Source organism: Watersipora subatra, chromosome 10 (assembly GCF_963576615.1).
Source record: "Watersipora subatra chromosome 10, tzWatSuba1.1, whole genome shotgun sequence".
NCBI classification, from domain to species: Eukaryota; Metazoa; Bryozoa; class Gymnolaemata; order Cheilostomatida; family Watersiporidae; genus Watersipora; species Watersipora subatra.
Window position 1 is genome coordinate 47294770 of NC_088717.1, and position 60948 is coordinate 47355717.

The following is a 60948-nucleotide window of genomic DNA, read 5'->3' on the forward strand; positions in this document are numbered from 1 at the left end:
GGTGGTGTGTGGGCTTGCACCTCGACCTGTTGTTCGCAAGAGTGCAAGAATCCACTTTGAAGACCAAAATGTTTCGTCACAACAATTTGCCTAGGTAACTCCAAACTTTCATCTATTCCGTGCATAAAAAATAAATATCTTAATGCCATCACTCTTGAAAATTGTCTGTACATTTACTAATCAGCAAGAAAACCATTCTTAATCTAATTATAAAAGGGAAGATACAAGAAAAAGATCATAATTTCAGCTGCTTTTTTAGGTTGCTGCTGCTTCAAAGCGTCAGACTACTCCTAGAATGATCTACCAATATTATATTGTATTCCTACATTTCAAAAGTTTGTTTTTTGTTATCTTTTGAAACTTTTTTGTTTTATCCAATAAAAGGGAAGCAAGATTGCCGTCATTGGTCGTTGGGGATTTGACCGACAATAAAAAAGAATAGGGAAGTTTGGTGGTAGAGCAAAATACAAACTCAATCAAATATATCCAGGAGTATGTCAATATATCTCAATCAGTGTGTATGTCAACACAACTGTCTGTGTCTGAAGTAGTTATACTTCTATACTATAGAGATAGTAAACTATAATAAGACCTTATATAGTTATACACCAAGTCTTTTCAATTCACTCTATGCTTTTTTCATTCCGATAGAAGCCTGCCAAACAAATATTCAAGTAAAAACATGATCATCAAAGAATGTCGGTATGGAAATGCTTCTAATAATGTCTTTAATCAGCCTCATCTGACTGACTTCTTAGAATGTTTAATTCTGTGAAACAATAAATGCTTTCCCAGAGTAAATATTATTACTGCAATGTTGATAACATAAAACTTATAGAGTAGTTGACATTGGAATAGCATTTAATTTGGTTTCATCATTAAATGTTATTATTTATATATATTATGTGATTATTGTACATTATGTTGTATTATATTTAATAATGCTTAATGTTATAATAACGTAATAATTATTATATTATGTTTTTGAGAAATGCTTCTACTCGTCTTTTACCAACCATGTTTGAACAGGCTTCCATTGAATTCTCAAAGATTCATGAGCACAAGTTTTAGTGAATTTCATTAGAATGAATCAATATTTACTACCCTACAGGATGAAAATATTCGTAGGTCATAAAAACTCGCGGTTTCGCGAACAGTCAATCCCGCGAATTATTAAATTCAGTGAATAATTAGTTCTATTTCTAATCACAAGAGAGAATAACTACTGCATCAAATTAAAAACAAATATTCAAGTAAAAACATGATCATTTTAGATAGACAAGTGTATGAATGTTTAGAATAAAGTCTTTAATCAGCCTAATTCAAACAAAAATATCTCAGAAAATATCCCAACCTTTACTAATTAAGTTTGGAATACCCCAAAGATCCATCCTTGAACCGACACTTTTTTGTTATATACAAATTATTTGGTGAAGAGTACTGATAAATTTAAAACTATTTTGTTTGTTGATGAAACTAACTTATTTTAACCGGCTAAAAACTTGAGTAATTATGTAACTATAATTAACAAAAGATTAAATGCAATGAAAATTGGTGTGATCAAAACAAACTAACATCAAATGTTGACAAGACAAGTTTCATTGCTATTCAAAATTTACAAAATACATTTTGATTAACAGAAAACATTTTTATGAATAGAGAAAAACATAGGCTACTAATGACGATTTTTAGGCGTGACAATAAATAGTACACTAAACTGGTCAAGACAGATATAACTACTAAAAAACAACTGCGACAAAGCTGGGGAGTTATTTACCAAGCCATGTTGATCTTACTAGAAATGCCTCTTTTGCTTCTATATAATACTCTAATTAACAGTAAAATAGTTTATTGCTTGGAAGCATGGAGAAATGCTCCAATGAGCAACTTAAACAAAAATTTAGTCATCCAGAAGTGATCGCTGAGAATAATAAATCATAAAAACTCTTATTTTGTGTCAACTCCTTTGTTTAAAAGGTCTCGTCTTTTGCTTAATCAACAACTATACCAACTAAAAATATGTATTTTAGCCTTCACACAGTTTAAATCTCAAACTAACTTGTCAACTTATTATAACACTTGTCATTCCTTATTTTCATTACCTCTTCTACCCTCCTCCTCTACTAGTGGTCATAGACGGGTTGCCTATGGTGTCTCGTCTGCATGGAACCCTTTCCTATTTTGGCTAAGGAAAATTGATAGTCATGATGGTTTTAGAGCTGCTTTAAAACAGTGATTGCTGGACTCTCTGAGATAGATTTTTCCGATTTTTTTTGTTTAAAAATCCTTGTTTTTTAATCAATCTTATCCGTTAACTCGGGCTCTGCACCGCGAATAGCCATGCTACTGCGCATATAGGCCCACTTTGCACCTTATTCTTTTATAATCTTGTAATGCCATGATTTAATGTAAAATAAAACAAACCAAAACAAAAATGTCTTGGAATTTGTAGTCTGTGAAACAATAAATATTTTCCATTGTAAATATTACTAGGTAAATCACCAGCATTGCATGGGTTATAAAAAAAATTTTGTACAAAAGATTTACTTTTAACCATCATATTCAACATCAGCATTTAGCTATTAAATCAATGCATTTTTTGTGTTCCATGCTATTTATGTTTACTGTGTTTATTTCTGTGTATCTTATTTGTTACCGGCTGCAGTGCCTACTACAGATCTATACTGATTGCAATAGTCTTGTTGGCTATATGAGTTTAAGCATTTTATTCACATGCAAACATGCATTTTTTCTGATAAGGCTGCACGGATTTGTCTTTTTTTATAATTAAACGCTGCAGCTAGTTCTACACATAAAGCAAGCATCAATGTTTATTGTGAAGCAATGAAATACTGACATGTATTCCAAGTATGTGCTAAATTTATTCCATGGCATAGAAAGTTAGACCGTGTAGTGTATTGGATAACCAGATGTATGCCAGACTGGAGGTTGTGAGCTCAAATCCAGTTCGCAGCGGATTTTTTATATTAAAAACTTTACTGCTATAGCTAGACAAACGGAGAAACATTCACATAAATAAAAATCTTACTGCAATGATGGTAACATAATACTTATGGAGTAATTGACACTGGAATAGCCCATTAATTTTGTTCCATCATAAAATGTTATTATTTGTATATTATATGATTATTCTATTTAATAATATTTAATGCTACAATGATAACATAATAGTTTTTATATTATATTCCTGGGAAATGCTCTCGGAAATGCTTCTAATAAAGTCTTTTATTAACCATATTTGAACAGGCTTCCGTTGAATGCTCTGGAGTATTGGTGCGCATTAATCTTTGAAAAGATTAGTGAGCACAAATTTTATTTAATTTTATCAAAAAGTATCAAACAATTATTTATCAGTTGAGATCGTTTTTTGCTTTTGAGGTGATGTGACTGCCAGAATGTTTCAAAATAAAAATCTGTAAAACTTGATCGCAATCAAAACGCTCAGATCAATAGAAACTGTGATTATTACATCTATTGTTGCAAAAGAGATGGGTAACTCTGCGATTTGAATGCAATAGTCGATACAAACTACTACAATTATAACTACTAGTCGTGTCATTTTGCACAAATTTTTCTTTTTAGCAGTTTAATATTGATCAAGTTATATCAATGTTAACTTTGAAACCTCCTAGCAATCAGGTCACTTCAAACATCAACAACAATTGCAAATGATAGTGAAATACCGATACTTATCACTAAAACCTACAAATATTTTGTTTAAGTTCAGCTTTAAATTAGATAAAACAAAGATAGTCTTAAAATATATAAAATCTTTCCTTTTTGATTTAAAAATCTTTAAAAAGTCTAAAACCATTAAAAATTAGAAACGGACCAAATATTTTTTGTGCATACTGTATATTATTTTAATTATGACATCCTGTTCAAATCAAATCATGTTCCAAATCTTGTTCAACGCAGTTATACTATTACTATACCAAGACAAAACAACCATAAATAATACTAGAGTACTTTCAGCAGTTCTAACAAAGGTATAGAGCGAGTCAGAGAGCAACTCATAGCACATAGAGGTATATTATAGTGACTCATAGAGTTATTCATAGAACAACTCATTAAGCAACTCATAGAGTAACTCATAAAGCGACTCATAGCACATAGAGGTCTATCATAGTGACTCATAGAGCGACTTATAAAGCAACTCCTAGAGCAACTCATAGAGTAACTCATAGAGCAACTCATGGAGCAACTTATAGAGTAACTCATAGAGCAACTCATAGAGCAACTCATAAAGTGACTCATAGAGCAATTCATAGAGCAACTCATAGAGCAACTTATAGAGTAATTCGTAGAGCAACTCATAAAGCGACTCATAGAACAGAGGTCTATCATACATGTAGTTACCCGTTGAGTGACTCATAGAGCAGCTCATGTACCAACTTACCTTAAACAGTGAATGTTCATAGTCTTCTTTGCTGACAAGAGTATTTTCTACAATATGTCATATATTGGAATAACATGTTGTTAACAATATATTCCATATACATGTACTTAAACAGCATACTATCTTAAAAACAAATTAAAAACATTGTGATAGCCATGTTATTTTTAATACAATCAAGACCTAGCAGCTTTTTATATACCCAGATATTTCTAATATGAGACTAAGGATGATTCGACTGAACTCAGTTCAACATAGCACATCCTTTGACAGCCAAATCATGAAATAACAATGAAGAGCCAAGAATTGAAAAGATTCAATAGAAAACAAGGTGGTAAAATTGCTTACTGTCGTCATCAAAGGTGGCAAAAAGAGTTGTCTTCTCCAAATCACTGCCAAGTTCTCCTCCATCTAAATTTAATTTACCAAACATATGCTTAGTTCTGTCTTTTGTGGCCAAAGTTTTACTTCGCCAATAGGTGATGAACTCTGTCTCATTGATCAAGCCGGAATCTAAGAACAAGATTTCTAGGTCTAGTCTCACATCGGAACCGATGTACAAAAACTACAAATACTTTGTCTTGCAAATCAAGCAACCAGTTTTACAAATTGAAACTGACTTTGATAAAAGAAATGTAATCTTGCAAGACTGATAAAGTGCTTTTTAAGTTTTGCATAATAGTTTTTGCAATAATAGGTTTTAGAATCGTGCATAAACTATGTCCAGAGTAGTTATAGTTATCCTTCTACACATGACCAACATAGTTTTCTATTTCCAAACACGCTACACCCACCATCATATGTTTCAGTTTATAAACTTTCTGTTACTACAACCTTCAATTCACTAACCCGACTCCTTTGACTGATGTTACAGTATCAATTATTATTGTTTTTTTTGTTACCTAAAAACTTTGCCATGATGTCATGAAAAACATCACCTTTTACGATTACCATTGCCAACAAAGATTTTGGTATACATTACATAAAATAAGCAAGTGAACTATTAAATAGGTAAAAAAACGCTTCAAGTCTTATAAGGCAGCACTTTATTGATTGTGTTAACACATTTAATTAGAAAAACTGTCTGGGAGGTTGACAGGTTTAACCCTTCACAGGCTAAATATATTTGCAAGAAGTTACCATCAGTGTCAGCGGCCACAAAAAGAAACCAGAACTCTGCAAAAGCCAGGTTGCCATCTTTTTCCATATCTGCATTGTCAAACAACTTGTTGCACTTAAACTTTTCCTCAACAGCTATCTGCGCCTGTAAGAGAAGGCTGTACATCTGAGACGCGTATTCGTTGTAGCTCAAATTCTCATCTCCTGAAAAAATTGAACACACTTTTTGGTAGTTTCCACTCATAGAGCTAACAAAACATTTCATCACAGCCTACATAATTCAGTTAACTAACCATTGACTGATAACTGGTTGTAATACTCTCCATCATGTAACAATATCTTTCAGAAACTTGGTTGAGTGATCACGCATGCTTTACTTTGCACTGCACTTTGCTTCGCATGCATACTTTGTACTAAAGAGTATTCAAGATAGACTTTGCGTTGTAACTTGGAGCAAGGACAGACATTAAAACTGAGCCAATATACTGAACAATTAACAGAAATTCTTATATTTATGAAAAGGCAGAGGCAGCGTAACAATATACTATCACATATGATTACTAAGTGGCAAAGTTAACTGTCAACACAACTGGCCTATCGGTATCTACCAGCATACAGGTGGGCTGTTCAGTCTTAAAAGTCTAGCCTAACCTTCCAGTAGATTTCCAAAACCTTAAATTGTTGACCCAAAAAATCCATAATGTATTCTTCTAATAAATATTTTGTAAGAAATAAAAGCGTTAAATCTAACTACATGTATATAAACCGAAGAAACAACCGAAAGTGAAAAATACTGTACATATGGTAGTACACTATCCTACATATTGTCAAATGATGACAAAATGGATAGGCGTATTCACTTACTTTCAATATTTCAATAAGCTACCAAAACAGTGCATTAAGCCTATATGTTCAAAGGATGAAAAGGGAAGCGATACCTTATTGTCGAACGGTGAAAAGGGAAGCGATACCTTATTGTCGAACGATAAAAAGGGAAGCGATACCTTAATGTTGAACGATGAAAAGAGAAGCGATACCTTATTGTCGAATGATGAAAAAATGGCCTAATTTAGGTTTTTATAAACTTGATATTTATTCAACAATAATTTCCTTTACCAGTCGGCTTCTAAAACGAGTCCTTGTGTAGAAGATAATCTTTTTCTAAATTGCATATTAACATATTATTACATTATATTATATAATATATACATTATACATTATATTATATATTACATATTAATACAAGTCGCAATTAAGAGAAGAATGGTGACAAAGAGCTTCAGAAGTGTAAAACACTTACCATCGAAATCAATGCTCATGAAGAAGTTGCTGATTTCAGTAGTGTCTAGATAGAAATCTGAAGTCTGGTCTATGAAGTAGATTACATAATAAACCGCTTCAACATTCATTCCTCTCAGGGTGAAGTGGTCGAAAAGATCATTTTTCTTGTTCTCATCCCCTAAATTATTGTTACAAATGTTCTTTATGTTATATATTGGGAAAATAGAATACTAAAAGCCTAACATGCTTAAAGGTAAGGCTGAAAATGACCTTGTCTTTAATTTAGCAATGATAGAATGGTACCTTATTATAAGCTCTATTTAGTTAATATTATAACATTTTATGGGCAATAATTTCATTTTCAACAGAAATGTTTCCCAAATTAGGCCATATAAGAATCATTCATGAAATGGCAACTTAATAAAACCAAAAATAGCAGTCAACTTGTTAGTGCACAAATAAGTTATTAGTTGTCGACTTATCACTGTAGGGGTAAAATAGTTATCAACTTATCACTGTATGAGTAAAGTAGCTGTCGGCTTATCACTGTATGAGCAACATATTCATTGACTTATAACTTTATGAGTAAAAAAGCTGTCAAGTTATCACTGTATGAGTAAAATAGTTGTCGAATTATCATTGTATGAGTAAAAAAGTGGTCGACTTATCACTGGAGGAGTAAAATAGTGGTCGACTTATTACTGTATGAGTAAAATAGTCGTCAACTTATAACTTTATGAGTAAATTACCGGTCAACTTATCACTGTATGAGTAAAATAGTTGTCGACTTATCACAGTATGAGTAAAATAGTTGTCGACTTATCACTGTATGAGTAAAGTAGCTGTCGACTTATCACTGTATGAGCAACATAGTCATTGACTTATCACTTTATGAGTAAAATGACTTTACTGTATTTACTTAATTGTATTTACTTTTAATAAGGTTTACTTAATTTACTGCATTGATTTTTTATTGTAAGAGTTTACAACTCACTTTAATATAATATAATATGTAATCGAATCGACTTGAGTTGTTTGTTGTGTCTATACCAAATTACAGCATATAACCAGTCGCACACCTTGGAACCTTTTTGAGTGGATGAGGAATACTTTGTAAACTAGGAATTAAGAATTAAAGCTCTCCTCACACTCCACATTTTAATAGCCTGAGATAACAGCTCAGCTTTAATAGTATATTATTGTATACAGGCTATGAGTTTAGCTAGCTTGCATTACCCAATGCGTGTAATAATTCAAAGTCGATAAACAAATTCCGGCCATTAAAACAAGTCAATTTAAGTTTCTAATACAAAAATACAATGAATACCATGGAAAATTTTATTATAAACTTATTATTCTGTAAAGAAAGTTTTAAATCATAGCTAAATTCCTTAGTTTAAATTTTCTTATCTGACAGTGTGAAGAAATACTCAATGTTTTAAAGTTTTAGCCTAAATTCTAATAAAACAGAGTAATTTTTAATTTTTCAAGTGTTTTAAGTTTCAAGTGATTGTGCCCAGTTTGCACCTTTAAGATGACTAACACAATACATTTGTACAGATATCTGAACATGTCGGTATTTTTCTATCATCGGCAAGTTTTTTTTATATTTGAGGTAAAAATCAATCAAATTTGTTCTCGATTAACACGCTCAGGTTAATCAAAATGGCCATTTTTACGATTACATTACAAAGAGACCAACAGAATGAAGAAGTGGAACATTTCAACATGAACGCAATAGCAGATATTAACTATCCACAAAGATAACGACTAGTGACATCATGTCATACATATTTACTTCTGAGAATTTTAATCACGACCAAGTTTTATTATATTTAATCTTGAAACATTCTGGTAATCAGATCACCACAAACAACAAAAACAATTAAACATAATAAAAAACCAATGCTTTTAAATAAGATCTATAAAAAATTTGTATAAGTTATCCTTGCATTGCGCCGAGATAAATTTTTAAAACATTTTATTTCATATAGTACATATGATAGCATAGCCAAGGCGGCAATTCGCTTACAGGCTCTAGTCTGTAAACTTTGCTAGATCAAATTTTGGAGTTTGAAGATATACTTTTGTTTAAATTTATGCCAAAAGTGCATTGATATCTAAAAAGAAAAAATAGTCAAACTGTCATTTTAGTTCATTTTAATAAAAATAAAGATGTAATTTCAAATATGAATACATTGGTTGATTTTGTAATTAAAGTTTTAATAGATAAAAGACAAGGTTATATAATACCTCTATTTTATACAATAGATCTATGAGGTAATATCATATGAGTTGATATAGGTCATACCATTCTCATCGAAGGTTACAAAGCGGTTTTCAAACTCAGCCTTTGATACCCAGCCATTCATATCAGTGTCAATCAAATCAAAAGATTCTTTCACATCCATGGCAGCCATCGAAGCAGTTATGCTGAATTTAAATAGAAATATTAGTATTATCAATACACTTTTTGCAAATGATACGATTACTTGTATAAAGCAACCCTTTCAGCATTAGTTGACCCCAAGTTACACAGGTAAAAAGATAAACATAGCAAAAGATAGTCCTTAACTGAAGGCTTACCAAGCAAGAGAGACAAATGCTGTGAAGAACTTCATGATTGGCTAGCTATGCTCTGTCCAAACAGCTCTGCTAATCAAAACAAAGTGAAGATGATGTTCTAATGCCCATGATATATAGGGGAAATTTATATGCAATCTATTTCAGCAGCCAATCAGAGGACGTTGCCTGAAAGCCAATCATATCATTGAATAATGTAAACATAAACATTATGGCATGCTTTGTTTGATGCAATGGTGCTGAATCACATGAGTGGAAACGACTGAGTGGTTTGTTTGTTTTTTAGCCAATTATATCTTTGGCCTCACCCCCACTAGCAATAATACCAACAAACCGGATTTTCAATAATCATACGCATACTGCCCCATATTGAGCATCAGCTTGTAATTCCACTAAATTTTATAGTTTCTGAGAACTTCTTCTCCGCTTTTTACGTCAACCATTGAACGTTTGTACATAGCTCCTTTTTTCTTATAAAACTGTTGGCCTTTTCCAATGAAGAGAAAAACACTCTGGGCATTTTTTCACAATATCTCTCATCAGAATTCCCAGGAATCTTGTATCAAAACATGACAGTTTCCGGTTTAACAATAGGTGATCTAAATGTCATCTATGCCAAAATATATTGTTTATAAAATTCACCTGACATATACAATAGACATCCTTACAGTGTAAATAATTTGTTCCTGGAACATTCATAGTCTCCTTGCCACACACCATCATTGTGTCAACGGGCGGCAGAAAATGTGGGTTATGATAGCTTATCACTTCTAGCAATTTTTAGTTCAATAGTTAATAACTTGGTGCCTTATCGCATTTTTAATTAATAAGTTGAGAATGTTTAGCTATTAAAAGGTGCGTAGGAAAACAAAAAAAAATTTCTTACTTTTTGAGCAGCTAGGCAAATCATATCTGTAGACCAAAATCTAGGTCATTTTTAATACGGTGGGTAGCTGTTTTTATCGATAGCAGTTAGATAGTTACTCTGTTTCCGGTATTATTCCATTAAAGGTCATCGTAGACGCTAATAGTAGAAGTGAATATTTTCTCTACCTAACTTGATTCCCACAGCCAACTATCATGAATTGTATAATTCATTTCAATCGACATTTTATTAAGCTAATATGCCTTACTAATTGAAGAAAGCCGAGAATCGGACATTTTTGTGAGCCATGCAGCACTATTTACAAAGAAGAGCCTGGGAGGTTTGTTGCCAATTGAAATCGTCGAAACAACTGGCATTTTTCACTCATCCAAGTACAGAACACTAGATTAAATTTGTTGGTGAGCCAGTATATTAATTAAAGTGCTTCTCAAGCTGCAAGGAATCTCACACCACCTCAAGAACCAAGAAAACTCAATTAATCCATCCTCCAATGGATAATCGACTGATTAGTCAATCAAGAAGTAAATGCATTATATCATTGAAATTTCTGCGCTCTCTTTCCAGATCTTTCATTTGCCATGACTGTGTATTTCGGTGTTAGAGGGTGTGTACTGTAGTTAACTGTATGGTTAGAATATAATCGCTACAGATAGGCCTCTTGACGCAGCTCACTTGAGGAATAATTCAATCGTGATAACATAATATTCCTGCAAATAAGCTTTATAGCGAAGGAAGCCTACTATCACCACTCCTGCAGAAAGGACTACTGTCACATAGTGCATCTGCAAACTGTTTCCACCACAATTGAAATCAGTAAGTTGAGCTAACAATATTGCATAGGCTGTATAGAACAAATTTGAATCTTTCAAGAGCCCTTTTCACTATGAAAATGCTGTCTAACGTTTCGTTCTTGATTAAAGAAATATATACATAAATTATATATATTTTGATATTTGTTATTCATATATGATAGTAAGTTTTTATAACTAATCTCTGTTAACTTTTTTGTTGATTGTTCGCAGTTGCAAATGTGAATGTGATCACACAATGTTTGTACACATTTCCAGGTAAAGTGGAATGCATCTAACAAATGATATATTTCAATAAGGAGCACATGTAAATTTCTCAGCAATATAACATGAAGGCCTTTTGCTTAGAAAAACTCTGTCTTACTATTTTATACAGCCAATGGAGCCCCAAAGTTGTCATGCAACAATAATAAGTTATCTACTCAAAACATCTATTTTTTTTGATAGGTTGCAAGATACAAGGGCCCACCAAATGGATATGAATGATGCTACTTGTGAAATAGTCAATGTAGCGGGTTACGCTAGGTTCGTAGCTTGCAAGCGTATTAATTTGAAACCGATTCCCTGATTTGAAAATGACTCGTTGCTGTTTTATTCAGTCAACACCAAAGCGTGAAATCTACAATTGAACAACATGTTTACGACAAGTTCTTCAACTGCAACACAAATAATAACGATTTTGTACAAGCTGAAAAATTATTGACACAAACATTTGCCGTCTTTAAAAAACACTCACTGAGCTAATTCAAGTAGTCCAACGAAACCAGTTAATAAATGTCAAAATGTTTTGCTCAGAAAAATTGTCTAATAATTATCAGCTGCGTGTTGCTCGTTGGAAATCCAAAACCATAATGCCAAACTTGGATGGAGGATGATTACCAGAAGTAATACATGTCAAGACACAGGGCCAGCCACCGAAGACAGTCCGATTCTACTGCCAAACCACCAGCACAGTTGGCCGAACACACAACACGATGAAACAACTCTCATGGCGCCTTAGATGATGTTTTAAGTTACAGAGGACAATAAAATTGGTAACTTAGTAATGGACAGAAAATATTACTTGGGTTCTCTTAGACTTACAGTCAATGTGGCAGGATAGCTGTGGTGATGGTGAAGATGAGAAGTCCAATCATAATGCTGATATCGGCCTGAAAACCCACTATTATAAGCAAAATAAAAACCATGCTCTGTTTAACATTGCAGAAGCCAAAAGTTTGTTGTAGTTACAAGTTAGTGTCAAATAGCGGGGTGTCGTTATGGTTTGTTTGTTATGAATAAATGGTATCAGCATGAAGATAGAAAAATATAGGGTTACTAAAAGTGTTCACTCTCTATTTAGTCCAGATAGCTGCGATCATTGGTCATGGGTTATTCGTAAATGTAGTGAGTAGCCATGGCTGCGTCTAGACAGGGTGGTTCATACAACTATTTTGATCATTCAACCATAAATTTCACATGTTCCTTTGAACTCCCATTCACTTACTAACATCTGCTGGTTTGCTCTTAAGTCTTTCAATTACAGAGGTTTACTGAGTCAAAAATAGTTTTTTCTGTGTAGTTTTCTTTGTTACACTCTTAAGGTATGACCCCACGTATCGAGTTTTTTGTTCGTTCTGTCCGAAATCACGAAATGAACAAAAAACACAGAATAACACGGCCGGTCCCCCCCTCCACACCCCCCCCCCCTCTTGTCTCTGGAGATACTGGTGATAAGCTCACAAAAACATTCAATTACTGTCATGATTCCATTAGCAAGGCTTAACAGGTTGCTTCTATTGTCCAATCCATGATAGCTATCAGTAGGAATCAATTTAAAGATTCACCATGTTTTACTCTGCTGTGTTGTAGGTGCTAAATATGTGAAAATGTGATTACAAGCTCTTAAAAGCTCAAAAACAAAAACTTGATCGCAGCCATCACAAAAAGTAGGTTGGAATCCCTCTCAAAACGGCTCAAGTTTGGCGTAGTTGAACACGATGTGTTTCTGTTTGCAGTTTCATGCAACCTCATTCGTCGGAATATTTTCCCAACTAAACTCCACGCTTTCAGAAAAACCATGTCTTACGCATTTATTTCATTATTATTGTAATGCTGTCTGTATTGGAAGTAATTAATGGGTACAGTTTTGAGTTGGCCAAACATAATAAAACATAGTTAGTATACATGTAGCGTAGTGTGTATCATATCATATATGTGTCATCGTTACTAATGCATTTTCTGTGTGACCACAAACAGCCAGTTTTTATTATGCCAAGTGGTTGTTTGTTTCTTCCTCAGTTTTTCAGCTGTAACTGAACCAATAAGTCAGCCATTTTTCTAATACCTATCTTAACTTGGATTGCAAAGAATCATATACAATTATGTAGCATCAAAAGCTGTAAGTACTTAAATAATGTCAAATTCTATCAGTAACTTGTCTCTTTCTTGATAAATGCTTTAGTATACTGTGTAATTGCTTTTTGTATACAATTCTGATAAGATTGCTGTGAAATGTTAGCTCAACTTTCATTACTTTTAATACTTTTATTTTAGAACCTCTTTATTCCAACTGTGTCAGTGGGCACTTGTTTTGTGTAAACACTCCGAAAGACCAGTAATTTTTTTACGTAAGATTAATGTTTTAATTTGTGAAATTTTAACTTGGGTCATAAAGTAAAACCATAATTCATTTATTTGCTGCAATCCATAATGTAAAAAGTTTGTTTCCGTTTGTATAACAATTCAATACTGCTTTCTTACAGCACGGTTCTCTTAATAATAAAAAAGGTAGCACACTTTATGAGAGGACCAGTTGATCTATTACTATATGGTTTTCTGGATGTACCAGTACACTGTCACTTTGAGCACTGATAGCTCGAAACCTAGCCTAAAAACAGCTTAATTTTTCAACTTTAGTTTGAGGGGTGCATATCATCATCTGATAAACATGAATAGTGTATTGGCTACCTGTGATGGTCAAAAAGTGCTGCAGAAGTTGTTTGCGCCATTTGGTGAAAAATATGGGTCACATGATCAGATAATGACTAGATAATTAGACCAAGCTGAAACGAGACTGTAAGGTAGCGAGCATTTATATTTGATATGGGCTTTGCGGTAGAACCCGAAGTGTTTGTCATTATACACTAGTGCTACGAGAAGTGTTATATTGAGCATTGACCTTTCATTTCTCGTGATAACATCACGTGTCCAAGCTATAACCACGTCAAGTTAATTATGTCATCAAAATAAAGGAATTCCAACCTACGGCTGTTTTTTTAACTCTTTGTTTTTGAGCTTTTAAGAGCTTGTAATCACATTTCCACATATTTTGAACTTACAACACAGCAGAGTAGGACATAGTGACCTTTTGACCTTTTTATACCAGTGGCTGTAGTTTAAATTTTGTTGCAAGTCAACCTTTAAACTTTATATTTGAACTGCTACTAGCAACATTAACGACTGTTTTTAAATGTGTTACCCAAAACAGCCTAAGTAACTAATTGCTATCGTTAGGCCAAAATATCCATTGTCTTAAAAAAACTAGATTTTTGTCTGTAAGGCTAATTGGCAGATTTGGCTAATTACGCATGGCGCAAAAAAATTTTTTTATGTATTTTTACTCATCCTTCAAATGATTCATTATCGATGCTTAACAGTAGTATCACTGGTTAGTGTGATTAAAAAAGTGACGCGTAAATACCCTGCAGTGACCAGACTACTATGTTAATGGGAATTAATGTTATAAAAGCATTAAAATACATGTAACTTGCTTAATCCGTTTCAAAATCTTTCCAAACTCACCCCTCTGGCCATACAAAAAAAAACTAGATTTAACTTTTTAATTGATTGGTTGTATCGTAACAAATATTAGCGGTTTGCATCGAAAGCTTTGTTTTTTGGACAAATTTTACTAGTTTTATAAACCATGATTGCATTAATTTTACAATAATTTGATGGGGAATGCACATATTCGATGCCCATTTACAACGATGTGTCTATTTTGTTCTAGGCAACAAAGTATATTCTAGAAAGTAAAACTAATAATAAATACTTCATGTCTACAACAAAGCAAAACAAAAGTATATTTTATATCAAAAAAGCGTTGTCTTCCTCATGGAAAATATAGTTGCTATCAGAAAAGTCCTGAGCTCGCGGTATATACATACATGTACGTTAGAAATAAACCCTTTGCCATCAGAAAGTTTTCGTAAAAACCTGCATTGTTCTAAAGAAGTTCTAATTGTTCCCGCAAGAAAACAATGAATAACCTTGATTTATTTAGAATAGTGCTTCATCTTCATTTTGCTACCAGATTGAGCTGAGGGCAGTATTTGCTGAGTGGATTCATAATATAAATTGATGAAAAAACAACCAGTGCATGACGAGCCTATATCTAAAACCCTGTTGAGCTTGCATACAGGCTTGTACATCACAGAAAAAGAACACAACTTTCAGCAACCATTGTTATTGAACTTTGTGTTCTTTTGTGATTGGTTGGTTTCTCCTGGGTGTTCTTCGTATTTATTCGGCCTATTTATCACAAGAATTATTTTATTACAAAATTGCTGTTTTAATATCCTAAACCCTCACCTCTCTATTTCCTTGTTAATATTTTCATTTATTATGTGAGAGGTTGATTGGATGGCAATCTGTTGATTGTGACTGCCTAGATTTATGAAGTCGGAAGGTTAGCTTAAATCTCAGTCAATCGATAATCATGACAGCCCTAGCCAAGAGCAAGGAATAATATTATTCCTAGCCAAAAGTAAGTACAGTGTATCGTATTCATATTTTGCACGAAGTTACCAACTTACTTTAAACAATTGCAGTTGTGTCTTTTTCTTGTCAGCATTTAGAACATCGTGGCATGTGCCAATAAATATGCAGTGGACTTAGATACTGCTTCGTAGTAGTCAAGACCAATTTCTGGTATTAGTTCCTAAACTATTGTTACAGTACCGATGCTGCTTGTTTGCAGCTTGACGACGGTGATAAGCTACTCAATTATTATGTATACTGTATGCGCATTTGACAATTTAGGTTATTTTTAAGAATACAGAAAAGAATATGAGCTGAGACACTCATTGAAATATGCGGTCAAGCAGCGAGACGAGATGTTTACTGTTCCACTCAATGCTGGTACGCTCTGGTTACAAGTTTACTCTGGTTACAAGTTTAAGCATGTATACACACATATATATAACGATCAATCAGGCCTACCTGAGCTAGCATTGGGTCTTGAGTTACAGATTTTACGGCATGTATAGCAAGCGTGATTGATCAGCCTTTTGTGTTTTGTAATCTTGTATAAGTCATTGAACCTCAATTATTATGTATCCTGTATGGACATTTGACAATTTAGGTTATTTCCAAGAATACATAAAATAAAATGAGCTGAGACACTTGGTGAAAAATGCGTCAAGCAGCAAAACAAGACCTTTGCTGTTCCACTCAATGCTGGTACGCTCTGGTTACAAGTTTGTACGCATATATACCGATTAAGCAGACCTACCTGAGCTAGCATTGGGTCTTGAGTTCCAGATTTTATGGCATGTATAGCAAGCATAATTGATCAGCCTGTTCTCCTTAGTGATATAACACTAGGTTTTTCAGTTTAGTTTCTAATAGTGTATGAATCATTGAACCCTTGAAAGATTACGCAAAATATAGATATATATAAAATTTGATTTTTTGGGAGTGCTCTAACTTTGGTTGTTTACTTAATCTTTTCATTGCAGAAAGTCTTGCAAAGAAGTTGAGGCGTTTCATCAGAAAGATCCATAGTACGATTGTTGGTTTGAAGAGAATGTTATGCAAGCATGGTCAAGATACCAATAGAAGGAAAAAAGAAGGAAGCCATACAAAGACAAAGTGAATGAGAGTTTCATAGCATTATCTTTATATATAAGGGGGTGATGTACTGCACTCATGCTAGATGACTAGATGTCAATAGCATTGCTACTTTTCTGCAAGAATCATATTAATCTTTTTTTTGCCAAAATTATAATATGTATTTTCTTAATATAGGTAATGAATTGCTATTTTTTGTTGTATCAGCGTATCTTTGTATCTGCTTCACTCAGTAAATTCACGCTTTGTAGCGTAGTATGTAATATCTGTTCACCTGTGTTGTAAAAAAAGATTAATTCTGATCATCCTATAAGTGAGAAAGCGACGAAATCTGGTGAAAGATATGATAAAGATGGATTGCTTTGCCAAACTGACAATAAAGACAATAGTCAAAATTGTGCTGCTCAAAAGTTACGGATGAGAAACTGTGGCCCATGAGCCAAACCACAAGTTGAGAGGGTCTGCAGGACCTTTGGTATATACATGTATCATTATCAACAACCAAATCTTCTTACTGCACAGATTCTACAACTTAACTTTGTTTCATTTTATTGTTTGCACCTATGCAAAATCTGTTGTTTGGAAATAGAACACGCATGTTAGGCCAGTGTAACTGACACAATGTCTGAGTTATATTCGCATTATCTTCGATATCAAGAAAAATGCCTTATACACTACCTCACTCATGGGAAGCCCAAAATAAATAAAAAATGTCTACATTACAAACAAGTATCCAAATATCTCTGAACATGTACACACACACACTAGAAACACATAGAAAATAATAAAAATATCACTCTGATGGCTTGAGATGCTAATTGGCTATAATGAGAACAAAAAAGCTCATCCCGCTTCATACCGATAAAACATTACAAACAGACCAATACCAGTTGATACAAACAGATTTAAAATTTCATTATAACCATATAGCTTATAGATATTTATACATATGCCATAGCGTGAGTCTTGCATCATGTATGTAAACGAAAAACCTAACCTATAGAGGGTTACACATTCTATACTGCCATTCATAATCCACAACACCAGTAAAAGAATCAAAATCTGTGGGTTTCATAATGTTGCACCAACGGTGAAACCACTCATTGCAGCTGCCACATAATACCATCTCTCTACCAGGCGAGTCTAAATTGGTGTCATCATGTTCAACATGTGCAGACTAGCTAAAATGAACATAGGTCGGCTTGATAACAGAAAATATGAAAATCTAGTTGTTTATGAATATTCCTTCTGTTGATCGTCATAAAAATATTTTCTCAGTGATTTGACCATTGACTTAGCCTGTCTTGACAAGCTGTTGTTTTGCGTAGTTGTCACCCCGTCGAGCGGCGAGCAACAACAGCTTGTCACAAGACGTACTGCACCTGATGCATCAGCTGCACTTATAGGGAGTTGTTCTCATCCGTCTACGCGGCTTGGCCGCGATGCTATGTCGGTAGCTCCATTGGTAATCATAACGGATTTCACGCAAAAATTTATGTAGAAAAAAAACAAGATTACAACGTTTAACCAAAAACCAGTTTCTGTGATAAACTTTAGTAGAACTTGAGAATAAAATAAACTCAAAATAAAATCTATAAGAACAAATAAAACTGACTGATACAAAAATAGAAATAAAACTGACTGAGCGTACAAATAACGACATGTTTAGTCGCTGGTGTTGCCAAAGTTCTCAAATTTTAATAAAATTTACTGCAGAGAGGGGTCGCCAGTTAAAAGTTCTTATCTTAATTTTTTTACGTAACTTTGTGCGTGAAATCCGTTATGATTACCAATGGAGCGACCAACATAGCATCGCGGCCAAGCCGCGTAGACGGAAGAGAACAACTCCCTATAAGTGCAGCTGATGCATCAGGTGCAGTACGTCTTGTTACAAGCTGTTGTTGCTCGCCGCTCGACGGGGGGACAACTACGCAAAAACAACAGCTTGTCAAGACAGGCTACCATTGACTATGAACATTAAAATGTCCCTAGTAAGTCTCACTATTCTGTTAGACCTGAGCGGAGCAGATACAAAGATTACACTGAGAAAAACAATGTAGCAATTCATTACCTATACTAACAAAATACATCTTAGGTATACTTTTAGTAGATAAAAAAATACTAATATGATTCTTGTAGAAAAGTAGCACTACTATTGACATCTATCATGAGTGCAGTACATCCCCCCCCCCTTATACATGAAATAACGCGATGGGCTAAGAAAGTTCATAGCGGACGAAAGAATAAATGTAAGTTTGAAGGTTAGGCTTGTCAAACTACAATAGATGCTTGAGTTTTAGGTCATATATCATGCCTTGACAATCACAAGTCATAAGAAATATAGTGATCGCGCTCACAAGTTCCATCATAACAGAAGAGATATTAGGTCTAGTAAGATAGTTAGAAGATGCACGTCTGCACTGACTATCACAAAATGAGTTTGACAAATGAGAGCGAACTTTTTGGGCATAACTGGGTTGACACAGCTAAAATTACAGTATGCTTTAAATGCAGCATGAGAGTGCAAATTTGAATCAATTAATAAAATTTTACTCATCCACAAGAAAACTCATTTTAATCTACTATATAAACGGCAATCGTTGTCTGTGTATCTGATTGATTGTCCGCCTTATAGAGTACTGTACTTTTCCGACTATTAGCCGCTACTAGGTATCTAGGGCGCGTTAACGGGATTCTCCGGTTAGTATACGCCTCTCCGGTTAGTACACGCGGTCTTTTCTTTTATCGTTGTACGAATTTCGGTCGTACGAAGCAAACTGAATTAATATGTGTAGTAACGGTAAATAAATTATAGAGCGGTCTTTCTTTTTCCATTCGGTCGAACGAAGCCAACCGAATTAATATGAGTACTAATTATCGTAATATCGTAATTTGGACTATTAGCCGCTACTTTTCTCTGACGATTTGAGCCAAGCGGCTTATATAAAGGTGTGGCGATTCTGTTGTTTTTCTTTCACCGCTCGAGCGCATTAACCGAAATCCTCAGTTAGCACGCTTTTTAAACGGCAAATTTTCTGCCGTGTTAAAAAGCACCTTTCCTGAGTTCTGCGGCCTATACAAAGGTGTCTATACAGCTATACAAATGCATTATTCATTAAATAAAATAAATTAACGAGTAGTTATTTACATGCAATTAATATTTACTGCCAACGTGTACCGAGAAGGTCACGTAAACGTTTGTTTCTTGGAGCCACTGGAAAAGCGCATTTCTCACCTACTAAATTTCCACATCAAAAAGGTAAGTGTTTCTTATACGATGTTGTACTGTCTATAAATTGCCACATCTCCACTACTTAATAACGTTGGATTTGCCGCTGTTCGTGATAGTGGGTCATGTTCATTTCCTTCAGCAGCCGAGTTACTAATTTTTTCCAGCTACGAGTAGGCCTACTGTAACTTACTATTACAGAACTTTCACGAGTACTCCGAGGGTTGCGATACGCTATTGTGAAAAGAAAGAGAGCAGCTGCTATCGACTTACTGTCACCCTGCATCAGCCATGACCAGCTATACGTTGCCTGCTCAAAAGTAGGCACACGCCGAAAACTGTTTCTTCATACGCCCGACAGAAAAACCAAAAATGCTGTCTATCCGCTTGTGTTGCGTTGAACTAAGGGAGAGAGAGGGAGAGAGGGAGAGAGAGAGGGAGAGAAAGAGAGAGAGAGGAGGAGAGGGGGGGAGAGGGGGAGAGAGAGAGGGAGAGGGGGGAGAGAGAGAGAGAGAGAGGGAGAGAAGGGGAGAGAGAGGGGAGAGAGGGGAGAGAGGGGAAAGAGGGAGAGATGGAGAGAGGGAGATGTAACTGCATATTTGGAGTTGTTTTACAGTATGAAAGCCAACTCTCACTAAACCTTATGCTGCACGTGAATCTGTTACTGTAGGCGGGTAATGCAGCTAGTCAGATTATAAAAGGGATGAAACAAGAAGAAGATTGTAAAGTCAGCTGCTTTTTATATGTTGTTGCTGATAAAATCATTAGACTATTCTTAGAATGATCTGCCAATATTATATTGTATTTTTACATTGCAAAAGTCAGTTTTTCGTTATCTTTTGAAACTTTTTTGTTTTTGTTTCATTCAATAAAAGGGGAGCAAGATTGCCATCATTAGTCGTTGGGGATTCGACAATAAAAAATAATAGGGAAGTCTGGTTGTAGAGCAAAATACAAACTCAATCAAATATATCCAGGAACAACTCAACATATCTCACTCAGTGTGTATGTCAACATAACTGTCTGTGTCTGGAGTACTTCTATTTCTATACTATAGAGATAGTAGAGTATAATGAGACCTTATATAGTTATACACCGGGTCTTATCAATTCACTCTATGGATTGTTCGTTCATATAAAAGTTGGCCCGACAAAGATTCAAGTAAACACTCTATCATCAATGAATGTCGGTGTAGAAATGCTTCTAATAATGTCTTTAATCAGCCTCATCTGAATGACTTCTTAGAATATTTTAATCTGTAAACAATAAATGCTTTCCCAGTGTAAATATTATTACTGCAATGTTGATAATAATACTGACATAATATATATAATATTGACATAATACTTATAGAGTAGTTGACATTGGAATAGCATTTAATTTGGTTTCGTCATTAAATGTTTTTATTTACGTATTATATGATTATTGTACATTATGTTGTATTATATTTAATAATGCTTAATGTTATAACAATAACATAATATTTATTATACTATGTTTTTGAGAAATGCTTCTAATCGTCTTTTATCAACCATGTTTGAACAGGCTTTCTCTGAATTGTCAAAGATTAATGAGCACAAGTTTTAGTGAATTTTATTAGAATGAATCAATATTTACTATCATTTGAAAATGTTTTTGACGTTTGAGGTGATCTGATCGTCAGGATGTTTCAAGATTAAAATCGATAAAACATGATCGTGATTAAGATGCTGAGCTCAAGCGAAACTGTGATTATGACTTCTATATTTGCAATGATACGGACAGAAAAGAGGCGCGTAACTCTGCAACTTGAACGCAACAGTCGATATCAACTATATCACAATTATAGCTACTAGTGATGTCATTTTGCAGATATCTTTTTTCTTAGCATTCTAATCGTGATCAAGTTTTATCGATTTTAATCTTGAAACATCCTGGCAATCAGATCACCTCAAACATCAAAAACGATCGCCAAACGAGTACCAATACTTTCCGACTAAATCTACAAAAATTTTGCGTAAGTTTAGTTTTTAAACTAAAATAAAATAAAGATAATTATAAAATAGATGAAATCTTTTCTTTTGCATTAAAAAATCTTAAAAGCTTAAAACTATTAAAAATTAAAAATGAGTCCAACATTTGATGTGCATACATTATATTGTTTCAATTTTGACATGGTGGGTAAACATTTCTAGCCTCCCTTGCTCCAAATCTTGTTCAAAGCAGTTATAATTTCAATGTACTAATATAGACCAATCGTAAATAATACTAGTTTAAAGTCAATTTTCTAACAAAGGTATAGAGCAAGTCATAGAGCAACTCCTAGCACAACTCATATTGCAACTCATAGAGTGACTCATAGCACATAGAGGTCTATAAGTGATTCATAGAGAGATTCATAGAGCAACGCATGTACCAACTGACATTAAGCATTGAATATTCACACACTTCTTTTCAGACAAAACTATCGCCAGCAATATATTAAAATAACACGTTATTAACAATACATTCCATATACTTGAACAGCATGCCATCTACAATAAATTTACAACATCAATCATTATCATCATTATCATTATTATCATTATCAATTATCATACAATCAACACATTATAACAGTGTTTTTTCCTATATACCCCAGATATTGCTTTAAACATCCATTGGCCTATTGCTAATCTGAAAGTAAGGATGAGTCGACTAAACTGAGTTCAACTGAACGCATCCTTTGAAAGCCAACTCATGACATAACAATGAAGAGCAAAGAATCAAAGAGGATTAATAAAAACATGATAGTACAAATACTTAAAGGCCTTGAAAAGAGTTGTTTAATCCAGATCGCTGCCGAGTTTCCTCCCTCAAACCTTAATTTACCAAACATACGCTTAGTTCTGTCTTCTGTAGCCAAAGTTTTTTTTTCGGCAGTAGGTGACAAACTCTGTTTCACTAATCCTGCCAGAACCTGGGAACCAAATTATTCAGTCTGCTCTCAGACCAGCACCAATGTGCCAAGGTTTTTAGAACTAACCAGCACACATAGTTGCTATTCCACCTTAGAACAATCTTTAGCAGTATTTCACTTGTGATGCGGCACTGGTTTTGCTGTGACAGCGGCATTGACTTCTAATTCAATTTGTGTTTTAGTAACTATCTAATAGCGTTGCGCTTTGAATATTTTTATGAGCAAGCGAGGGATATGCAAGAAACACACAAAAACTAATTTGTAATGAAAATTGAGCGACCACTTTTACAGATGGAAGCTGATTTCAAAGGGATATAACCATGTCATACTGATAAAAATACAGTTTCAGACTTGTTACAGGTTTCATAATACTGCGAAACTATGTCCAGAGTAGTTATAGTTATCCTTCCACACATGACCAACATTGTTTTCTATTCGGTGAAACCAACATACTACATTTACCATCATGTTTCAGCTTATAAACATTCTGTGACTACATCCTACAATTCACTATCCTGACTCCTCCGCAGTAATATTAGGTTACCAACTTTCAAAACACGTCTGTTCAACTCACTCAAGAATTCATGATTTTTGTTTTTCAATTTTTTTTATTACGTCATGTAAGGAAAAACATGACTTTTTATGATTACCAATGCCAATAAAAATTTATACATACATAGAATAGGCAAATGAAGCATCAAATAGGTCAATAGGTCATGACAAACAAATTGCTCTAAGTCTTATAAGACCAGCAACACTTTGTTGATTTATTACTACGTGTATTTACTTACCCTGTCTTGACAAAGTGTTGATTTTGCGGAGTTGTTCTCCCATCGAGCGGGCAAGCAACACAACATGTGTTGCTTGCTCGCTCGACGAGGGTACAACTCCGCAAAAACAACAGTTTGTCAAGACAGGCTAGTATTTACTAAAACTGTCTGGAAGGTTGACAGGTTCAACCCTTCACAGGCTAAACATATTTGCAAGAAGATGCTATCAGTGTCAGCTGCAGTAAGGAGAGACCAGAACTCCGTAGCAGCCAAGTTGCCATCTTTTTCCACATTAGCATTATTAAACAACTCATCCAGCCTATCCTTTGCTGCACCAGCTATTTACCAACGTGAGAGAAAGATGTGCATATGATACACGTAATCACCGCGGCTCAAATGCTCATCTCCTGAAAAAAATTGAACACACTTCTTGGTATAGTTTCCACTCATAGAGCTAACAAAACATCTCATGCAATACAGCCTATAAAACTCAGTTAACTAGTCATTAGCTGATAACCAATTGTAACACTCCACATTATCTTGAAATGTTTTTTACAAACTTGGTTGAGTGATCATGCATGCTTTGTACAAAAGAGCATTCAAGAGACTTTGTGTTGTAAACCCTGGGAACGTAATCTCATGTGTAATAGCTTTTTAGTAACGACAGTTCTCAGACGCTGAGTAAAACAGACTGATGGCTTTTTTAGAACAGTCAGTTTGTGAGCTGAAAACTAAAAAATTACGTACAGGGGGTCATCGTTTAACAGTTTCCTTGTTTAAATGATAATTTGAAGCAATTTCGGACTTTACCACTTAAAACTCTAATATACTTTAAAGGGAAACCCTTGTAACTGTGAAGAGGCGGGGGCAGCGTAACTGTATACTGTCTCATATGTATATTAGAGTGGCTAAGGTAACTGTAAACGCAGCTGGTGCTATCAGTATTTACCAGCATGCAGGTGGGCTGTTCAGTCTTAAAAATTTAGCCTGACCTTCCGGTAAATTTCCAAAACCTTAAATGATTGACCCAAAAAATTCATACTTTAATCATTCAATAAACACTAAATGCATGAAGTAGAATTGTTATTTCTAACTATAAAAAAATAAATAATAGAAAGTGAAAAATACTGTACATATCATAGTACACTATCATACATATTGCCAAATGATGACGAAGTGGCTAGGCGTATTCACTTCTGTTATTCTAGTCTTGCGTAAGTTTTAGAAATCTTGAAATTTATTAACAAAATATTGAGTACCATTTTAATAAGCTGCCAAAACTGTAAATAAAACTTTAATGTATAAAAAATAAAATAGTAAGTGATACCATATTGCCAAACAATGACAAAATAGCCTAACCTAGATTTTTATAATGTTGATATTTAAGGAGGATTTTGTTTATTTAAGGACGGTTTTGGGTTTCTGCAATGAATCACCACCGTTAAATGAGAACTACCTGTACAAGATGCAATTAACGGAAAAATGGTGACAAAAAGGGTTTTTACAAACTTGATATTTATTTAATGACGATTTTGTTTATCGGTGGGTTTCTGCACCGTTGTTGAATGAGGACTACCTGTACAAAAAGGTAATGAATAGTGGTGCTAAAAGTGTTAAACACTTAGGCTACCATTGGCATCCATGTTTTCGAAGAAGTTGCTGACTTCAGTTGCGTCGAGCAAGAGATCTGAATTATAGTCTATGATATAAAATACATAAAGAGAGTCCTCAGCACTCATTCCTATCATGGTGAAGCGGTTGATGAACTCGACTGTGTTTACCTTGCCATCACCTGCAAGAGAGGTGGTATTTTTAAAGGTGAACACATACATAAAACAATTTCTCAACTATTGTGATACATTTTCTTTATGTTATACAATTGGGGAAATGGGAATACTAACAGGCTAACATGCCTAGTGGTAAAATTGAAAATGACCTTGTCTTTGATTTAGCCATAATAGAAAATACAATGGCTCTTTTCTTTATAGGCTCAATGTTGTTAAAGTTTTAACATTTTGTTGGCAATAACCTCATTTCAAACAGAAATAGTTTTCAAATTGTGCCAAACAAAAATCCGAAATATTTCTCAACTTATCACTGTATAAGTCAATTACCTGTCGACTTATGACTTTATGACTTTAATGATAAATATAATCAAATCAATTTAAGTTGTCTTTTGTGTCTATAACAAACTATAACATATAATCAGTCAAATATCTTTGAACTTTTTGAGTAGATAAATGAATACTTTGAAAATCAGAAATTAACAACTAAAGTTTTCCTTATACTCCACACTTTTAATAGCCTGAGATAACAGCTCAGCATTAATAGTATATTATTGTACACAGGCTATGAGTTTAGCTAGCTTGCATCACCCAATGCATGTAATAATTAAAAGTTGATAAACAACTTTTAATTATTACATGCATTATTACAAGTATCTCAGCATTGATAGTATATCAATGTACACAAGGTATGAGTTTAGCTAGCCCGCATCACCCAATGGGTGTAATAATTAAAAGTTGATAAACAAATTCAAGCTGTTAAAACAAGTCACTTCTAATTTATATCACAAAAAACATTGAATACGGCTGTAAACTTATATTATAAACTTATTACCACAAAACCTCTAATTGAACGCCATGGTGTTCTATTTTTCAATCTCACCTCTATAATAATGGTGGCGGCCAATTGGAGGCAACATTCCAATAGAGGCTGGTGGTCTATTTTTCAAATGGCTTGTCAGAATTTTCGGAAGGTAAATTTAGCCCTACTACGAGCGAAGCGAATGCCGCATATATTTTGCCCTCTTTTTCTGGTGGACCCACATCAAACATTTTGAATGCACTTAATGTGCTAATTTACCTATAACTTGTCAAACATCTTGAAATAAATGTGCATCAAAAACCGAAAAATATCTGTACCAGTTGATATCTATTGCTTGCAATTGACCTGTGATGATATTATAGCCTGAAACCTCCTTCACAATTTGTTGGCATTTTCAATTTTTATTTCATTCTAAATTTGAAGACATATTTTCATTTCATATCTATATTTTAAATTATTGCATAAAAGCTCTTACATTCACTAATATTTTTGCTGCAGTTTTCAGCGAAAACTAGTTTTTTAGATGTAATAGAATAGGAGTTATGAGCATCGATCTGTTGTGAGTCGTGTTAAGACAGCCGAAAAATGCTATTAAATAGCATGTTATAAATCTGCATATTTATAAGGTATAAAACAATAATCCCACGACCAAACAGAGTGAAGCGAATGGTTGGGCGATTTATGATAAATACACATGTGCACACAACTCCCCAAAATTATTCATCAACAATGAGACGAACCCTTGTATCAAAATTTCATCAACAAATTTAACCATCGTTTTGTAGAGTCATTAAAGTATAATTACGATACAAAACACATACAAACCTATTTAAATATGTTACCAAGTCTTTGTAAACCGTCGTTATCTTAAAACTTACCCATTTGATCGGATTATACACAAATAGACAGATTTATTTGGACGAAAATCGTTATTAAAACTTGTTAAGCCTCACTTTTATAAAAGTTAAGACCGGAAATTGAAACGCCGAGCGACAAAGAATAGAATGATTAAGTCGTGCCTATTTCATGAAAATATAACGTGCACTTTTCACCAGTCTATAACATTGTCGAATTGCCGAAGGTTTTGGTGATTAACGTAGGAGTACTGAAATCGTTTCATTTTTGCCGATTTTAAATTAACTGACATTTCAGACACATTTGAGTACTTTGGTATTCTAACTGATGTCCCACGCAGTGGATGTAAAGGAAATGACGATGATATTTTTATGACGATTTTTATGAGATTACGATATTTAATTATACAGTAAGTTTGAATATTCTTCTTGATACTTCTTGATATTGTTAGCTATGACGTTTGTAAATGTAAACAAAATTGTTCATTGGTTTTCTATTATTACTGTATTACTATATTAATAATATTGGTTATTCTAATAATATCAGTGCATTTTACTTCTAATATTGCATTTCTCCTATTGCAGGGGGAGAGATATAAACATATAATCTTTTCCTTTCACTATTGCTGTTTGTCATGACCAAACACTTTTGTAAATAGATTTTTTTCAAATCTATATACCCTACAGGATGAAAATATTCGTTGGTTATAAAAATTCGCGATTTTGCGAACAGTCAATCCCGCGAATTATTAAATTCAGTGAATAATTAGTTCCATTTTTAATCACAAGAAAGAATAACTACTGCATCAAACTGAAAACTAGTCGCTAGCCTAGTTTTTAATGTAAATACTAAACGTAATTGAGTTCCAAAACATTTTTAAAATCATTGTCTGAGCTTTGAGCTAACACCATTGGCAATGCATCACATTGATTTACAAAATTATTCGAGGTTGTCACAAGATATGCAGAATGGCGTCATTGCGAAAATAGCCGCGAGGCAGAAGTACTAAACGTAGCCGAGTTCCAAAACTTCATTAAAATCATCGCCAGGCTTCGAGCTTTATTGCCATTGCGTCAAACTTTATACAAAATTATTCAAAGTTTTTACAAGTTATTCGGCATGGCTTCAGCATAGCAAAAAGCTCTCCTAGTCTTTTTACATTAGAATCAACTCCATCAATCTCTAATACCGAAGTCAAGGACGATCATGATTCTGATCTGGACATTATGGTATGTATATGATTTGCAGTGCAGATACGTTTTTCCATAATCAACTGCATTAGTTAATTCTTGTTTAAAAACTGATCGCTTTCATCAAATACTTCAGCTATTGTTTTCGTACTTCCTCAACACTCGTTAATATTTTTTATTTTTTGCGTTTACTGCAGGTTGACTACGAAAACTAGAGACAAGTAGTAATAATATTCATCAAGGCAGGAATATTGGCAGAGAGGCAACCAGTCAACCTAGACCCCCTTCATCGACAACAACTCCTTGATATCGCTGTAGCAAACATGATTAAATTATATATTTTATTTCATGTATAGATGTATTATAATTTATTACAAACTTGAGTGTACAAATAAAATGTTTCAAATACAAATAAAATTTTACAAACGATGAATGGAATAAATATAAACAGTTTAGTCCATATGGCGGTTGTCTAGCAATAAAATTAAACTGGTACTCTTGATATGTGAATACTAGCGTGTAATGATGCTTTCTGACTAGTTATTTTGGCAATAGCAGCTTTGTCGCTGTCACCGTCTTGGGTAGGTGTTGAAGGAGATTCTGTTATATACTCACATGCTAATGCTCATTGGTCCTTGACCTTTTCACGTGCTTCCTGTTTACGGCATTAGGGCCGCTTTTACGTCAGTCGTGTTTATGTAGCCAATATGGCCTAATACGTTTAATAAAGAGTCTCACTTAATCCAAGCAATCTGATCCAAGTTATAACAGATTGGCGACGAGGTTGTGTTTATCGGACTCTGTAACTACTACAGCGATGCCTGTTGGAAATTTGCAAGAATTTAAACCCGATATTGAGGACTGGTCTACCTATAAAACGAGGCTTACCTCTTGGATGGTTATAAACGATATAACGGCGGCTGATAAGAAGAAGGCGTCTTTGATTGCTGTACTGGGCGGTGAGGCGGTACAGCTGCTGATCAACCTTTGTTCACCTGATCGTCTTGATGATCAGTCGTATGCCCAGTGTGTGACTTTGCTTGATGGACATTATGGTCGTAGAAACGAGGTAGCCGAGGCCTATGTTTTCGACACTCGCACACAGTCTGCTACTGAATCAATCCCGGAGTTTGTTTTGGCGTTGAAGAGGCTCTCAACGCACTGTAACTTTGGCCCGTCTGACCAACTGAAGCAGAAGTTGCGAAATAGGCTTGTGGCAGGGGTGAAGTCTGACGCTATTCGTCAAGCCCTAATCAGAGAGGGGCCAACTTTGACATGGGATGCGGCAGTCACTTTGGCCTCACAGATGGATGACTACCAGTCAAGCGCAATGGCTCAGCAGTCCAACAACCCTACGGCAGAAATCAAGACAACTCAGTCTGGCAGGAAAGGTCCAGCTGCTCAGAGGTTCCAGGTCCCCTAAAATTCAGCCCCTGGCCTGGGACCACCAGCAACCAAAGCTAAGTATCTTACTTCAAAATGTTGGAGATGTGGAAAATCCAATCATTCAGCTGACCAATGCAGGTTTCGAGATGCTACTTGCCACAACTGTGGTCGACTCGGCCATATTAAGCCTATGCGCACCAGGAAACGAGCTCAAGCCAATACAACTCAAGCTAATGCTGCTCATGCTGCTGACCATGTCGAAGCTGAGCAAATGTGTTCTGATTTTGACAATGTTTCATTTGCACAAACCCTAAGAGCAGGAAATTCTCATAATTCTAATCCTTATTGTGTTACTGTATCTGTGAACGGTGTCTATCTTGTCATGGAAATTGACACTGGTGCAACTGTTTCTTTGATCCCTTATGATGTGTACCAAAAACATTTTGCTAATGCTAAGCTTACTCCATCTGGTATGCAATTCTGTAGTTTCACTGGAGATATGGTGATGAGTGAGGGAAAATTCTTGGTGTCTGTCAAGCATTTTGGCCGGGCTAGACAGCTGTGGCTGCATGTGCTGAGGGCGTCCCGCTTCACGCTGTTGGGAAGGGATTGGCTTAAGGAGTTACCCATTGACTGGCAATTGATCAAACTGGTAAGTTCACCGGTAAGTGGCCTGCACGAACTTCTTACGAAGTACTCTGATATCTTTAAGGGTCAAGGCGTGCTGAAAAGTGCGCCGGCTACTCTTGAGTTGGTTGAGGGTGCCGTTCCCAAACGTTCTAAGCCTTATAGAGTGCCCATTGCGCTACAGCCTGCAGTAGATAAGGAGCTTGATCGTTTGGTTAGTGAGGGCGTTTTAGAACCAGTTGAGAGTAGTGATTGGGCTACTAGCCTGTTGTTTGTTCCTAAGCCGGATGGTTCAATTAGACCGTGCGGGGATTTCAAATCGACTGTGAACCCTTTGCTCAAGGAGGTAGCACCACCTCAAATAAACATGGAGGACATACTTTGTGATTTGGCAGGTAACCAATACTTCTCAAACCTAGACTTCACACAAGCATACAACCAAATGGTTATAGACAAGAGTTCTCGAGATCTGTTGACCCTAGTTACTCATAAAGGGTTGTATCGATATACGAGACTACCATACGGCATTAAGACTGCACCGTCCTTGTGGCAACGAGCGGTTGAACGTGTGCTTAATGGTATATGTATTGGAAGTAATTAATGGGTACAGTTTGAGTTGGCCAAACATAAGAAAACATAGTTAGTATACACGTAGGTAGCGTAGTGTGTATCATATATGTGTCATCGCTACTAATGCATTTTTTGTGTGACCACAAACAGCCAGTTTTTATTATGCCAAGTGGTTGTTTGTTTCTTCCTCAGTTTTTCAGCTGTAACTGAACCAATAAGTCAGCCATTTTTCTAATACCTATCTTAACTTGGATTGCAAAGAATCATATACAATTATGTAGCATCAAAAGCTGTAAGTACTGAAATAATGTCAAATTCTATCAGTAATTTGTCTTTTTCTTGATAAATGCTTTAGTATACTGTGTAATTGCTCTTTGTATACAATTCTGATAAGATTGCTGTGAAATGTTAGCTCAACTTTCATTACTTTTAATACTTTTATTTTAGAACCTCTTTATTCCAACTGTGTCAGTGGGCACTTGTTTTGTGTAAACACTCCAAAAGACCAGTAATTTTTTGTAAGTAAGATTAATGTTTTAATTTGTGAACTTTTAACTTGAGTCATAAAGTAAAACCATAATTCATTTATTTGCTGCAATCCATAATGTAAAAAGTTTGTTTCCGTTTGTATAACAATTCAATACTGCTTTCTTACAGCACGGTTCTCTTAATAATAAAAGAGGTAGCACACTTTATGAGAGGACCAGTTGATCTATTACTATATGGTTTTCTGGATGTACCAGTACAGTGAAAAAATTACTACCGCATAACCGGAGACCGACACACTTAGCACATCATGGAGAAACAGTTGCAGAAGCTCAGGGAGCAACGTGTCAACGGCATCACTCAGGTGAACTCTATTTCAAACAAGATTGCTTTGGCAATAAAGAGACACAAACCAGTTGATGTCCTGGACAGCTTCTTAGAAAGTCTGACCGAGATGATGGCTGATTTAACATCTGCAAACACTCTTTATGATGCATTGCTGAATCATGATGTAGAGGGAAATTTTTCTGCCTATAAACTGACTGCAGGGAAATCCGTTTCTGAATTTTTGCATAGTGCCCAGACAGTGTATGACAGTACTGTGACTTTAATAGTAGATTATGAGATGTCAATCAAATGTCAGTCGGCGACCAACTTGAAGCAAGAGATTGAGTCATTGCTTTATAGTAATGATTTTATGCTAGGGCAATTAGATGGCATCTCAAGTAATAGTGCTAGCCAATCACAGGCAGCTGTTGTTTTTGGGGAAGTGGATATTTTTCTAAACAAGCTACGCAATAGTGTACGAAGCCTAAAGGCTGCTGATGCAAGCGGAGATAATAGTGATTTATTTTCTAGTGTGGATAAGTGCATTACTAACTTAGAACACAAAGTAGTAGTATCTAAGCAGATGCCTCATCTTCTTGCAAGCCAAAAACAGGCAGTGACGCCACAGGCAAATCAGCATCAAACTAAAGCAGTAAACAAACTTGTAGAGAATATCATTACCAGCCCTCAAACCCATCAATCATCTGCCTTCAATCCTAGCACTTCTGGTCTCAGTGGAGACAACTCAAATACTCTCACCAGCCCTTCTGATTCTGTCAATGTTACCTCTGCTAACAGTATGCTATTGACAACTGACACCAGTGTGTCAGTAACTGACACAGGTGTGTCAGTTGCTGACACCAGTGTGTCAGTAACTGACACAGGTGTGTCAGCGTCATTGAGCGACACTCAAACACAGATCGGTGCAAGTGCACCTAGTACAATTCAGGTAAGCAGTCTAAGTACGCCCGTGATGACTGACACAAGTGTGTCAGTGACTGACACAAGTGTGTCAGCATCATTGAGCAACACACAAATGCTACCAGGTGCATGTGCACCGAGTACTAGTCAGGTAAGACAAAATATGAAGGCAGATCGGGTAGTCTTTTCTTCGAGAACACCAAGCCCATTAGTAAATAGTGGATTAGCCACCATCCCAGAAGCCCAAGATGTTTCAAGTTTTAGGCTGACAAATCGTAACTCTCGTTACCTAACTAGCACTCCACTAAACAGTGAGTCACAGGTAAGACCTCTAAATCTCAGTATTACTGCCGCATATGATAGTAGTTTGAGGACAGGGACAGGGATTGTGTCGAACAATACCTCCACAAGGAGAGAAAATAGTCGATTCCAAAAAGCCCCCCTTCCAACGTTCGGGGGAAACAGAAGAGAGTGGGCAGAATTCAGGGCTGTGTGGTTATCTTATGCATACCATGAAATAGACTCTGAAGAAGAACGAGCTTGGGCACTGAAACAGTGTCTTAAAGGAGAAGCTCTATCGCATGTCAGAGCGATTTTGGCCAATCAGCCAAATGCACATGAGAGGATGTGGAAGCGCCTGGAAGATCTTTACTCTGATGCCAGTGTAGCGGTTAAAAGTACGTTCCTGGAGCTTGAAAGGCTTAAACAGCTCACTGAAGGAGATAACAAAGGTCTTGTGAGTTTTGTCAACACAATTGAGCTGTGTTACAGTCAATTGGGTGAGGTACGACAACTCCTAGCAGTCACACCAACACAGGTTGATGTGCTGAGGTCGAAGCTGCCACCGATAATCAGACGCGAATGGATGAGAGTTTACTCCACACTCCCCACAGAGGAGAAGATACATCCTTTTACAAGTTTCATGAAATTCTTGGAAAGTGAGCGAGACTTTTGCATACGAGAATTGTCAGAGGATGTTTTAAAATCAACCAAGCATCCAGAGAAAGACAAGAAAGCTTCAGCAGTGAGGACACATGCTGCCTCCACTGCAGATGCACCAAACAGACAAACTTCATCATGCTTGGTACATACTAATCCAAAAGTCATACACAATACAATGGAGTGTCGTCAATTCAGAAAGATGGGAAGGAAGGAGAGGGTAGGCTTGTTAATCAAGCACAAGGCCTGCTTCCGCTGTGCTGGATTGCACAAGAGGGAGAACTGTAAGAGTACTGACAAGTGCTCAATATGCCGCAAAGAGGACCACCACACTCTACTTTGCAAAGGCAATGGTGGAGACGGCCAAGGAGCAAAATGCCCCAAACCATCTTCTGATCACCAAGCCCCTCAAACCCAAGATGACAAAACAACGAACCATGCAAAGCGGGACATGACAGACTCAGTGTTCCCGATTCAACTTGTTCCTGTTGCAGGATCTACACACAAGGCTGTAGTGTTCTCTGATGGGGGTTCCAATGCTACATACGTCGCCACCAGTTCAGTGAGAAAGCTCAATGGGAAAAAGATGGGAACCACCCTACTCCGAATTACTCGGGTCGGCAATACCACATCAGAACAACGGGCTAATGTATACCGAATCAGATTAGTGACCACCACTGGTAAAGTAGTACCGGTTATCGCATATGGAATGGAGGAGATCACCACAGAAGTACCGGGTCTCGACATTGATGTCCTCAAGACACTCTTTCCACATAGGAATGACTTGTCTGACTTGGTGCGGCAAAGGTGTCGGGTAGATATCCTTTTGGGCAACGACTACTATGGATTTCATCCCAAAGTGGAAATAGACACTGCAGGAACCCACTTAAGTCTTATGAGTGGAGCCTTTGGAAGGTGCCTTCAAGGTAGTCATCCGTCCCTCAAGCAAGGTGTAATGAGTAATCTGATAGGGTCTTCTTGCACAGAAGAAGATGAAAAATCATCTGTTGACTCATTTCTGACAAAAGCTGACATAAAAAAGGTTGAAATGTTCATCGAGGCTGAGGAAATGGCCACAGAGGTGCACCCCCGTTGTGGTGGATGTAAATGTGGTAAATGCCCCATCAGGGGCCATGACTTTTCTTTTCAGGAACAGCAAGAGCTGGAACTGATACGAAACAATCTGTCCTATGACAGTCAACAGAAAGTGTGGGTAACGGCATACCCTTGGATCAAAGAACCGAGCACACTCCCGGACAACTACAATGCTGTCTTTGCCACAATGAGAAGCACGGAACAAAACCTACGTAAAAGGGGGGAACAATGGGTCAAAGTGTATCAAGAACAGATTGAAGATATGATATGCAGAGATGTGGCACGTAAGCTTACAGCGGATGAGATAGAGAAGTGGGCTGGACCAAAATTCTACATCAGCCACCTTGCAGTTGAGAATCAGAAATCTTTATCCACACCAGTGAGAATCGTCTTTAACAGCAGCCAGAAATTCCAGGGTCAGTCCTTGAATGATGCACTGGCGAAAGGTCCAGATTGTTATCTGACAAATCTCATGGGCATCTTACTACGCTGGCGAGAGAAGCCCGCTGTTATGATTGGTGATGTTAGAAAGATGTTCAACTCAATCAAAATCACTAAAGAAGAACAGCACTGCCACAGGTTTTTGTGGCGAGATATGGATGCCAACAGGGACCCAGAGATATATGTCATCACAAGGGTCAACATGGGGGATCGACCGGCCCCTGCCATAAGTGCGGAGGCTATTCTTAAAACAGGGGAACTTATGAAAGACAAATACCCTCGAGTCAATCAACTGTTTCAACAATCCATGTATGTGGATGATATTGTTGAGTCAGTAGACAGTGAGGCAGAAGCTAAATCACTCGCAGATGATGCTACCCAAGTGCTAAAGGAAGGAGGATTTAACATCAAAGGTTGGGTTTTCAAGGGAAATGGAGAAAATATGGAGACAACTCACGTCTTAGGTGTAGAATGGAGCCAGTCTCAAGATGAGATTCGGTTCACACCCCGCCTCAATTTCTCAACCAAGAGAAGAGGTAAACACTCTGGACCAGATATCCGACCTAAAGATATCCCAGTAACACTGGAGCCTCCGCTGACCAAGCGCATTGTTTTGTGCCAAATTATGAGGCTCTATGACCCACTCGGGATCTTATCCCCATTCATCATAGTTGGTAAAATCTATCTCAGGGAAACCTGGGATTTGGGATTGGGATGGGATGACCCCCTACCTCCTCGCATGAAACAAAAGTGGGTCGAGTTCCTGCTTCAGATGGGAGACCTGGAACAAATGAAATATGACAGGTGTCTCATGCCTCTTAAAGCAAAGGGAAAACCTACTCTGATCATCCTTTGTGATGCTAGCGATAAAGCATATGGCTTTGCAGCCTATGTCCGCTGGAAGTTGGAGGACAACAGCTACTTCTGTCGCCTGATCTTGGCAAAGTCTCGAATCGCTCCACTCAAGAAACTATCAACGCCTCAACTTGAGTTGAATGGTGCAGTCCTCGCCAAGAGAGGTCGTGAAACAATTCTGAAAGAGATGAGGTACAACTTTGATAAAGTTGTCCATCTCACAGATTCAGAGACTGTGCTGTGTATGCTGGCAAAGACTTCCACTCGATTCAAGCTTTATGAGGGTGTCCGAGTGGGTGAAGTACAAGCTGGCACCAACAGCGATGAGTGGAAGTGGGTAGATGGTAACAGCAATACAGCAGACTGGGTCTCGCGTGGTTGCAAACCTTGTGAGATCGGCCCCAAGACGGAGTGGTGGAGAGGTCCTTCATTTCTCTATCTAGCGGAGGGCGAGTGGCCCACGAAAACCGTAGCTGACGTTGGTCAAAAAGGGCCACTGCCTGGTGAAAAGTCTGTCTCAACCCACCACTCGAGGGCAACAAAAGCACCAACATTAGACCTGAATTATGGACGCTTCGGGTCAGCTAAGAAACTGATATGGACAGTTGCACGCCTAGTCGCCATGGCTGAAGCCAAATCATTCAAGGCAGGAAGAACCAGTAACATCACCCCAAGACACATCGAGCAAAGCAAAAAGCTACTCATAAAAGATGTGCAACTAACTATGACAGATGAACTTACTAAATCAAAACGTGGTAGGTATGCCCGGCTCAAACCGACTAAGGACAGTGAAGGGATATGGGTGATAGGTGAAAGAATGGTGGAGAGTAATCCTCTGAAACACACACCAACAGACCCTCCTCAAAGACTACTGCCTAGTATGCACCCACTATCCAGGCTTTTGATGGAAGAGTCTCATAGACAAGGAGGACACAGGGGCCGAGATGCAACGCTTGCACGGTTTCGTCATGACTACTGGGTACCACAAGGAACCAGCTTGGCCAAGTGGGTAAAGAACAGTTGCAGGATGTGTCGCATCCGGGAACCCAAACTGCTCAGCCAACAGATGGGATGTCTTCCACTGGGCAAGTTGCAGCAATCAGCCCCATTCACCAACACAGTTCTAGATTTGTTTGGACCTTTCCCCATCAGAGGAGAGGTTCAAAAGCGATCTACTGGCAAAGCATGGGGTGTGATCTTCATGGATCTTTACTCAAGGGCGGTACATATCGAACCTGTGTTTTCATATGATACCAGCTCATTCCTTATGGCCCTGCGACGTTTCACCAACATCAGAGGATGGCCTAAAGTGTTGTATTCAGACCCTGGGTCACAGTTGACACATGCAGACAAAGAACTCAAGTCTATTTGGCGTAACATTGACAGAGATGCTCTGTACAAGGCTGGCACCGATAGTGGCATGGAGTGGATCTTTGGACCCGCTGATGCTCCTTGGTATCAAGGTGGCGCAGAAGCGCTAATCAAATCAATCAAAAAGTGCCTCCGCTTTTGTATGAGCGGTCAGAGACTTTCAGCCGCAGAGTTTCTGACAGTCTGCACAGAAGCGGCGAACGTGATGAACGAGAGACCTCTTGGTCGAATCCCATCAGATGATGGAGAAATAAACATGCTCACACCCAACAGTCTTCTACTCGGAAGATGTTTTTCAAACAGTCTGGGTCATGCCACTCAACTGGCAGACTCCAGTTCTATGAGAGCAGATCTAGTAGAACAGGTAAGTGATAGATTCTGGAAGCACTGGCTACAACTTCTTGCACCAACAATGGCAGTTCATACCAAGTGGCTGAAAAACCAAAGGAACCTACAGGTAGGGGATATTGTATTAGTGAGCGACTCAAATGCCTTGCGATCCCAATATCATCTTGCAGAAGTAATCAAAACATACCCTGACAAAAAGGGGCTAGTACGCCGTGCAGACCTTCGGTACCGCAGTTATAGTACAGGTAAGTCTATGAAAACATATACAGGTGGTGCGTCGGTAGTTATCACAAGAAGTGTGCATAGGCTGGCTTTGGTTGTTCCAGTTGAGGAACAGTAAGTGACATATATACATCTTATTATATCTCATCACTATCATATATAGCCATCAGCTACTTACATTTAGTCTTCACATACTCACTTCTATCACTCAGCATACACCCTTTCTCTGACATATATATGCATTATATCTAACACTCTATCTACAAAACCATTTGTAGGCGAACTATTTTGTTACAACGTAAATCGAGCTTGTATATCGCTGAGGCATCTCTTAGATAGTACAATTAATCAAGTACTAGTATTGTGTAGCACCAAGTACATTTAGTCTTCAACCATTTTATCTCATTATACAATATATGTTAACCCGTGTTTGACCAACCCCTACCCCTCCGATGTATTGGAAGTAATTAATGGGTACAGTTTGAGTTGGCCAAACATAAGAAAACATAGTTAGTATACACGTAGGTAGCGTAGTGTGTATCATATATGTGTCATCGCTACTAATGCATTTTTTGTGTGACCACAAACAGCCAGTTTTTATTATGCCAAGTGGTTGTTTGTTTCTTCCTCAGTTTTTCAGCTGTAACTGAACCAATAAGTCAGCCATTTTTCTAATACCTATCTTAACTTGGATTGCAAAGAATCATATACAATTATGTAGCATCAAAAGCTGTAAGTACTGAAATAATGTCAAATTCTATCAGTAATTTGTCTTTTTCTTGATAAATGCTTTAGTATACTGTGTAATTGCTCTTTGTATACAATTCTGATAAGATTGCTGTGAAATGTTAGCTCAACTTTCATTACTTTTAATACTTTTATTTTAGAACCTCTTTATTCCAACTGTGTCAGTGGGCACTTGTTTTGTGTAAACACTCCAAAAGACCAGTAATTTTTTGTAAGTAAGATTAATGTTTTAATTTGTGAACTTTTAACTTGAGTCATAAAGTAAAACCATAATTCATTTATTTGCTGCAATCCATAATGTAAAAAGTTTGTTTCCGTTTGTATAACAATTCAATACTGCTTTCTTACAGCACGGTTCTCTTAATAATAAAAGAGGTAGCACACTTTATGAGAGGACCAGTTGATCTATTACTATATGGTTTTCTGGATGTACCAGTACAGTATACAAGGTATTCATATATACTACGATGACATACTTGTGGCTGGGCGTACTATTGAAGAGCATAATCAGAGGTTGGAGCTCGTGTTCCAGCGTATAGCAGAGTATGGTCTAAAACTCAAGAAGTCTAAATGTTCTTTCCTAAAGTCGTAAGTGAATTACTTGGGTCACTGCATTAATGCTGAGGGTACAAGGCCAATCCCGTCCAAGCTGGACACCATATTGAACACTGAAGCTCCTACTGACAAAGCTAAGGTGAGATCTTACCTAGGGCTTCTAAACTTTTATCGCCGTTATCTCCCAGACCTCGCGGGTACTGTGGCACCTTTAAATGCACTGCTTAGGGCTAGCACAAAATTTCATTGGTCCAAGGAGGAAAATGATGCTTTTGAGGCATCAAAATGCCTGTTGAAAGAAAGCAAGCTATTGGTTCACTATGACCCAAACTTGCCAGTGAAGTTAACCTGCGACGCATCTAGAGTTGGGGTTGCAGCTGTACTCTCGCACACTGTTGATGGGGAAGATCGTCCAGTTCTGTTTGCGTCGCGGAAGTTGACTTCGGCTGAAGTTCTGTATCCTCAGATAGAGCGTGAGGGTCTTGCCATCATTTTTGGGATAGACAAGTTGAGGCACTATCTTTACGGTTGTAAATTTACTCTGGTAACTGACAATCAGGCTTTGAGCAGGATATTTGCTCCAAAACAGGGCCTGCCGGTTATGACAGCTGAGCGCATACAGCGATGGGCCCTAAAGCTCTCTGCTTACAATTATGATTACGAGTGGCACCGCGGTGTTGAAAACAAAGCTGATTTCCTCTCCCGCTATCCTGGTCCAACGGTTGGTGAAAGTTTTGAGGGAGAGTCACAGGCGTTTATTTTCAAGGTATCTGACCTTGGTCTTCCGGTTACGTCTTTGCAAGTGGCTAGGGCTACCAATAGAGATGTTTTGCTTGGTAAAGTGCTTGGACTGGTGCAGAGTGGCTGGCCCCAGAAACTATGCCCAGCAGATGCTGATCTGTCATCGTACTTTGCTCGCAGGGACGAACTGTCTGTGATGTGTGGAGTGGTCATGTGGGGTACTCGAGTGGTGGTACCACAGGGTCTTAGAGGTAAGTTGCTGCAGGAACTTCATGAGGGGCATCTAGGTACTTCAAAAATGAAGTCAGTGGCCAGATCCTTCATGTGGTGGCCTGGTCTGGATAAGGACATTGAAAATGTCTCCAAGAGTTGTGAATCCTGCATGGAAATGAGCAATGATCCCAGTGCAACCACATCCCACTCCTGGTTGCCCACTTCTCGCCCCTATCAGCGCGTTCATGTTGATTATGCTGGTCCTATTGGGGGTTGCATGCTGTTTGTTGTGGTGGATTCGTTTTCGAAGTGGCCGGAGGTGGTAGTTACTAAATCCATGACAACAGAAAACACAATTGATATGCTCAGATCGCTGTTTGCCAGGTGGGGGGTGCCTGCGGAACTTGTCAGCAATAATGGTCCTCAATTTACTAGTGTAGAATTTCAGGCATTCATGGCTCATTTAGGCATCAAGCACAAGCGTGGTGCCCCATACCACCCGTCTACCAATGGTCTGGCTGAACGGTTTGTGCAAACTGTGAAGGGGGCCCTTAAAGCGTCTAGCGCTGATAGCGGAGGTGTACAATGCAACTTGGACAGGTTGTTATTGGCTTACCGTAATGCCTCCTACTCGATTACAGGAGAGAGTCCAGCACAGCTAATGCTTGGACGCCCATTGAGATCTAGGCTTGATTGTGTAAAACCTGAGGTTTTGTCGAAGCAGCGCCAGGGCCCTTGTCCAGGTAGAGTCGTGCGTGGGTTTGGCATAGGCTCTTCAGTGTGGGTGAGGTGTTACTTAGGAGCAGTGAAATGGAAGAAGGGTGTTATTGTTGACCAAATCGGTCCGCTCTGTTATTATGTTGAGGTAGATGGTAGAAGGTGGAAACGCCATATCGACCAACTCAAGAGTGGCACGGTAGGCACTGATATTGATTCACCAGTCCATTTTGATATTGACTCCGATGTCAGAGTACCACCTCATTCAGGCCATTTACCATATGTTGCTCCTTCTAGACAATCTAATGCAGCTCCACAGCCAGTCCGCTCTCCTCAGGTGGAAGGGTTGCCCTTGCATGTGGAGCCTCAGCCTAGCACTACGTGTCCTGAAACTGTAAGTAATCCACATCCTTATACACCTGTCACCATATCGCCAGGACCTAGGCGCTCTAAGAGGGTACGTAGCGCTCCAAAGCGTTTGGACTTGTAAATACATTTAGCATGTTTCGCTTAACGTAATACTCATACTACTAGTCGTAGTTAGTTACTGTTTTACTCAGACTACTGGTCGTAGTCAGTTGCTGTTTTACTCATACTACTAGTCGCAGCTTAGTTACTGAGTGCTCTTTGTAAAGGGAGAATCTGTTATATACTCACATGCTAATGCTCATTGGCCCTTGACCTTTTCACGTGCTTCCTGTTTACGGCATTAGGGCCGCTTTTACGTCAGTCGTGTTTATGTAGGCAATATGGCCTAATACGTTTAATAAAGAGTCTCACTTAATCCAAGCAATCTGATCCAAGTTATAACAGATTCTCTCGCTACTACATGGCTGGTAAGGAAGTTATCATCAGAACTCTCCTCGTGGCTTACTATTGCAAAGTTCTGCCGGTTGGCCAAAGATTTGTGCTAGTAAAGGCGTTTTTGTTCCTTAAAAAAAAAAGATATATTCTTCTCGTAAGTAGCTGCGGTCACTTCAACCTCAATTTCCAGACCTCCCTGAATGATTGGTGATCTTCTAAGAATGACATCTACCACCCTTGCAATCATTGTTCTTCGGTGTATGATGAAAAATCTCTCTCACACTAAAACAAATAATGAAGCATTATGGATGGAAAAAATTAGTATTGCGTTTTACCGAAGAGCCAAAGTAAAATTCAACTAATTTAGTACATGTAAAAAAACCCATTACTTACCACAAGTTGTTGGCTTATCAAAGGCCTCCAAAGCGATAAATATTCGTGAAAACCTCTGGAAGCAGCAAAAATTGTTTACCGTAGAATAGCATGATCGCCTAGAAGTTGTAAGCTAAATATAAACCGGAACACGCAGTGTGCGCATGCGTAGGAATATCTATTATTAGCCGCAATAGAGTTAACTTTTCCTAGAGAGTGGCAGTTTTCGGCCGCGAATAAATTCATCCGCGAATATGCTTGAAAAGACAACTTTCGCGAAATATAACTCCGCGAATGAATTCATCCTGTAGGGTAAATATTACTTCTTGATATTAGAGGTGGAACGAGACACGAGACGTCTCGAGTATCGACCTGTCTCGTCTCGTATCGGTCTCGTCTCGACTTAACTACTGTATTGCCAAACTCGAGACAGGAAGTAGAACTAAAGCGCCTGCGCACGGTTGTTAAAACATGGCTTTTTGCGGTAGCAACAACTCCATATATTGTAATGGATTGCGGGCAACTGCCTTTAAAGTTATACCCGGTCCGTTACTACCTGTTGCTACTGATTATGTTGGCCACTGAGTCTAATCATGTAGTCCGGACAACGGCCCTGTTATTTTTTAGTTCGGTTCTGTGTCGTTAAAACAGATACCGGTCGTATCTAATTACTCTTCGGATAATCCAATTTAATAAATAAGACTTTTGCGGGTAAAATGTATGTATTTTATCGTATCGTGTCTAAACACCAACTGCCCTTCATAAAATTCGGGCCTCTTTTACGTATATACTACCAATCGCGGGTAAAACTTGCCCGGACACGGAGAAACGAATGAAAGGCCGTGTCGACCATAGTCCGTGCTCGGTTAACAATGACGTTTTGTTAGCTCAATGTAAGAATATACATGTGCATGTATACAGTAATTAATATAATTTCATGAGTACAATTTAAATATAATTCACATACTACAGCTAATACACAAAAAAAACTTTAATGAAACGATAAGAATGAAAGTGTTATCGTGTGTTCTTTTAGTTGCGGTATTTCTTTGTAGAGTGACGGCTATCGGTTTCATTACACATTACATTAAAAAGTAAGAACTATTCAATAGATGGTAAAAATATACATGTACAAAGCAATATGTTTATAATAATTATGATCAATCAAGCTCAAAATTCTTAGAATATATAACTTCGGTATTTTAGAGCTGTTTGTGTCACTTTCGTTTACAAAAACTACATGCATATCACTATTAAAATGTTGTATTTAAATCGTTTACACCAGGTGAAAATTCAATTTAAAAAGAGTTTTATTAATTTTATATCTACCAAGTAGCTATAGTACTTGTGTAGTGAAATCATCACCAAATGCTCATTATTTTACTGTCTCATGTCTCGAGTCTCGAATTTTTACCAGACAGTGTCTCGAGTCTCGTCTCGAGCTTAAAAACCCTGTCTCGTTCCACCTCTACTTGATATTGTTAGCTATGACGTTTTGAAATGTAAACAGAATTGTGAATTGGTTTTATATTATTACTAAATTAATAATATTGGTTATTCTAATAATATCAGTGCATTTTACTTCTAATATTGGCCAATATTGCATTTCTCCTATTGCAGGGGGAGAGATATAAACATATAATCTTTTCCTTTTATTATTGCTGTTTTTTGTATATAATAACACCCACATCCAGTATATTACAGCTATCATTGCAGTTATCCTATTGCACTGCAGTGCCGTTTGACTGCTAATATTGCATTTCTCAACCATAAGTACCCTTTCTTTTTTCCAATATCACTTTGGTCGTGGGCTGTATGACAGTGGAATTTCTAGTCTATTAAATGATACAAATGTATATTTATAAAGAAGTGGCATAAACGAACCATACTTATATGAAATGCAGAAACAAAAATTCACATTTTTAAAACAAAAAATATTTCCATCGTTTGCTTGGATCGCTGCATTCTGATTGTTGTTTTCGATGGAATGAACTTCATCTAGTGTTTCAATATCTTCCACAATATTTTCTGGCCTCAACTCTTCTTCTGCACTGCTGAACTAGTCCATATTAGCGTCCAAAAAATGTTGTGGCAAAGCAAAACTTTCACGCGCTGCATTTATCATTAAAGTTTTGCTCACAATTAACGTAGTCTTTGGTCCAAAACTTGCGAACCGTTGTTTATATGCATGTTCCTCGAAGTATTAGGATTGCATCAAACAATAAGCTAGATGTACTGTTAGCCTAAGACAGTTAGTAGTTATTTCTATGGCATTATTTTTAAAGTTCCATATACCATCGTAAATTTAAACCATGTTTTATACTTTTTATATCGTTACTTCGATGTATCATGACCGTGTTAGTCAAGGAGCCACTATTAGCTTGAGACAGTAATTATTTCTATGGCATTGCTTTCAAAGTTCATCTACTATCATAAATTAAAACCGTTTCTTATATATGTAGGCTACTTCTAAGTAGAAAGACCATGTTAGACGGAGAGCTACCATCAGCCTAAGACCTATTGATTATTGTGGGGTGTTGCGCTCGAGGTTTTAACGATGAAAAAACAAAAAGCTTTGGAGTTGGACAACGAGAGAATTAATTGTTATTAATGATTCATTATTATTAGTACGATTTGTGGACACTTTTCTACTGATGGGTTGATATTATGAGCTTCTAAAGATCAAATAATATCAAAGTGGCAGTCAAATGGAGGTGACGTTAAATTGGAGAGTGGCGGTCTATTTTTCAACTCTTCTTTCAGGGTGGTGGTCAATTGGAGGTGGCGCTCAAATAGAGGTGGCGTTTAGTTAGACTGTTAAAGGTTTTACGGTATTTCGTAAAGAAGGAGTTGAACCATAGCAAAATCACTTGGTTCAAATTTCCTTACTTGTGATAGTGTGAAGAAATATGAAATTTTGTAAGGTTTTAGCCTAAAGTCTAATATAACAGGGTAGTTTTTCATTTTTTTAAGGTCTGGTCACCAGTGATTGTGTCTAGTTTGCGACTTTAAGATAAGCTTACACAACCCTTTTTTGTAAATTTATTAGAAAGTATCGGTATTTTTCGATAACTTGTGATTGTTTTTATCTTAGAGGTTGTTATGTGTAGTATTCAAGAAATTCTCCCACTTGAGCTCCACAATAACATCAATGATTCATAACTCCTGCGATCTCGCCCTCTCTTGACTATGCTAAGTGTTTATGATTAATTGCTTTAAGGCTATTAACTTTATTATGACAGTTGTGAGAAAATAGTACTATTTTTCACGTTTGACCGAGTTTATAAGCTATAAACGCAAATTTCAAAGATAACAGCAAGTAGTAAAAGCTAAATAGTATAAAATATACTGTTTCGCCAAACAGCTGAACCTGCTTTTAAGCTCAGTCTTGCGCGTCTACAGTGCTTCAGTGGCAAAAGAGGATGAGCCATTAAAATTGTTCTTTTTGATAAATATTTTTGATAGCCTGAGGGCAGGTTTTTTGACAGTGAAAGGGTTAAATGCAGCTAGATGATGCCTGAAGAATAAAGATGCCATTTCATATATGAATGCACAGTATCCTTCGTTTTTTTGTGATGTCATTTTATCGTTGTCGGCCATCTTTATAGACCATTTTTTCGTTAGAAACACGAATCTTTTGCAATGATAATTTGAAAACGATGATTTTGTTTGCAACTTTTTATTATAGTATTAAAACAACAATTAAAAGTACAAATAAATCAAAGAAAAACGATCGTTTTCTACAAAAATGGCGGCTTTTTCGTGAACGTACACATGCGCAAACGACTTGATGACGTCAAAAAAACGATGAATTGATCATGAAGTGATAGTTTTAATTGATTTAAGACAAGGCTATAAAACTCCTCTGCTTCATACAATAGATCTATGATTTTATGAGTTAATAATCATATGAGTTGATATAGGCCCATACCATTGTCATCAAAGGTTACAAAGAGGTCTCCTAATTCAGCCTTTGATACCCAGCCATCCATATTGGTGTCAATGAAATCAAATGATCTAGTCTCATCCATGGCAGTCATCGAAGCGGTAATGCTAAATTTAAATGAAAATATTAGCATTCTGATTTCCCTTTATGCAAACGGTACGGTTACTTTCATAAAGCAAGACTTGCAGCATTAGATGACCCCAAGTTACACAGGTAACAAGAAGACCTCAGATGACATATTTGCGAAAAAAAACCTCGGGTGACAGAGCAGCTAAAATGCCCACAAGGGACATAGCTACCAACATGACCCTAAATGGATGTAGCTGCCAAGATGACCTCACATGAAATGGCTGCCGAGAAGAACACAAGTGACATAGCTGCATAGAAAAGTGCCACATAGCATGCATGAGTAAGAGTGTTTGTCACGTAAACAGTTTACACATAAATTGTACATTTTTGAGTCAAGCTTACTGGCATTCTGGCAACAAGTATCTTTGTACCGCCATAAAACATGGGCTGATAACTCCACAAATTCATACCACTATACATGTACTTTACTTATCTCACATTGGCTTCCGTAAAACTAATGAGTCGACAACCTTGGCCTCACATAACTGTCTGATATAGAATGATATTCTAGTAACTGTTCGATATTCTAGTGAGTTTTCTGAACCTTATAAAAACTGGATACCATATATATGCGTACATGTATGTTCGTTAAGCCAATTAAATCTATATCAAATATCAGCATTTAAGGCAATACATATTTAGCGAGGTCTAGTCCTTAACTGAGCGCTTACCAAGCAAGAGAGACAATTGCTGTGAAAAACCTCATGATTGACTAGCTATGCTCTGCCTGAACAGCTCTGCTAATCAAGAAAAGGTGAAGATGATGTGTAAAGGTCCGTGGTATACACGTATACAGTAGACGCCTCTACAGCGTAAATAATCCGTCTGGTTGCCACACACCATCATTGTGTCAATCGGTGGCATGAAATGCGGTTTATGGTAGCTTATTACTTTTAGCAATTTTTAGTCCAGTAATTAATAATTCAGTACCTTACCGCTTTTTTACTTGATAAGTTAGGAATAATTAATGTGTAACGGAGAGTAGAAATAGAAAAATATTCTTTTCTTACGCTGTGAGCAAATCGGCAAATAATGTGTTTAGACCGAAATCTGGGTCATTTTTAATACGGTGAGGGTTGGTTTTATCGATTGCAGTTAGATAAGGAGGCTGTTTCCGGTATCGTTCAGTTAGATTTATTCGTTGATACGAGTAGTAGCTGTGAATATTTTAATGGAATTATGGAAGAACTACTAATTGAAGAAAGCCGCAAATCAGACGTGTTTGTGGGCTATGGGGTGCTATTTTCAAAGAGCATGGCTGGGAGGTTCGTTACTAATTAAAATCATTGCAACAACTCGCATTTTTACTCATCCAAGTACGGAATGCTGGATGAGGTTTGTTAGTGAGCCAATATATCAATTAAAGTGTTTCTTGAGCTGCAAGGAATGTCACACCACCTCAAGAAACTAAGTTGAGAAAATAGCAAACTTATTTAATCCATCCTTCGATGGATAATTGAATGATTAGTCAATCAAGAAGTAAATGCATATTTTCATTGAAATTTCTGCATTCTCATACCAGATCTTTAATGTGTCACAACCGTGTACTTCGTTGTTAGAGGGTGTGTACTGTAGTCAACTGTACGTTTTGAATATACTTGCTACAGGTAGGCCGCTTGACGCAGCTCAGTTGGGAAACGATTCAACCGTGATAACATAACACTCCCCCAAATAAGCTTTATAGCTAAGGAAGTCTACTATTACCGCTCCTGCAGAAAGGACTACTGTCACATAGTGCATCTGCAAACTGTTTCCATCACAATTGAAATCAGTAAGTTGAGCTAACAATATTGCATAGGCTGTATAGGGCAAAATTGAATCTTTCAAGAGCCCTTTTCACTATAAGAATGCTGTCCGGCATGTTTTGTTCTTGATTGAAAAAAAGATATACATATACATGTATTATATATATTTTGCCCATGTTTTATTCAGATATGACAGTAAGTTTTTTATAACTAATATCCATTAACCTTTTATTGGTTGTACACGGTTGCAAATGTAAACGTGTTCACACAATGTTTGGAGACATTTCCAGGTAAAGTGGAATACATCTAATAAAATTTCATGGTATATTTCAATAAGGAGCACATGTAAATTTCTCAGCAATATTCTTCTCCATGAAGGCCTTTTGCTTAAAAAAACTCAGTCTTACATACTATTCTATACAGCCAATGAAGTCCCAAAATTGTCATGCAACAATAATACCTAGTCAAAACATCCATTTTCAATGAAAGGTTGCAAGACACAAGGTCCACCAAATGGCTATGAATGATACTACTTGTAAGATAGTCAATGGGTCCAGATAGCTGTGGTAATGGTCATGATGAGAAAATCAACCATATTGCTGACATCAGTCTGATAACATTCTGTAAGCAAAATAAATAGCATTTCCTGTTTAACACTGCAGGAGCCAAAAGTTTGTTGTAGATACAAATTAGTGTCAAATAGCAGGGTGTCATGATGGCTGTTTGTTATGAATAAATGGCATCAGTGGTGAAGTAAGATAAAAAAATCAAGAGTTACTAGAATTGTTCTCTCTCTATCTCTTACAGACAGCTGTGATCATTGGTCATGGGTAACTCGCAAATGTAGCGAATAGCCATGGCTGCATCTAGACACAATGGCTCATAAAACTATTTTGATCATTTCACTATAAATTTCACATGTTCCCTTCAACTTCTATTAACTTCCTAACAACTGCTGGTTTGCTCTTGAGTCTTCCAATTACAGATATTTACCGGGTCGCAGATAGTTTTTCTGTGTAGTTTTCTTTGTTACACTCTTACCATTTACTTTGTGAAAGTTTGAATGGTTCATCTTATATAGATGATAAATACATGTATTTATCACGTGATAAATACATGTATATATCGTCATGTATGGATTACATAACAATACATGGGTGTATTGTTATGTAATCCATTCAACACTGCTTGAACAACTCATTGGCTGCTGCGGTTCAGACAGAGTTCTGAAACATCGGCTTGGCAGATGTTTTTTTCACTTTTTTTTCGCAAAAAATGCATTAGGTGTTGCAAGATCTGAGTTGAACACCAAAGAAACTTGGCAGTTTATGAGACTACAACAGGGTTCAGAAGACGTCTGTAGTTGCAGATATATAGACCATGTGGGTACGGCAGCAACATATAATCAAAAGAAAACAGTAGTTTGATGTAAAGTTTATTATCTGACATCTGTATGTATGATATGAAATCATACAGAATTATAATCTATATCATTGATCTCTTGGATTGCAGTACACACCAACCAACAATAAGCAGGCTTTTCTGATTAGTGATTAAGTGGAGAGTGTGCAGAGTTTTCAAAGAAGCATTGCATGTACTGCTTAATTGATTATTTATAAAAGGATGAAGCAGACAGGTTTGCTGATATTTTACCGTAGTTTCTTACTTGAGATTGCTTGCAACTTGCAGAAGCTTTTTGGTATTTTGACCCATGAGTAAATGTCACCCAGCTAAAGTATGGCCTTTACAGGAGAACAGCCTTTAAAGTTGTCTGAGATGGCTTTATCTATTTTCTAATTGACTTAATTGACTCGAGGTTCAAATTTTTAAGAATTCATTTGGAATTCATTCAATTCTATCAAATTCCTAGGAAGTCATTTGTGCAGTTTAGTGATATGGGACACACACATCGATAAGCTAAATAAGCGGATAGGATCTACATATGTCAGGCGTGATGGATAGATGTTATAAATTTTTACCCAGAAGTATTATGAAACTAATATACCCTACAGGATGAAAATATTCGTTGGTCATAAAAATTCGCGATTTCGCGAACAGTCAATCCCGCGAATTATTAAATTCAGTGAATAATTAGTTCTATTTTTAATCACAAGAGAGAATAGCTACTGCATCAAATTTAAAACTAGTCGCTAGCCTAGTTTTTAATGTAAATACTAAACGTAATTGAGTTCCAAAACATTTTTAAAATCATTGCCTGAGCTTTGAGCTAACACCATTGGCAATGCATCACATTTATTTACAAAATTATTCGAGGTTGTCACACGATATGCAGAATGGCGTCATCGCGAAAATAGCCGCGAGGCAGAAGTACTAAACGTAGCCGAGTTCCAAAACTTCTTTAAAATCATCGCCAGCCTTCGAGCTTTATTGCTATTGCGTCAAACTTTACAAAATTATTCAAGGTTTTTACAAGTTATTCGGCATGGTTTCAGCATAGCAAAAAAGCTCTCCTAGTCTTTTTACATTAGAATCAACTCCATCAATTTCTAATACCGAAGTCAAAGACGATCATGATTCTGATCTGAACATTATGGTATGTATTTGATTTGCAGTGCAGATACGTTTTTCCATAATCAACTGCATTAGTTAATTCTTTTGTTTAAAAACTGATCGCTCTCATCAAATACTTCAGCTATTGTTTTTGAACTTCCTCAACACTCATTAATATTTTTTCTTTTTTGTGTTTATTGCAGATTGACTACGAAAACTAGAGACAAGTAGTAATAATATTCATCAAGGCAGGAATATTGGCAGAGAGGCAACGAGTCAACCTAGACCTCTTCATCGCCAACAACTCCTTGATATCGCTGTAGCAAACATGATTAAATTATATATTTTATTTCATGTATAGATATATTATAATTTATTACAAACTTGAGTGTACAAATAAAATGTTTCAAATACAAATAAAATTTTACAAAAGATGAATGGAGTAAATATAAACAGTTTAGTCCATATGGCGGTTGTCTAGCAATGAAATTAAACTGGTACTCTTGATATGTGAATACTAGCGTGTAATGGTGCTTTCTGACTAGTTATTTTGGTAATAGCAGCTCTGTCGCTGTCACTGTCTTGGGTATGTGTTGAAGGCGATTCTCTCGCTACTACATGGCTGGTAAGGAAGTTATCATCAGAACCCTCCTCGTGGCTTACTATTGTAAAGTTCTGCCGGTTGGCCAAAGATTTGTGCTCGTAAAGGCGTTTTCGTTCCTTTTTTAAAAACAGATATATTCTTCTCGTAAGTAGCTGCGGTCACTTCAACCTCAATTTCCAGACCTCCCTGAATGATTGGTGATCTTCTAAGAATGACATCTACCACCCTTGCAATCATTGTTCTTCGGTGTATGATGAAAAATCTCTCTCACACTAAAACAAATAATGAAGCAGTAGGGATGGAAAAAATTAGTATTGCGTTTTACCGAAGAACCAAAGTAAAATTTAACTAATTTAGTAAATGTAAAAAAACTCATTACTTACCGCAAGTTGTTGGCTTATCAAAGGCCTCCAAAGCGATGAATATTCGTGAAAACCTCTGGACGCAGCAAAAATTGTTTACCGTGGAATAGCATGATCGCCCCGCAATTGTAAGCTAAATATAAACCGGAACACGCGGTGTGCGCATGCGTAGGAATATCTATTACTAGCCGCAATAGAGTTAACTTTTCCTAGAGAGTGGCAGTTTTCAGCCGCGAATAAATTCATCCGCGAATATGCATGAAAAGACAATTTTCGCGAAATATAACTCCGCGAATAAATTCATCCTGTAGGGTACAACACGTTTATTAAGTCAAAAATTAGTTACTGTCTGAGTCATGGGGAAATGCTCCATTTTGTTATTTGAAAAAAATACTAATATCACAAAAACTTCTAATGCGCATAATATTCAATAAACCACCACTAACTTCATTTCGGTCCCTGTTTGTTTAGCTGTCTGTGTTGCCTGTTGATAAACTTTACCAGTATAAAATTCTCTTCATAGCTCATTCAAAATTTTATTCAAGTGATGACGAAACCAAGAAAGATTCACACTATAACACCAGATTTTCAGAAACCAATTTACATTTACCATTATTTTATACTGCTTCAGGTCAAAAAACAATCGAATACGAAGTACCACCACAATGGAACAGTCTTCCAATAGACTTCCAAAACCTCTGCATTTAGGTACTAGTTTTAGAGTTAAAGTTAAAAACCGTTTGTTAAGCCTAGATTAATTCAGACCTGCTGTTTGAGTTGGCCAATTCCTATGGGCCCAGCGCCTCCACTAGCTGCAGTGCTACTGCGCATGTGGGCCTCATCATGCCTTAACGAGTAGGAACTAAGATTTCATTTACTTTGTTCAACTTAACCCTTTCAGGCCTGTTCCCGAATATTTTGGGATGAGTTCTGTTTTTTTGGGGCCTTATCCCGAATGTTTTGGGATAAATTTTGAGTCACTATTGCTTAGCCTTTTAGCTACATCGGTTTTATCAATTCATCAAACGAAATTTAAGAGTCTGGGCATCATTTTGATACCCAATATGTAATTGGACAATATATTTTTTACTAACAAATTACGCGATAGATATAAACTTTTCTGAAAATTTGTTGATTGCCGTTTTGGAAAAGGTTTTTCTGGGCGATGGCAAACTTCTCAAGTCAATCAGATGTGGTAATCAGCTCAGGTGAAGAAAATAGCAACAACGTAAGTGATGTTATAAGAAAATGAGAACTTTCTCATAGAAGACTGACGGTAAGATTTAAGTGGCACTGTATAGAATTGAACCGGTAAAAACGAAAAATAAAAAACTGAAATTGTTGTGAATTTCAAACTAACTATATTCTAACAGTGTAAGATATAGATTTTTTATGCTACACATGATTATAACAATTTAATTAACTCTTTTGCCGGGCATAGCGACATAATTGTCCTTTTCTGATACTGACGCTAATGGGCAGAGCCACTATTATGACGCAAACGTTTTTTATAAATCTGTTTCTGGTTATCTTTATGCTATTTGCAGTCAACCGATTTGCCAGTCAATGCAGTCAACCGAAAGCTAATTAGTACTGAATGGGTTAATCAATATTATAACTACATCTTTATTGTTCTTGATGTTATCATTTCTACCAATTGATTAAATAATATACATACACACTCAATAGCTCACAAAAACTTTCCATTTCTGACCATGATAGCTATTAGTAGTAATCAATTTAAGTAGGGATATTAAATTTAGGCTGCTATACTACCAACATTAATGACAGTTTCTAACCGTGTTACCCAAAACAGCCTAAGTACCTAATTGCTATCGCTGGGCCAAAATAGCCGCCATATTAAAAAAACTTTAGATTTTTGTCTGTAGAGCTAAATGGCTGATTTGGCTAGTTTCTTACGCACAGCGTGAGAAAAAATTTTTTAATATTTTTTACTCGTCCTTTCAAATGACTAATTATTGTTGCTTAACAATAGTATTGCCAGTTGTTGTGATTAAAAAAGTAAGGGATGCTCCGGTTTACCTGTTAGTCAAAATACCCGGTATACCCCATGGTCCTGACTACTTTGTAAAAAAGTGACACGTAAATGCCCTGCGGTGACCAGACTATTATGTTATCGGGAATTAATGTTATACGAGAAGTAAAATGCATTTAAATTGCCTAATACATTCCAAAATCTTTCCAAACTCACTCTTTTGGCCATACAAAAAGAAAAATCTAGACTTAATTTTTCAATTTGTTGGCTATATCTTAACTAATATTATTAGTTTGCATCGAAAGTTCACTTCCTTACTTCGAAAACTTGTCTCCTTTTTCTGATCAATTTTACTGGTTTTATAGACCATGATTGCAGTAGTTTTATCATAAGTTGATGGGGAACGCACATATTTGTTACAATGTTACCAATTCCCTTTAAACAATTGCAGCTGTGTCTTTTTCTTGTCAGCATTTGGAACAACAAGGTATGGGCCAGTAAATATGCAGTAGGCTTAGATACTGCTTCGTAGTAGTCAGGACCAATTTCCGGTATTAGTTCCTAAACTACTGTTACAGTACCGGTTTTGTTTGTTAGCAGCTTGAAGATGGTGGCTATCTACTCCATTATGATTAATACTGTATGTGCATTGGACAATTTAGGTTATCTCCAAGAATACATGTATAAAAGAATAAAAAATAGGCACTCGCTGAAATATGTGGTCAAGCAGCAAGACATGAGCTTTACTGTTCCACTCAATGTCGGTACGCTCTGGTTACAAGTTTAAACATGTATACACACATATATATAATGTTTAATCAGGCCTACCTGGGCTAGCAATAAGTCTTGAGTTACAGATTTTGTTGCATGTATAGCAAGCTGATTGATCAGCCTTTTTTGTTTAGAGATATTACACTAGGGTTTTCAGTTTAGTTACTAATAGTGTATGAATTATTGAACCCTCGAAAGATTATGCAAAGTATGTTTATATATATAAACTTTGCTTCAGTTTGGTGTGCTCTGATTTTTGATGTTTATTTAATATTTTTATTCCAGACCGTCTTGCAAAGAAGTCGAGGCGTTTTATCAGAAAGAATCATAGTACGATTGTTGGTTTGAAGATAATGTTACGCAAACATGGCCAAGATATTAATAGAAGGAAGAAACAGCAATACAAAGACATAGCGCAAGTGAGTGACATAGCATTATCAACATTTATAAGGGGATGACATACTGCACTCATGGTAGATGTCAATAGCAATACTACTTTTTATATGTATCAGATTAGTCGTTTTTTTTCGCTGAAATTATAATATGCACGAGGTCTGATCCAAAAGTTCCACGAATAGAGTTGTATACATTTGCATATTTGCCCGATGGATAAACCCATTGCATTGTTTGCCTGGAAAGACCTCCAGAGTCTTGTCACAAAATTTCAGGTTGCTATGACAACGTGTTCTCATGTGAGCCGACGATATATCAAGGTCTGGCAGGTACTTCTGGCAAGTTTTTAAAACTTTTTATCATCATGTCTAATAAACCGGAATAGCGTATTTGCATTAAATTTCGTGTGAAATTAGAAAAAAACAAGTATATTATGACCTTCGAAATAAAATTTTGATCGTTCCTTAAAGCTTCCCTAAAATCGTTGCAAGCATGCATCCTGAGCTCTTTTCGGTCATCAATTAGCAAGTGTGACACGAACTTTGCTGCGACTCGTCTCATGTTTAAATCGTCAATTAAAACTCTTTGAACAGTTCCAAAACCAAGTCCAATCTCTTCAGTTATTTCTTTAATTGTTAATCTTCGATCTGCCATGACTAGTGACCTTACACTTTCGATTGATGGGCAAGTTCTTGCCGACGCTGGTTGGTCAGACCTCACATCATCTTCATGGCTGTCTCTACCTTCACAAAAACCTTTTTGGTACTCAAAAATTTATGTTTTTCAGAGCAGCATCTCAAAGAGAATATTTAAAATTTCAAGTGTCCGAGTGTTTGTTTTCCCTAATTTCATGCGGAATTTAATGCGTGTACGCTGTTCCGATTGATTAAACATGACAATAAATAATTTGTTATAAAATCGGTGAAAGCACCTGACAGACCTTGACATATTGGCTGCTCACGTGAGAACGCATTGTCATAGCAACCTGAAATTTTGTGAAAACACTCTAGAGGTGTTTCCCGGCAAACCCTGCCATGGGTTTTTCCATCGTGTGAATATACAAGTGTATACAACTCCATTCCGAGAACTTTTGGATCAGACTTCGTATTTTGGTAATATAGGTAATGAATTGCTACTTTTTGTGGTGTCAACGTAACGTTTTTATTTGCTTCACTCAGTAAGTTTATGCTTTGTTGCGTCGTATGGAATATCTGCTCACCTGTATTGTAGAAAGAGATTAATTCTGATAATCAGATCAGTGAGAAAACAACGAAATCTGGTGAAAGATACGATAAAGTTGGATTGCTCTGCCAGATTGACAATAAAAAGAATAGTCAAAATTGTGCTCTTCAAAAGTTACAGATGAGAAATTGTGGCCCATGAGCCAAGCAACAGGTTGAGAGGGCCTGCAGGACCTTTGATATATACATGTATCATTATCAACAACCAAATCTTCTTACTGTACAGTATCTACAGCTTACCTTTGTTCCATTTTTTGTTTGCGCATATGCAAAATCAGTTGCTTTGAAGTAGAATAGGCATGTTAGGCCAGTGTAACTGACACGATGTCTGAGTTATATTCACATTGTCTTCGATATCAAGAAAAAACGCCTCATTCACTACCTCTTTCATTGAAAACCAAAATAAATAAAAATATCCACACACAAGTTTCAATTATCTCTGAACATGTACACTAGAAACACCTGAAAAACATAGTAGATCCACTATCTTGATGGCTTGTGATGCTAGTTGGCTATAATGAAAACAGAAAAAAAACGCTTCCCTCGTCCTACAAATGCGACGTTACAAACAGACCTATACCAGTTGATACAAACAGATTTAAAACCTAATCATAACCATATAGATTATACATCTTTATACATATCCAATAACGGGAATCTTGCATTATGTATGTAAATCAAAAGCCTACTTTAAAAAATCACACATTCTAGATACATCGTCATTTATAATCCACAGCACCATTAAGAGGGTCAAAATCTATGGGTTTCATAATGATGCACCAAGGATGAAGCCACTCATTGCAACTGCCACACGATACCATATTTTTACAAGGCGAGTATAAATGGATGTCATCGTGTTCAACATGTACAGAATAGCTAAAAATAATGAGCATAGGTTGGCTTGCTAACAGAAAATATGAAAATCCAGGTATTTATTAATATTCCTTTCATCATCATCAAAATATTTTCTCGGTGATTTGATCATCTACTATGAATAATAAAATACCACCTGCCAAGGGGTGTTTCAAGAACTGAAAAAGTCCCAATTTTCTTTTTTATGAGTGAAGCTGATACAAAGATTACGCTGAAACCACAAAAAGTAACAATTCCTTATCTATATTAACCAAATGCATAATTATTCTAATTTCGGTAAGAAAAAGCATGCTAATCTGATGTATGTAGAAAAGTAGCATGTTTATTGACATGCATCATGAGTGCAGTACGGCACACCCTTATAGACGAAGATACGTCATGGGCTAGGAAAGCTCATAGCGGGCCTAGGGATAAATGTGTGTTTGAAGGTGAAGGTTAGATTTGTCATTTTAAGACTGCTAGAGATGATTGAATTTGAGGTCATATTTCATGCCTTGACAATCAAAAGGCATAAGAAGTATAATGATCGTGCTCACATGTTCTATCATAACGAAAAAGACATGGCTTAGTAAAATAGTTAAAAAGGTGCAAGTCTGCTTTGAGTATAAAAAATAATATTGAAATATGGGAACAAGCTTGTTTGGCTTAGCTAGGTTGAAATAGCTGAAGTTGCTGTATGTTTTAAATGCAGCATGTGAGAGCAAACTTAAGCCAATTAATGAAGTTAAAAATAGTTTGAATGACCCAGGCACTAGGTCAAAGCAATAATATACAGCCCCCCAGGGGGCTGTATATCATTGGTCAAAGTTGTTCATGCATAAGTTGAAGTGTTAAGCCAGTTACAATGTTGACGCTTAGACCTAAGGCTTAAGTATTCAACATTCTGATGATGTCATGTTGCATAACATGGAGAATATGTCTGATGCAAATAAGTGGAGGGCCCTGAGTTGGAGGTACTGGGGTTGGTTGATGGATCCATTTAGTTGATGTCACATCTCACGCTTGTCACGTGTCACACTTAAAAAAGCATAGGCCTATTGCTTTATTAAGCGCTTTACAAATAAAATTAATTACTATTATTTACAATTATTATTGTTCATGATTTAGTTCACACTAATGTCTACTTGGGTAATTTTTTTCGTTAATTTTGTGTCTTCGCTTAAACTTGATTATTTGACCTCCATTTAGTGTTTCTCGCAATGTTCAGATGATTTGTTTGTTATTTCTAGATTCCAAGAGTCTTTCAGCTATCAGATTCCTTAGCCCACTGCTGTATGATCTCTTGAAAGAAGCTACCGTCGAGGAGTTTAAGCTAATTAGACCCATTACGGATATCATCATACAAAGATTACAGTATATGCAGAATTATACACCTCATGATCTAGAAGTCTTACCTCCTCAGCACAAAGATCGTGAAGGAAGTTTTCCAGACTTACCCAAGTTAACAGTAAGGGGAACCTATGTCTTAGATGGGAAGAGAGAGTCAATTTGCTCCAAGATTGGAAAGCGGCAGAAGAATCTACTTCCTGGGGTGTTTCTTGTACACTGTCCACACGGTATGGTATCCAACTATGTTCAGGCCATGATTTACCAATACATATTATTATGTGCAAGATAAAAATTGTAATTTGTTTGCTGCTTTGCACTTAGCCTGTTTTGACAAACTGTTGTTTTTGCGGAGTTGTTACCCCGTTGACCGGGCGAGCAACACAACAGTTGTGTTGCTTGCCTGCTCGACGGGGAACAACTCCGCAAAAACAACAGTTTGTCAACACAGGCTACTTTGCACTCTGCTGTCTCACCATTTTTTCTTCAGATTTCTACTCAAATGGTGAACCAGAAAGGGTAAATGAAGTTCATGATATGTTTAGTATCTTGGTATTTTGCATATCAGCTGATAGCTAAAAAATCTCCTCTAGACTTTGGTGTAATATTGGTAACTGTGAGATGAGTGATTTGTTTTTTTATAGAAGAAACAATATACTCTACTTTCGGCAAAATATTGTCTTTTTTGTTTAAATAAACCGTACTTTGTAACCATTAATTTTGTGTCATTAAATTTTAGCTGTGTGCTATGGCTTTGAAATCATGGATAATCACGAGTCGCCCAACACCCCATTTACTGCTATTCGAACTAGATTCACAGCAGGTAGGTTATACTAGTTCTACATGTGGCTCTTAGGTAATTGTGTTGCCCTGAAAGACAAAAGTGTGCCATGTGACGGCCTTATCAAACTAGTAAGGTTAACAATATTATTACACTGTCAATCTTGAAAAGTGTGTAAACAAAATCACACTTGACTAGTATGCAGGGACTATTATAGCATGGTATGAATCATTAAACCATATTGGTCAATTCTTCAATTTTGCATTTCAATTGTTTATTGATGATTTGAAACAACAAATGATTTTACATCTAAGCATATATACTTATCATTTATTTCAGCTCCTGAGGTAATAGTCTATGACAATGCCTGCAACTTGCATAAATATGCCATAAACAGAGATCCTGGGTTCTTTGCAAAGACCAAATTTTTAGTGGATGGGTTTCATTGGGGTAATCACACAGGTTAGTATTCTCATTCTGTAAGATTTAAAACATGTCACTGAATAATTAATTATGGTTCCAGATTATCTCTGAAAGACTATTGTTTTTGTCAGTCTTACATATTTATTTTTATTTCATAAAACTTAAGCCTCAGTGATCTCAGAACTAGCCAGACCCTTGGACTAGTACATGAACCTCTCCCTTTGATAATTGTTTATTTTTCAGCAGAGACGGAAGGGGTCTCTGCAGCAGTATCGGCAGCCAAAAATGATCAGAAATTAAGTATAAGGAATCATTATTTGGGAATAATCTGTGTCATCAATCCTTTTTTCGAAGATTGCCTCAAAGCTTCGGTTGTAATTTCATTACTGGATAAGAGTTCATCTCGATGTTGCATCGCTTGAGTAATGGCTTGTTAAACTGCACAGAAAACCACCCTGGAACCTAGACTTCTTGTTGGATATTATATTATTGGAAAGTAGAGTCTCTACTGTGGTGCAATGGGTATTGGCTTTGTCTCCAAGTGGAAAGTCGAGTTCAATCCTCAGAGTATTCATTTTGCCTACACATATATTCCCTTTCGTAATGGTCTCAATGTTATTGCAATAAATGCAGCTTTTACTCGTTGATTAAATTTAGTGGTATCTGGAAGCCTTTTGATTTTTGCGTAGGGAGATCAGTTATATCTAGTTTTGCATAGCGAAATTATACTTATTGACTGCCCACTTTCTGTTTCAAACGAAGTGTATTCCCAAGTAGATTGCAAAATGTTTTGGCCAAAGAGAAGGATTACATTATTCGTTGCATGTTAGCGGTGCTGTAAGTAGTAGGCTACATTTATTTAACAGTAATAACAATCAGGTGTAGGTAATATAAATAATATATATATTTATAACTGTTACATGTGGATATGATTGCTTTTTGTACAGGATGTACCACAGGATACAACTCAGGATGCTACATTCAGTACAAGGACCTCAACACTCAAGTTGCAGAGCAACGCAATGCTACACTAAAAAAACTTAAAAGTTCACTCAGCTACATGCATGAAGAGAATTTCTTTGAACATCTCAGAGTCTTTCTGTCATTTCACAATGCTATTGCTATAACTAATATGAGAGATCCTTGCAATGCTGATGAAAGTCTTATAAGAAGGCTTAAAAGTTTGTGATAACTCCAGATTCTGGTGGTGTGAAACCAATGACTGTTGCAATGCTTATGAGAAACTTTCTGCAGTCTGTTCAAGGAATAGTATCAAATAAAAATTCACTCAGCTACTTTCATGGTGGGAAGGAGTTGCGGAGAGGTGACTGACTGTTGATAGATAATTTTTAATGATGTGGTTTATTGAGATACCTATATATATATATATATATATATATATATACATATATTTTATGTATTGCTGTTGATGAAAGTTTAAGTGTTGTACATGTAGTATTAAGCTTTTATATGGAGCATCTGTCAATTTTTTTGTAAATTCATATTTATGGCGGAAGTAGTGGAATCGAACCTACGTCCATTTTTTTCCCATATCTTTAAGCTTACTTTTTGTATCACTTGTTGAATTGTGGGA

General features: G+C 36.6%; 2 protein-coding genes across 7 annotated transcripts; one reads left to right on the forward strand and one right to left on the reverse strand.

The window, feature by feature from the left end:
* Positions 1-23706: 23706 nt before the first annotated feature.
* Positions 23707-47366, reverse strand: LOC137406372 (uncharacterized). Of its 2 annotated transcripts, none has more exons than XM_068092943.1 (4): positions 47264-47366; positions 46185-46306; positions 25495-25656; positions 23707-24271 (listed from the first exon to the last, which is right to left on the reverse strand). In XM_068092943.1, exons 2-4 carry the CDS (start codon positions 46291-46293, stop codon positions 24207-24209), a joined length of 336 nt encoding a protein of 111 aa, XP_067949044.1. In that variant the 5' UTR covers positions 46294-46306; positions 47264-47366; the 3' UTR covers positions 23707-24206. The 2 variants fall into 2 exon arrangements, with proteins under 2 accessions (XP_067949044.1, XP_067949043.1); XM_068092942.1 differs by lacking the exon at positions 47264-47366 and adding an exon at positions 47000-47108.
* A 93-nt stretch (positions 47367-47459) lies between these two features.
* On the forward strand, positions 47460-60721 carry LOC137406378 (uncharacterized). Of its 5 annotated transcripts, XM_068092953.1 has the most exons (7): positions 47460-47593; positions 47936-48099; positions 54603-54736; positions 58054-58380; positions 58890-58973; positions 59271-59393; positions 60302-60721. In XM_068092953.1, exons 4-7 carry the CDS (start codon positions 58182-58184, stop codon positions 60541-60543), a joined length of 648 nt encoding a protein of 215 aa, XP_067949054.1. In that variant the 5' UTR covers positions 47460-47593; positions 47936-48099; positions 54603-54736; positions 58054-58181; the 3' UTR covers positions 60544-60721. The 5 variants fall into 5 exon arrangements, 4 of the variants coding, with proteins under 4 accessions (XP_067949054.1, XP_067949055.1, XP_067949051.1 ...); XM_068092954.1 differs by lacking the exon at positions 47936-48099 and having other exon boundaries at positions 47571-47593; XR_010979862.1 differs by lacking the exons at positions 58054-58380; positions 58890-58973; positions 59271-59393; positions 60302-60721 and adding an exon at positions 55941-56357.
* Positions 60722-60948: the final 227 nt, after the last annotated feature.

What these genes read in the sequence shown, in the direction of transcription:
- LOC137406372 (XM_068092942.1), bottom strand. Translation starts at nt 47,034, where the DNA reads ATGAGGTTTTTCACAGCAATTGTCTCTCTTGCTTG. An exon ending in GCAATTGTCTCTCTTGCTTG is followed by an intron (nt 46,307 to 46,999) that starts GTAAGCGCTCAG and finishes ATTTAAATTTAG; the next exon opens with CATTACCGCTTCGATGACTG. An exon ending in TGTAACCTTTGATGACAATG is followed by an intron (nt 25,657 to 46,184) that starts GTATGGGCCTAT and finishes CCTCTCTTGCAG; the next exon opens with GTGATGGCAAGGTAAACACA.
- LOC137406378 (XM_068092950.1), top strand. Translation starts at nt 58,032, where the DNA reads ATGATTTGTTTGTTATTTCTAGATTCCAAGAGTCTTTCAGCTATCAGA. An exon ending in TCTTGTACACTGTCCACACG is followed by an intron (nt 58,381 to 58,889) that starts GTATGGTATCCA and finishes ATTAAATTTTAG; the next exon opens with CTGTGTGCTATGGCTTTGAA. An exon ending in TCGAACTAGATTCACAGCAG is followed by an intron (nt 58,974 to 59,270) that starts GTAGGTTATACT and finishes CATTTATTTCAG; the next exon opens with CTCCTGAGGTAATAGTCTAT.